This window comes from Condylostylus longicornis, unplaced genomic scaffold (assembly GCF_029603195.1).
Source record: "Condylostylus longicornis isolate FDR11 unplaced genomic scaffold, ASM2960319v2 ptg000013l, whole genome shotgun sequence".
NCBI classification, from domain to species: Eukaryota; Metazoa; Arthropoda; class Insecta; order Diptera; family Dolichopodidae; genus Condylostylus; species Condylostylus longicornis.
In genome coordinates, this window is record NW_026577982.1 from 11,800,112 (window position 1) to 11,872,200 (window position 72,089).

The window sequence follows — 72,089 nt, forward strand, 5'->3', positions numbered from 1 at the left end:
AAGGGTGGTTTAATATATTAAATAAAATGCAGAATATTAATTTTTTTTTTTTATAAAATAACATAACAATCTATTTAATATGTTTATTGTTAAAATATGGAAATTATTTTAAACATTTATTTTTTGAAAGAAAATTTTTGCGTGCGAATGAATATTGTGTAAATATGCTTTTTTATAATGATATTGCCATACGTCTAGTTTTATTGAAGAATAAAATATATACAATTTGAGTATAGTAGATGATCGATTTATAAATAATCTTATTTATTCAATATTTTACATTTAATTTTGATATCACGTATCACAATACATACATTATGCAGTATATTTACATGTACTTATGCTTTGTAATACAAATAAGAGTCATTTATTCAACAAGGATTTATATAAGTTGTCATAAAAATACAGGGATTGTAACTTACTTGAATATTTATGCGATTTATGCGTATGCGTCGTTCTTGTCATTTTATATACAAATCAACTGTATAAAATACTGGAGTGTTTATTGGTGAGGCCATCAAAAAAATTATTAGTTTATTGCAGGTATTATAGTATTTTCCCTATAATCAGGTCTTTACACAAATGCCTCCAGTTCAATATTTTCAACATCGAATGATAAAAAATTAATAACATACATGATATAGTGAAAAATTAATAGAGATAGAAAGTACTCACAAAGTAATAAATGAAAGATGCCAAAATCCAAAACGACATTTTCCTTAAAAATCTCTATAGAATATAATGACGATAAAGTCTCAGCAAATTAATCACTATCCTATAAGAGAAACTTTGTAACACATAGTCCTTTGCGCTATGTCCAAACGAGGAAAGAAAGACAAAAAAAAAACCTATTTCGCCTGATACGCAATTAAAGAGTTTCTTTTTCATTTACACAATCAAATTAAAATTTATCGCAAATTTTAGCAACTGTAAATTGAGAAGTTTAAATGAAAATTAATTTTTCGGACACCAAATAATTTTATACACAAATTGCACAAAAAAAATTTAATCACATTTTATATAACTGTGAAGTGTTGTGCTTGTGGAGCTCAGTAAACTTTTTTTCAAGTCTTTGAACATGTGACGTTCAATCTTTTGAATCAGACGTTGTGAAAAGACTTCAGGATTGCAGTGAAGTCGGTTAACAAGATGGCTTTCACTACTTTATATATTTTTATTGTAAAATTATGAACGCCCTCTATACTACAAAATAAAATTACAATGTTTTTGACAGAAATTTGACGTTTATTTGACGTTATATTTTTGCATTTTTTTTTAATAATTTGATCGAAACTGAACTTATTACTGAACATACACGTAAAATAAATCGACCCTGATGTTTTTCATAAGAAAAATGGCATTTTAAATAAGTCTATTTTGTATGCTAATTCCTTTTTATACCCTGCACTTCGTGAAGGGTATATTAACTTTGGTATGGAGTTTGTAACTACTTGAAGGAGTCATCTGCGGTATGGACATATATATATATTCTTGCTCAGCGTAAAATTCTGCGTCGATTTAGACATGTCCGTCCGTCCGTCCGTCCGTCCGTCCGTCCGTCCGTCCGATCGCACGATAACTCAAAAACGAATAATGCTATCGACACCAAACTTTCACAAGTTTTTTCTTTTGTGCCAAGGACGAACCCTATTGTTATTGGACTAATTCGGACAACGGGTTCGGGTAGCTGCCATACAACTCAAAGAGTTTATTTTAAATATTTCGAAAACTAATAAAGCTATAAATATAAAATTTTGTACACATGTGTCCAATTACATTTTACACATGCTCTAAAAATTATAATGGGATAGCTGCACCGGTTCGGGTGGCTGCCATACAACTCCAACAGCAAATTTTTTATATTCGGCAAAATAATAAAGTCAGATTCATGAAACTTGGCAGTCATGTGTCCAATTATAGGTCAAATATATTTCTGAAGTTTTAGAAGAATTGCTTGACAGGTTCGGGTACCTGCCATACAACTCCAGAAGCTAATTTTAAATATTTGGAAAAATAATAAAGTCAGATTCATGAAACTTGGCAGTTGTGTGTCCGATTGTAGATCAGACATATTTGTGAAGTTTTAGTAGAATTGCTTGACAGGTTCGGGTACTTGCCATGCAAGTCTAAAAGCTTATTTTAAATATTTGGAAAAATAATAAAGTCAGATTCATGAAACTTGGCAGTTGTATGTCGAGTTATAGGTCAGATATATTTCTGAAGTTTTGGTGGGATTGCTTGGCAGGTTCGAGTAGCTCCCATACAAGTCCAAAAGCTTATTCTTAATATTTCGAAAAATAATAAAGTCAGATTCATGAAACTTGGCAGTTGTGTGTCCGATTATAGATCAGATATATTTGTGAAGTTTTAGTGGAATTGCTTAACAGGTTCGGGTACTTGCCATACAACTTCAACAGCAAATTTTTTATATTCGGCAAAATAATAAAGTCAGATTCATGAAACTTGGCAGTCATGTGTCCAATTATAGGCCAAATATATTTCTGAAGTTTTAGAAGAATTGCTTGACAGGTTCGGGTACCTGCCATATAACTCCAGAAGTTAATTTTTAATATTTGAAAAAATAATAAAGCCAGATTCATGAAACTTGGCAGTTGTGTGTCCAATTGTAGATCAGATATATGAAGTTTTGATGGAATTGCTTGACAGGTTCAGGTACCTGCCATACAACTGTAAAAGCTAATTTTAAATATTTGGAAAAATTATAAAGTCAGATTCATGAAACTTGACAGTCGGATGTCCAATAATAGGTCAGACATATCCGTGAAGTTTCTATAGAATGTCTTCACGTGTTCGAGTAATTGCTACACAATAACGAAAGGTGCAGGGTATAATTCAATCGGTTTATACCGACTGAAACGTTTTTACTTGTTTGTACTTCATTCGACACAAAATAAACATTGGTTGTATGCGAATATTTTTAAATTTTTTTTTTTTTATTTTAATATTATTATATTGCGTTCCTTACGAGCATATCATTGGAAAACAATGCAACAAGCTCCATTTTTTTTTTTATGAATTAGCTCAGATTATTGCAATATTATGTAAAATAAATAAATATTTTACAATTTTACACTACAGCATTATTATTTATGCAATTTGAATAAAAGCAAATTTTGAACACCTTTTTCTTGTTATTTGTTTTTTCTCTTTGCGAATGAATTGCTGAGGGTGATTTGCATGCAAAAAAAATAAAAATATTCATATATAATTTTTATGCATTTTCAAATCTAAAAATATATTTTAAATCCATGTTGTATGTTGAAGAAGGCATTGGTTGTACAAAAAAAAAAATAACAAAATATATAAAAAAATAAATAGGTGAGAAAAATAACGTTTCTCTTTTTAATAACATTGCAAAAATATGTAAAATATTCTTTGTAACATTCACTCTGGTATCAATTTAAATCAGTACCACGACACGAAGATTTTATATAATGTAAGTACATATGTGTGAATGATGAATATTTAAGAATTCTTTAAATGGGATAAAAGATATACAATTTAATAAAAAATATAATATATGAAAAAATAGAAAAAAAAATTAAGATTTAAAAAAGATTTTCTTTCCCTTTTACCAGCAATCCAATCTTTTCCAATTCAATGCATTTTGAATCACTATGTAAATTTGCACTTTAACATGAATAAATTATCATATAGTGAAAGAATTCCATTTATCATTATAATTTCTATACATAAATAAATATAGATACATTTAAACATATTCATATAAATACAGGGTACTTATAACATTTGAATTAATTTCGAGGAAATTGAAAGATCCACGTTCCGTAGCGAATACATAGTTCCCCAGTATTTTTCTTCCTCACAATTTCCCAAAAATTGTACTGAGGTCTCCTCAACCTACCCTCGAAATCTGCATGCTCCCTCACTTTCTTAGCCTAATCTCGTGAGGTGATGCTTACAATGTTCGTTAAGACACCGGTTGATGTTGCTGCCGTCCAACCTCATGACCTTATCGTCGAAGTCATGGAATACCCCTCCAGTGCTCTTAAAATCCTTTCCCCATTTCCTTTTTAAATTCTCCACGAACCGTATATGGTTTTTTTTTTGCAGAAACACAAGATTATTTTTTTCAAATTTTATTTTCTTATGTTTCTGAAACATTTTGTAATATTGATAAATATGCAAACAAACAACATATTGTCGAGTCTTGGACGAAAAAAATCAACGAGGAATACTGGCAAACCAACTAATGCTAAATCTACAGACTAGTTTGGTTGAAGAAAATCGCCATTTTCTCTATTAAAACTTTTTAACAATGAAAACTCATAGTTTAATTGTGTTCTTTCCCACATATGCTAATGGAATTGTTTGCATTTGACAGCTGTCAACAGTATCATTTCAACATTGAAATTTAAAAATACTAGACTGACAGGAAATTTAAAATCGAACACCCTATACTTATATATATTTGCATAATGAGGAGAACATTTTTCAATGTTGGAATATTAATAAACTATGGTTAAATTCTTTTAGTAAGAAAAATACTATGATACTTAAAATACCCTTATTGTATATTGTTTCGATAAAATAATAAAATTTAGTGTTATACACATTCGATGTTATCGCACAAAAAAAAAATATTAATAATAATGAAGGCGTTAACACATTTAAAATTCTAATATAATTTTTTTTTTTGTAATATCATTAAATTTTCTTCTATTGTTTCGGGTATTTGCTATCGCGTTCAAGACAAATTGTTTTCGTATATATAGGAATTATTATTTTTGCATACAGAAAATATTATTGTACCTAAAATATAGTTGGTTTTCATGTTGTTCTTAAATAATTAATTAATGAATGTTATTCTTGATTAATTAATATTAATAATAATAAAAATAATGGCCTTTCTTTTTAACAATAATGTGAGATTTTTAGGTTCTTATTATTTTTGATATACAAAATATTGTTCTTATAATATCTCTTTTCTTACCGTTCGTTTAATTTAAATAAACACATATGTGTATCCCAATTGTGTATAACAGTTATAAATAATTTATTTCTAAATGAGAGGGACTTTTAAAAAAGGAATTAAAATAATTTATCATTGAATTTTACATTTCCGTTACAGACTTAAAGTTATATTGAGCACGTTTGTTTTACCTATTTTATATGAGAAATCTGTTATACAGTTGTAAAAATTGATCAATCATTGTTTAAATATCAATTGTAATGTTATTTTCATATAAAACTATTAATATACCTGGTCTCACAGTTACCTATTCCTTTGTATAACTTGGTATAATTCAGGACTATCATACGTTCTGGAAAACTATAAATAGAGTGCCAAGTTTGAATTAACCTATCAATATTTTGGATTATTCCATTCAAAATTCAGTTTTAATCTTTTAAATATTAAATAACTTTTTTTTCGAATTTGAAAATAATAATTGTTTTTTTTTTTTTATTTTCATTTCAGGTAACATAAATTTGATTAATTAATTAAAATGAATTGCGGAAAACAATACGTACAAACATATTGCACACATAAAATTCACAGTATACACATATTGTGTTGTGTATTGTGATTAACATGTGAATCAATAAATAAACAATAAGTCGTGGTTAATTAGCTGATTAAATTTAAGTCAAACAGCATTGCAGTAAATGACGAAATATTCAGGTATAATATGTTGAATTTTTATGTTATTTTTTTAAATAATTTTGAATTTTTGATTAATGGAGTATTAAGAAAATTGTATTTGAATTACATACTTGAAGGCGTCTGTCATATAAAATTTCTTTGCAGTATACGATTGAATATTCAGAACAAAATTTAGTTGTTAAGTTCGTCTGTTATCAATCTATATGATAACACAGCCCTATTAACTCCAATATTACGGCCCGCCAACTAAAGCTTGTTAAAAAATAAAAAAACTCAATATTAAGCAAATTCATGCACCCACAATTTATGAATAAAAAATTTTTAAAAATTTCTTATGAATTATTACAAAAAAATTAAAATTTTAGAAAATCACGAAGTTAATTTCATTTTCAATTTATTAAACAGTTTGATTTCATGCTTTCTTACCATTTTTTCTGTACTTAATTTAAATTTTTATACTTTTTTTAAAGTATATATATGTACATGCATGGAGCTCATAGTTTACATATCTATACAAGCATATATACAAACTTACTCATTAGTCATTAATCACTAATATATACATAATCTCTGCTCATAAAATTAAAATAAAATTTTCATAATTTGTGGAAAAACTTTATGCAACATTTCACATGTGAAAAATTTTTTATTATTAATTATATTCTCTCCATATTTATACCAAATACAATCAAACAAACATCATATGTTTTGGTTTCAATGCAATCTTAATAACAATACATACATAAATAATTATGTATATCAAAAACCGCAAATTTATTATGCGAATATTAAATAGTGAAAATATTTTTAAATGATATTCAAAAAAAAAAAATGCATAATTAAAAAATTTTATTTATTTAATACTAAATGTCATTGTGCTCTGAGAGTACACAATTTTTATATCTCTTCTTAAAACACTCATTCTTTATCAAATATTTCGTGAGAGAGAATTTTTTGAAGATTGTAAATTTTGTAATAAATCTGACTGATTAGTTTGTGTAAAATATAAAACGAATTAATTTTCTATGAGATATTCATGATTAATGTCAATTAATCATTTTATTTCGTGAATATTTTCCTTTCAAATCACAGTGAAAAATAACATTAATTTGATTGAATTGAGTGTAAATACAATTTGAACAAGTTTGAGAAGCTAATGTGTATGATAATGTCTTTTTTTTTTTGATCGGGTTGTTGCGCGAAAATATCTGGTTGCAAATAAAATATACGCAGTTTCAAATTGCTCTCGAGCTCTGCAAATTAGGACTATTAGCAGATTTCTATTAAAACTTTTGAACTTCCACTACCTTGCTTTTGTTTTGCTAGATGTCAACAAATTTTTGATAAATTGATAATATTTTTTCCATAAAAATATTCGCGCATTCCTCTACTTGATCGCTTGATTTCATTAAATGTATGCTGAAATGAAAATTTATGCGCCGATAATATTTAACGTGAACGGCGAAAATATAAGTCTCTCTAATAAATTTTCTATTGATATTCTACAAGCAAACTGACAGTTCATTTATCATAACCCTGGGTTTTTGATCAGTTTTTGCAGATATTTCTTTGGAAGGAGATTGCGGAATATATTATGTGTACTTGCCGTACTTTAACCAGTAACAATAAACGTCAAATTTATTGAACAAATCTCGCAATTAGTCAAAAAAAAATATGAAAAATTTTGAGAATAACGCTTATTATATTTTCTCAATGCATTTATTTAATTTTTATTTTTCTCAGAGTAACAAATACTAATATGTTTATTCCATACTTTTAATAATATAAACATATACATATACATATAATAAAATTTTAAACGAAAAGGTAATATGAGAGCAAAACAAATAACAAAAAATAACTGCGATAATGCAATTATAAACACCTGTAAGATACGATTTACAAACAAATTCTGAACCATAATATGAAAAAAAAAATACTAATACACATATAATATTATTAATACCACTACACTAACACATTATTTATAATAGTAGTAATAAAAGAAAATGAAAAATAACCTTCTCGCGCAAAACTTCAACCAAACTTATCTCTCAACTACATATGGATGGATTTACTAAAACCAGTAGAACAACTACAATTACCTAAATACCTTTTCAGTTTACCTAAATACTCGGTTATGGTACGATCAATTTTTTTTTAAATGTGAAAAGCAAAAATATAGCGGTAGATCGTGCGCTTGAAAAATTTATACGAGAATTTCGGCAAAAATTTAATTTTGAAAAAACGACGACGACGAATTTTATTTTTTATTTTAACAAAATTTATTTAATAAAATTTCGATCGATATTTTTATTCTTTTTTATGTATTTTAAGAAATTTATTATTTAAAAAAAGAAAAAATTAGTTGTTCGTGTTATTTACTTACTTGTTATTTAAAAAAAAGTATATACACACTTTATTTACTTTAGTGAACGAACAACACTCTTGTTTCTACAATAAGTGTAAATACCAAAGATACAAATTAAAAAAAATTATATAAAATATATAAAAAATTGGGAAATTTATTCTAAAAAAAATATTTATTATAAAATTCTAAAATAAAGATAAAATAACGTAAATAAATAATTAAATATTTAATTTGAAAAAAAAAATGAAAATTAAATTGCTAATTTAATTAAGAAAAAGTTTTATTATTTTGTATTCACAAAAAAAAATTATAAAAATATTCATTTAATGTGTGTGGTGAATTTCATAATTTTTGGTGTAATTAAAATTATTTTCACTCATTTTACTTAAAAATGGCATATTGCAATTACGAAGCGAGAAGAAATGCTCTCTTCTCTCTTCCCTGCTTCGTTCTCTTTTAAGTGTAACCAAAAATATTATAAGTAAACGTGTAGATTTGTTCAATTAAATTCAACAAATTTTGTTTTTGTTTTTACATTTTAAGTGATTATAATATTTATTTAATTAAAATTACCATACCTCAGGTAGGTACATAACTACATATACCTACAATACCTATACGCCATTGCATTGAAAAAGAAGAACATAATTGTGAGTCATGAATAGAAGATAACCGAGATATCTAGTATAGAAAATTTTAAAAATTTTTATTTCTAGAAAAATTTTATATTTTAGTTTTCTAAGTCATAAATGAGCATTCTTCGTGTGTACATACAGAAATACTTTGTGTATACGCTGTACTTGTAGTCACCATAAATGAAGTCTAAATTTTGTTTTTCTACTTTTGTTACCTAGCAAATATCTGTTACCTTTTTGTTTGAAACTATTATTTTTATCGTCATTGTTTTACTCTTCTTATGTTTTTGTTGTTTTTTTTTATATTTTTGTAAATATTAAATGTTATGTACCTATTTTATGATTTTTTTCCCATTATTTCAGTTCTATATATATATATATATACTTAGTGTAAGCATATGGTGTACTTATTATACAAGTACCTACTTATATTTAGTTATATTTATAGTACGGTTAGTATTTAAGTGATATTTTGGGTCAGATACCAATCCAACCATTATGAAAATAAAAATATAATTTTTAAATTGTTTTTAAATGTATTTTAAATATGTACAAGAAAAATTTTTTGTTTGAATTTTTTCAAAAAATAATAGTTAGGGTAATAAGATCCGTTATTGGTTTTAGAATTTCTTATAATTTTATTGTCACTAATCACTTTAGATTTTACATATAATTCTTACTAAGTTCGTAATTAAACTGGTATGTTCCTACAAAATGTGATTTCCTTAGAAATACGTATTCATAACGTTAGAAGGACGCATAACGAAGGACAAATTCTTAATTAAATAATTGTCTTATATACTTATAATTTAAGTAATCTAGTTAAAATTTGAAGAAGGAAACAGGAAAATCTCCATTTATTGTTATTGTTAGAAATATTCATAATTTTGAAATTACTCCCATAATCATAGCTTTAATAATAATATTGTTCTAGTCTAATTGCTGATAGTGGCTTGGATTAATAACTTTTAAAAATTGAGCAATGCAATCGCACATTTGAGCGATTTCTAATAATTTAAGACTAATATTCGTAATGTTTTCGCTCAATCATACTTAACACCAACAATATGTTGTAGACAAATATTTTGTCTCTGAAAATTTGTATGGTAAGAGAAACGGTCGTGTGCATGGTCGCGACTGCTTGCATTGACATCATAAAACACATATTTATATATGTATATGCTTAATTAAATAATTAATTGAAAATGAAATTTTTTTTTAAATACATGCAAGTATATTTACTTGGCAAAGATAATGAAAATAAAAATAATAATTAATGAACTTGTATTAGAAACAAAAAATAAGTTTGTGTTGTACAAAGTCTTGATATACGATAATTATATACCATTATTTATTTAATTTAAGATAAGATTTAAATAAATTTACATAATAAATGAATATAAGAAAAAAATTTATAAATTTGCATGAAAATTCAAAAAGCAAAAAAGAAAAAAAAATTTGCATGAAAAATGCATGTTGCATGAAACATCCTGATTTTACTAATTTATAATAATAATAATGTTTTTTTTTTCAAAGTTTTTCAAGTATGATAGCAGAATTGAAACGATATTGAACAACATGAGTATTTTAAGAGTAAGCAAGTCGAGAACAAGTTTGAAATAATCAATTTCTAATTTTCTTGTACTTATTTATGTATGTAAAACTTGTATCTGATTAGGTGGTATATTTACTGACAGGTTTTAATATGTAAATTAAAAATTTAATGTAAAATAAAATTTAAGTTAAGTATATTAAGTATGAAACAAAACATTTTTCTCAAATTGTATGCTATACTAGTATTAATAAGGCATAATATTTAAAGCATCGAACAAAATTTTGATAAACTTTTAGGTTTAAACGGTTTGAGCGATTTTTTTTGTCCGAAAAAATAAAGCGTTATCAAACAAATTGTATGAACAATGTTTGACGTTTTAATTCTTAAATTCCAGTTGAAATCCATTATTCTGTATTATTACATACATTCATTGCTCATTTTTACGGTAAATTACAAACATTTTTTTAAATTTTTTAGGTTTTATAACTATTTTTACCTAAAAAAAAAATATTAACTTAATTAACAATATTTTGTTTTGTTATCGATTCCCATTGTTGTTGGTTATGAATTCCAATAAATATTTGTATATTATTTTTGTATTGAAAATCGAAATCGTACAAGTGTTAATTAAGTGTTAATTGAATTGAATTTAGAATTTTACGGTAAAAACAATATATATATATATATATATATATATATATATATATAGGTAACTTATTTTTTTTCTTTAATAATAGATGAAAATAGATTAATTTAATTTAATACTAATATTTTCATTTTATTTATAAATGTTACTAATTTCTGCTAATATTTTACCATTTAGAAAATACTCGCATATTACATATACGTATTAGTAGAGACATCTGATGTCAAAATTATACATGATTAGTGACAAATTATTATGAATTTAACATTAATTATATTGTCAGATCAAAAAAGAAAGAAAAAGATAAAATTGAAATTACAATCTAATGCAAATAGTTTCGATATCGAATATATTGTTATATTATTCCAAAAAATTAAAACAAATATTTTGTTGACAAAATAATTTTGATAAACCTATCGATTTAATTGTTAATTAACAATTAATAAATTAGTAAATATGATAAAATTAATACTAATTACATATTTTTATTAAATTACTTTAGTTAACACAAATAAATATTTTAGCATTAAAAAACCGAAGAAGGAATTTATAAATACAACAATTACTGAATTTAGTTATTTTTTTACCACATAGTGAGGTAAAAATTCGTTCAAACAATTTAATTGCGACAAATCAACTATATACATAGGTGGATAAAATCATCGATTCGATAGATAAAATATAATAAAATTTAGTATGAATTCTAAAAAAGAATTTTATTGTCAAGCCCAAAAACTTAGTATTTAAGTGATTTAATTAACAAATTTTGCATGTTGCTTGTTATAACTAAATATATGTTGCATGTCATACATATACATATGTTGCATGTTATACAATATGTTGCATGTCGTTTATATATGTTGCAAATTACATACATGTTGCATGTTATACATATATGTTGCATGTCATACAAATATGTTGCATGTCATACAATATGTTGCATGTTAATATTAAAAATTATCTAATTAAATTTCATTGTTATAAGTACAATTCAATTTCTAAAGTTAATTTAATTCGAAAACAACCTGTTCTCTCAATAATGTCGAAACAAAAATAAAAAAAAAATAATATATTTTCAGTTTTATCTATGCTTAATGCAAAACATTATTTTTTTTCAACACTCTTTGAATAAAAAAAAAAGTGAATCTTGATTAAAATTTTCAAGTTGTGATAAAGATACTCGTAAGCACAGCGAACAAAAGTGATGACTAAGATTTAAAATTTACGTTTTTACTTAATTTTCAGTTTATTTTTAGGTTATCGGATACAAAAAATAAGAAAACAAAAAATATATAATCGAATTAAATTTGATTGTATTATAAATGACAAAAGGCCGAATATTTTATGAGAATAATACAATAGAACAACAAAAACAAAAAAAAAATCAATGAAATTCTAGATTTGATAAAGAAAACATTTGATACGATTTTTGAAATTCTTCTTTTATTACTAAACATTTTTTTTAGACACTTTTATTTATCGTTATCAAATCCTTGCATCGAAATTGATTTGATTACAAAATAAAAATTAATTAAAATTCCTTTATTACAGCCGTTTGAATTATAGGGTACTATAAATTTATCACCGCGTTTATAACACTGTAAAGGCAATTAACAATTAAGATTGAAATTCACCCAAAGTTTTACGAATTGTCGATTAAAAATCATAAGCGCAATTAAATTTTACGACAGTCTTGAATTGAAAAATCATTTGTGTCTCAATTAATTCTCCTAATAATTCTCTAAACAATCTTAATTCAAAGCAGGGCGATAAAAATGTTACGACAACTTCAATTCGGTTGTTGTATTCATTTACAGCGGATTTAAAATTTTGCCTACTTATCACTTTTACGATGATCACAGTTTTGGTGTTGCAGCGCTCCGGTAATATCAGAACTAAAAAAAATTTACATTGAAGATGAAAATTTTAACTTATACTGCAAAAATGCAGCCCTAGAATCTATTTTGTATAGTGACTTCTATGCGATAGAAATTGAAAAATATATCGATAAGGTAAAAAATGTTCACTTTTTCAAACAATTCTCACAGTAATGCTCATTTCTACTGGAATCACAAATATCATATTTAGTTTTTCACTTAGGTATTACAAATTGTTTACACTTGAATTTAATGAAGGGGAAAATCCTTGTACGTTTTATAAGTTCTTATTTTACTAATGAAATTGTGAATTCCCAAATTATTGTTAAATAAAAAAAGTAATATGAGGGTGGACAACTATGTATAGCTCAAAGAGTAATTGAATAAATTTCGATTAGTTACGAATTTCTTTAAAACAGAAAAATATTTTTCAACTTAAAACCATCAAATAGACCAGCTGTATTTTTCTTATTGTTATATTTTTTTTTTTCGATTTTTATATGAACAAATTTTAATCCTTTTTTATACAGTTGAATTATTTTACATTTAAAATATTGTTTTCTATATAAGATTATGTAAGATATTGCATTGGAATTTTTTGAAATCATAAACCAACCAACAATATAATACCGATGTAGTGGGTGTTCCAATAATGGTCGTGATTTTTTTTTAAAACCAAAATTTAGAGCAAAAAAAAAAAATAATTGAATTTTATTAGTTTAAACAAATTATGAAATTTTTTAAGGAATTTTCATTGTTTTCAATAAATATTTTAAAATTTTTGGTTTTATTATCAGAAAATTTTATATAGACAAATGGATGACATAGGAATTCTAACAAAGAATTTCATTTTGATATTTGAATTACCAATGCTTTTATTAGAATTATTAAATAAGAACAAATGACACATTCTACAAGTGTAGAAGTGATTCTTTAATATTCCAAATTTGGTATCGAAATTTTGTAAGACCATATGTGAGAAGACAACAATTATAATATTGCCTTGAGAATTTCATTGTTTTTAGTATACAAATAATTCAATTTATGCTGATTTTTGTCTTACTTCCTTGTTATGTGAAACAATTACAATTTAATTTTGCTAAAATTAATTTTAACAAAATTAAATTGAACTAATTGCTAATTTTTAAAGCGTTTTATTGCGTAATAAGTTAAATAACAAACTCTAATTTAATTTTATCGTGAGAATTGCATTCTAAATACAATACGAGTATTAAAAATTTGTATTCTTCCTTAATCTTAATCTAAATCTTAACATCAACATTGATTAAGATTATAGCGTTAAAAATCTAAAATCGTATTTGACTTCGATATTATTTCATTTCACTGCTTAGAGAATTATTCATTTTTAAACTTGATTCGGTTTTATTATTTGCGATTATTCATTATATGTTTGCATATTTTAATATTCAAATTTATTCTATATATATTTATTTAATTTATTCTAAATATTTACTGCTGCTGCTCTTATATAATATTATTAAGTATGTATCTATATCTGATTACTAGTTTTTAACCACATTCTACACTCGATTGATTATATTACCATGGTCACTCAAATAACTAAAATATCTAAAACCTTATAACTAATATAAAAAGAAAATTAAAATAATTAAGTTATCGATAGCAGCACTGCTGGTATCTGTTATCTAAATATACTAGTTAAATGTAAATAATCTTCTGTAGATTGAATTAAAAATTAATTATAAAATTTTTTTGATTTACTTGTGCAATTAAATGGAACGATTCTACTATGTGGTACATGTAATATTTAAAAGAGAAAACAATTGCATAACCAACTTGTTTTAGAAAAATATGAGAATACGCGATGATAATTATCAAGTAGTGGCTATTGTTATTGCAACTATTTTAGTTATTCTCAATAATTATTGTTGCTGATATTTTATATACTTAAATATTATTTTTAGTTTTGTTTGTTCCTATATTTTATTTGTATATATACATGTATATATTATAAACATAATTATATTACAAAGGTATAAAATTGAAAATTGCGTTAAATATAAAATTAAGGTTAAAGTAACTGCAAATAATTGAAATTTCCGGAATTAAAAAAAATACTAAGTAATATTGAGAAATTCAACAAAAAAAAAAAAAAAACAAAGTTGACATTAAATGTTTCATTGTCAGTTTGTTATTTACTTATTGTTTTATTATACTTACGCAAAAATGGATACTGAAATATTGAATAATGGCTATTAATATGTCAAATTAAAATAAGAAGCTTATAAAGTGTTAAACTTGCAAAATACGTGTTGAATTTTCTATTCAATAATTAATGTGAGCTACTATGTATGTACATATATGTATTTTCAATTACAAATATAGAGAATTTGCAGTTGGAACGCATAAAATAATGTACGTTGAATAAAAAAATGAAAAATTTCATTCACAAATTGATGGCGTTTCTTTTATGAATTCCTTACGTAATCTCAACAGTAAAAATTTTAACTAATCAGTTAAAGAATAATTGTGAATATTTTTTAATGTTCACCTTGTCAACTTGTCGATGCCACCGATAGATGCCTTTAATAATGTTTATTAATTAAATTACAACCGAAAATGTTTGACACTAAGTAGAAATTTTAGAGTTCATTTAGTAAAAAAACGATGCAGTTCTATTATGTTTCTTGACAACTATTAAATATTAAAATTACAAAAATTATTATGGAAATTGTTTTGATTTACTTATAAATTAAGAAAATGTTGGCTAATGAACTCTGATTTTATACAATTTTTAATGTACTGTAGTTTAATTTCTTCACAGTGTTCTAATTATGGAGTTGCATAATTATTAATGACAAGTTGAGTAACTAATACAAAAAACTAAAAACTGCCAACGTATATTAAAAATTGTTGAAGCTTTATCTTTTTTTTCCCTCTAATTATGTGTTCTTATTTTAAAATTAAAGGCTGGCTTGAATGCCATGCAAAAAATTATTAAGTAAACATAAAATAAAAAAAATCGACATTTTATGAAAAATGAACCAAAAATGAAAAAAAATCAAGCGGAAACTCTGTGCTAACCTAAAATATTTTGCATATTATAAAAGAATTCTGGCACGTAAACGTTTTTATTTTCGAATTTTTGTTGGTAAAACGATTAACGGTAGTTGTAATTTTATTAAGTATGTATAAACTAACGATGGTTATGCACAGAATTGTTATAGGTACTTACTTTAATTACAATGGTGACTAGGAATAAAATATAGCTTGAGTGTTAATGTAATATGATCGTTTTTAATACAAAAAAAAAAGTTTACTAAACTAAAATATTTTTATGCCTTTTACATATTTTTTTTTACCATAGTTAACTTACGAATTTCTTACATTTTGCTTTGTAAATATAATTTGAAAGTAAAATTTACTTAGAAGCGTTTAAATATGGAAAATAAGATCTTGTAGTGCAACACCATTAAAAAGAAATCCGTTTTAGTTACGAACTGTTGAGATCTCTGTATCGTACACGGTATTGGTTTAATTATATTTCATAATTGGTATTCCATATGTACACACATGTGTTGGTGTGTTTATGCACTATGTCAGATTAGTATTGTGAAAAGTAATAAGAATAAATAGTTAAATTTCATTTGAAAATCATAAAATATAGAAGTCCAACTCTAAATAATATTTTCAAATTATTTTTACTTTCTTATTTTGTTATAAAAAATTCTTTTTATCTTTAATTCTCCAGGTTTCAGCTTTAATATTAAATTTCTTTAAATAAATAATTTAATGAATAGCGTGTCGAAACTAAAATGCGATTGGAAAACATACTTTTTCGCTTTAATTTTTTGTATAAATATTTATTAATATTAGATTCCATGTCGGACCGTATTTTCTGATTACAGTAAAATTAGAAAATGTTATATTTTTTGTAACCGTACTTATGTATAAAAATTAGCAAAATAGCAGCTAGTCAAATGATGAATTTATGTTCTTATTTTTCAATTTCTATTATTTATCGTACTATGTTGCCGATTTATAATTTATGTGTTTGCTTGTATACGTATATATACTATTATTTATGGAGTTATTAATGGTCTTACTGTTGTATATGATTACAGTCTTATTGTATAGCGATAGTACACATGCTTGTAAGAGTCTTGCAATAACTAAAAATTTATTATTAAGCGTTGTTATTTTTTTTATCTTAACCCTTTTTTCTCATTAAAAAGGTAGCTTTTACTCGAAAACTACAGATCAAATATAATTGATTTTAAAAACAAAAATAAAGATCTGTGAATTATCTTTCAAATAAGTGTCTAGTGGTTACTACATTTTGCACGACTTCGAATTTATTAGTATTTATTTACATTAAGGAAAAATCTGGGGTCGGTTAACAAGCTGCCGTTCGAAAACAAATATGTCGGCTATTTTATATATTTTGTCAAAAATTTTAATTCTAAATCGAAAAATTTGAAAACAATTTTAATTTTTTTTTTATTACTTTAATTTTTTTTCCATATTCTAATCAAATATATTTTTAAATATTGTGTGAAAACTGAAATATTTTAGATTATTTTTTTATTCTTAAATTTTCCTATTTTGTAAACCTAACCTAATTTATTTGCTGTTAATTTAGAAAACATTTAAATAGAAATTATTAATCTTAAGATTAAACTATAAGAGTTTGATTAAAATATTTTCCAAAAATATTCTAAAATGGCAAAATTAGTAAAAAAAATATTTTTATAGTTTTTAAACTAAGAATGTCTGTAGGTGGTATAAAATGCTTGTTTTTTAACAACTTTAAAATTTATTGTATTTTTAATTGTATTTGTTTAAGTAAACTGTTAAATTTGTTGTTTTTCATTTTTACTTTAGCACTTATTGTGATTCAAAGAAACGATTAGAAAATAAAAAAAAAAACATTTTTCAAAATGTCTTCAAATAAGGAAGTCCATATATATTTTTGATAATTTACTATTAAGTCTAAAAATTATAAAAGTATATATATCGTACCAGGTATCTAGGTAAGTGTATTTTAAAACTCATCAATTTATAATGTTTGTATAGAACATAATCGTTAAAAGGTAGCCTAATTTCGAAAAAAGAATTAAAATGGCAAAATTTTTCTAGTAAAAGAGGAAAAATTCAAAGAGGTAAAAATAGTATGCATAGGCTGATGTTTAAATAATATAGGGTGATTCTATTGCTGCTTACTCTTTGTGCTTTTACACTAGATAATTTAAGTAAGGTTTGGGTTCAGCTGTCATCATGAAATTCCGAATTTGTTTACTAATTCACCAGTGAGAGACAAACACTCAAAATAATATTTATAGAAAATATAGTTAATATTTACTTTAATTATATTTAGTATGAGTTATTAATTCCAAATTTTGAACGTGTCATTTTACTACCAAGATCGTACATTTTGGAGGCCTTATTAACATTTGCTGGTGTCTGAAATCGTTTGTTTATATAGATCAACTGGCACATATTGCAGCTTTCGGTTGAGTAGGTATCTATAGAATTGAATTAATTTTATACATTCAAGTACATATGTATGTTAATTGGCCCGTTCCTTTTGTTTATTGAAATCTCTTTATATAAGTAACAATTTCATTTAACTTTTCTATAGCTATATTTATTTTCTTATTTTGCATTATATTTTATACAGTATAGTGAAGCACATACATATACATATGCACCTGTATGTGCTTAATAACGCTTTACACCATCTACTATACATGTACATATAAGTATGTCAAATTATTTTAGCGTAAATTTTATGTAAAAGGAAATTAAAGTAAAACTTTACATATTTACATGCCAAATAGGATATCAAATTCTCATTTCCTTTAAACAACATAATATCGTCAACCATTTTTTCTTTTAAACATAAAATGTATTGGATATACTTACATAATAAAGTTAGTATTTGAGCGAGTATTCATAATCTTTGCAAATATATCAAGTCTTTTTTGTAAAATTTGTATATGTACCAGTATATATTTGCATGTTACTCAAAAAAAAAAGATTAAAAAGACATGTAAGGTATAACGAGCATAAAGCAATAACAATAACGAGGGTATTATCGTCAATCAAGAAACTGAGAATTAAATTTTGACATGATATAAAGAAAAGAAGAGTACAAGTATAGTTGAGTCAAACCAATGGTAGATAAAGTTAGTAGCACTTTGCAAATATTGCTTTTAAAAACAATTTATTTTCATTCACATACTAAAATATTTCAAATGATTGCATACATTTAGGATGACAATAAATAAAAATTATTAAAAATTAAAAATGTTAATATAATGATTAATGAAACATGTCGAATTCGACGTTTAATTACGTGAGTTAAAATTAATAATTATATTTTTTGATGGCATGGCTTTCTGCATTCAAAGAAACATATGGAAAAGCTCGCAAGTTTTGGAAATATAAAGTACAGAAATTTTAAATTTTATAAATGTCGAGTGACTATGACTTTTATAAAGGAGCCGATAGGTAAAAATATTCTTCTACGGAAATACGTTTCTATAGTAAAGATCTATTTACATATAAAATTTCAGCTCTCTACAAGGGTGTAAACGGACGGACGGACAGAGTGAAACTAATAAGAACTTATTTTGAAAATTTTTCTGGAACTTTGAATTTTTAAATTTTTTTTTTATAATCTGAAAATATTCTATCAGGTCATAATAGAATTTCATATGAATGAATTTTTGATTAAACCCTTGTAACTAAGAAGCATTTTTTTTTGTATTCTTCTTTTCAAATCAAAAGTCTTTTCGTTTTTTGCAAAGCAATCCAATACATTTAGTCTTCAGCTATGCTATTGAATGAATTTTCATAAACGAGTACTTTATACTTATCAGATTACTTGAATAGATGCAATTTTTTTCTTATTTTTCTTTATTTTTCATTTTGATTTTTTCTATTAATAAAATAATTTATTTTCTTCTCGTGTTTGCTATAAAATATTTAAAAGTTGGAATATTGATCTTGAAGAAAGAGCATTTTTTAGTTTGTTAATTTGTGAATGAATAATTTTTTTATTTTTTATATAAGCATAAGTATTAAATGTAATTTTTAAGATGATGGAATTGTTATTGCTTATGAAGTAGATTTTTTTTTATTAATGAATTTAGTTTTTGATGGGGTATTAAAAATTTAAACATTAAATGAATAAGTTTTAACCAAAAAAAAAAAAAAATTAAAATATTGTTATAGTTGAGAATAAATTTTGTAATTTGAACCAAACAATTTTGTTACAAAAATGTAAAAAATTAAGATTTAAATTCATTTATATTAGAAAACTCAGATATTGTATTTCAAATTACAGCATAGAGGGAAATATTACACCCTCTTAGAATACTGAAATTGTTTTAAATATTTTCAAGCATTTCAACAAAAAAATTTATGCAGTGTAAATAAGCCTCATGCCTGCTCTTATATTATAATTCACATAAGACCTACATTACTTATGAAATTTATGAAAAAACACGAAATCTATCAGAAACGCTTGCTAAAACAAACAATATTTATGTATATGGTTAGCCTATACAAGTCCGAATTAAATCATGTTTTGTAAAATCATAAACATATTGTAATTTTAAATCTGTATTCGGCAACTCCATTAAATTTAGAAACAATTTCTCTGCTTCAAATATAACTTCCTTTATATAATACTCGTATGCAAATCGATAAAGGAAATATAAAATTTAAAAAAGTTACAAGTAGAATCTTTAAAAAAAATTTTAATTTAAAACTCAACCTTATTTTAATGCAAATCTCTGTATACTTAAATATATATGTACAATATTCAGAATTAGTATAATAAAATACTTTTAAAAATAACAATTTATTATGTAACTATAATTAGAAATAATTGTATATCGAGTGTTATTTAAAGGTTATTCTTATGCATATAACGCAGTGATTACAACAAAAAAGAGGTATTAATATAATAATGATGTAATTGCCGGTATAAATTGTTACTATCATAGTGTGTACCTTATACATACATACATACATAAATTAAGTTCAATTTTTAATTAGTATACATATCTTTACACTACAGGTGATTGTATTCAACAAAATGTAACTATATATAAATTCATAAACAGTACAAATACACACTTACAATTTAAATTAGATTTTACTTCTCAATTAAATTTATATAATTTATTTTTTACGATTTCTTCAAATTTAAATAAAAATCAGTAAAAGAGAGTTAAAAGAATCGCGTTTTGAATACAAATTAAATTTTTTAATTACAATTTTCCTATTCAATAGCGTTCAATATACAAGATACATAAATTTCTATATAGTGTGTATGTAATATTATAATTATGCACACAAAATACATACAAATTATAATGTATATATATATGTATATTTTACAAAATCTGGAAAATTATTTTTATTATTATTATAAAATCAAAATGAAATAGGAAAACGAAAAAAATAGCAAAATTGATTCGGAATGAACAATAAATTTTAAAAATTAACAAAATGACAATTTATAACTTTGATTTTGCTTTAAATAAATATTAAATTAATGGTAATTATGTATTCATAATTCGTTTAAATAGAGGTTTTTCTTATTTATTAATATTAAAATTTTGCTTAATAATACAATCAGTTTTTTTGCTTGATTTTTGTTATACGTATCTAGTATGATTTGCAATAAAATTGATAAGGTCATTGAATGTCAAAAAAAAAAAAAGCATATGACTTTTTTATTTCATTAAAAATGGAATCGTTAGTGAGTTGAATTTGAAAGTGTTAATTACTCTTATTCTTAGTTTTTTCAAAATATTTTGTTATTCAATCATGAGTCTAATGTGATATAATTATAATTATATTCTAACCTAAAAGTCTTATAAATTTTCTTAAAAAAATTGTATAACATTCTATTTCTTATTTTCGATCCAAAGTCCCTAAAACTTCGGGATACCTTAAACTTCTCATTTGCAATAACTTAACACGTAATATTTATGGTACGTGCAATCTGATTCTGAATATGGAAGCTTTATATTAAAATTCCCGTCAAAAAGTGTTCAATTACCGGATTGCTAAAATAAATAAGAAATTATTCTTTTGTTATTTACATAAATGTAAGTTCCAACTATATTATATACTTACCTACACAATTCCTACACCATTAAAATCATGCTTTTCTGTATTGAACTAAGCCATTTTTGATTAAATTATTTTAATTTTCCAAAATCCTGAATCTTTTTTTATTCTTCCATGACCCATTGTAATTCTAAATATTTAACTTGTTGATTTTTATTTGAAATAAATAGAATAATATTTGTGGGAAAATTTTTTTATTTTTTCAAAAGTTTTCAAACAAGAATTTTTATTTTATAATTAATAGCTTTTCTCCTGTCTACATTTTTAAAATATTAAAAATGTTATTATATTACCAAGGCTGTTTTAAATTAACAATTCCATTTTAATTACTTATTTGAATGAAAAAAAAAAAATAGTAATTATTTCTTAACTTTAAACTTTGAAATTTATACCCATATAAAATTTATTTAAACATTTGATATTTGACATTTTGAAAAAAATTGTTGCCATACTTATTCACTTTAATGTTTTAATGCAATAATTAAAATGTTTTTAGTTTTTGTTGTTATTTTTTAATATTTTTAATACCAGTAGTGCAATTAAATTTTGATCCAAGATTAAGTATTATTATTAAAATAAAATAAGAAAAAACAAAAATACAAAGAAGAAAAATTAAAATCCCGTCAGGCATTTTATATTTAAAAGTAGCGTAGTGTTTACACATCAAATATTTTATATGGTCAGTTCGATTGGTTTTGAAATTGTTTGATCTTATGACAATTTAATGAATATAATGTAAAATTGTTTGACATAATGTAAAATTGTTTGACATAATGTATAAATAATGTAAAATTGTTTGACATAAAATTTTTTTAGAGGCAGAAAATTACTGCGTTTTAACGCGGCTGTATATGAAGCCGACTTTCAAACTCATATAAACGCTACTAGGTTTGAAAATTTCCAAGTCAAATCCGGTCTGATATAATTATTAGTGTGACATGAAAATTGACTGCAAATACGAGGATTTTAAGATTTAAAGTGACAAATTAATGTATAATGCTTATACAGCTAACGCCAACCTCAACTTGATTTCAATCAATATTATTCCAATCTGTACAGGGTACACGCAGGTTATACGCCATACAAACGAAGTTAATAAGAATGTTATTCAATTCTTAAAAGTTTTAATACAAAACAAAATGGTGTAATTTTTTATTCGTAAGATTTTTCATCGGCATTTTTTTGTATTTTAAACGTCATTTTAATGTCATTTATTTTTACTTAAGTATGTAATTTTTAATGGCATGTAAACATATTTTAGATTTTGTATATGTATTCATTAAATGAAAAATTTTTGATGTCTAAACAACTCCTTTGAAATTTTTATCTCTGATTATATCTAATGTCATTTTTTATCTTTTTCTGTGTTATTATTTTTAATTTTTCCATTTTATGTGTTTATTTTTTTTTTATGGTCAGATCAGATTGATTTATGAATTTAATGCGAAAGCATATTTATGTTCAAACACGATTTGTATAGACATACTTTTTTGTTTTTTGCCCGTATTACATGAAAATTGCATTCACGAAAATTTACATGAATGATAATTGCTTTTCTATATATTTTTTTTTTATGAACCGCTTACTTCTGGAATTCAAAATAAAAAGCAACAACAAGGTTTAGAATTGAAAAAAAATGAAATGAAATATTTTTTTATGTAGATTTTGTAAAGTAACACAAATTGCTTTAGTCGTGCAATATTTTTTCTAGATAACAAAAAAAAAAAAAAGAGAGAAAAAAATTTGATCGAGGAATTTATTTAACTTGTTTACAGTTACATACCGCCACACTTACAATTTAACAATCGAATAACAATATTTTAATGCAAAAATATGCAGTGAGTTTTCATTTTTCTTAGTAGTAATGCAGAAATATAGGAATATTTGTGCTAAAATACAATTTGCATTTGTACATTTTAATATACGAATAGATAGGGTTTAAATTTTCAAAAATTGAATTATTTATTATTACAGTCAGATGAAACACTTCATTGTTAACACTACATATAATGATCACACTTATAGTGTATGTGTTCCGAATAATAACAAAAAAAAACTGCCATATTCCTGTTCTGTTTGCAGATTTTTGTAAATTATTAAGACTAATAATTTTACTGAGCATATACAACAAAATTTGGCTATATTTGTGTTTAAAGCAGTTTTCTTCGACGGGCCCATGTTATAGCTTGACATTACAATGATTAACAACGAAAAATTGAAAACCATCAATAAGTTCATTAGCCTAATATTATATTTTTAAATTTGAATGTAGATAAAGCAGGTGGTGGTTATGTTCCATCGATCTGCTTATGATTAATGACATAAAATTTATGTTTAATTAAATTTTCTCCTTCTGTTCTTCTTGTCTCTTCTCTACAAAAATACCGAAATTATTTTTCCATAAATTTAATTACATATTTTTTATGAGCACTTACATTAAGTGTGTTTAATTGAAAGTAAAATATTTAAGTAATTTAAATTTTAATTTTTTCTTTTTTTTTTTACACAGTAAAAAGATACGACGTGTTGGAATTTATGATTAACTTAATTAGCTATAAAACTTTTTGTTTTTTTGAATGAGTGATAAAAAAACATCTACAGAAGTTGACACATTTTTTGTACTAATTTCAATTGAATTTTTAAAACAAAACTGACTTTCGTTGTATTCAATAGAATTTGTTTTTTAATATGTAAAAATTCAAATTAATTTTTAAATGTTAAATTTTTCCAATAAAAAATTATACAATATTTGATATAAGGGGATTTTCCATAATTTACACATGCATAATAAAAATCCTAATTTGATGCACAGTGTGGCAGCACTTTAAACTGCAAAATTTGACAATTTGCAATATTGATATTTAAATATAAATTTTGATATTATTAAAATTAATGACTTTGGAATGATTTGAGTTTGAGTAGAGTGCAAATGACTTTTGGGTTATTTGAGTAGTTTGTATAGTTTTCGGATGTGCATACATTTAAGTAGTTTGCATAGTTGTTTTCTATGGATAAGATTTTTAGCAAAAAGTTTTGCCAAAAAAGAAAAAAAAATAAACTATTTAAGTTCTATAAAATAAACTATACCTATAAGTAATTGCTTTTTTTCATTTTGGAATGAAGTGTTCAATAAAAAATTGACAGCTTCATTTACAATTTTGACATATATGTACATTTATAACGTGTTCAATTTTATAATTCAAAATATTCAAAATATGCAGCTTTACATTTTTTACCTGATAACATAAATTCAATACCCAACATAATATACCAATATTTTTCGATATAATATTAAACATCTAGTTATGTGTGTATGTACGTTATGTAGTTTTGTTTATATTTAAAAATGACGTTATACAGTTCAAGATTAATCAGCTGTTTATTATTGAATACACGTCATATTATTTAAATAACAAAAAGCAAAGATCAAGTGAGAGCGAAAATTAAAAATTCGCAAAGCAAAAAAAAAAAAATTATTTATGAATGTCGGTGAAAAAAATAAAGATGACTGCGTTTTGTGTTTCTTTCGGAATAAACTTTTTAATTTAAAAATTGTACACTCATTTCTCTATCAATTTGATGTTAAGTCAGAAAAAAAGAGAGAGTAAATCCGAGCTGCGATGATAGTTGAAAAAAGAAAACAAAAAACTTGAAAGTTGAATAATTTTTTTTAATTTATTTCGATTTTTTTTCTCTTTTGTTTTTCACATCTTTTTCAAAAATTTTATTTTTCATAATTGGGCGCTTCCATAATAGGAGTTTTCGGACAATAAATTGTTTTAAGAGTTTTTTAAGAGATCATAGATTTTTTTTTTGGTTTTTGTTTTTCAAATTAAATTGTTGTAAATGAAACCAATGAAATAAAAAATATCAGCAGGGAAAGGAAAGGAAATTAAATAAAAATTAATTTTTTTTTTGTTATTAAAGAAGAAAACAAAAAATCAAAAAAATTGTTAAAATATTTACGAGCGTTGTTTTTTTTTGTTATTTTTGAAAAATGAACTCACATGAGGAGGATGATGTGATGCGATTCTTATTAGGTTTCAATACCTGTTGTTGTTGATAGATTGACTCAATTGACTGCTTTATTATTGATACTTAATGCTTTCAATGCTCATATACAATTTTAAAATGAAATTTGAGATTTCCGAAGAAAAGCAAAAGTAAAAAAAAAAAAAATCGTGGATTCTTATGATTTTTTTTTTTGCTTTCTTTTGTGCTTTTCTTTCACATGAATGAAAAAAAAAAGTTTATATAATTGCGCAATTAGTTTTTTTGTTTTTTCTTTGTTGCTTTTCTTCTTTTATATTTTGTTACGGTTTTGTATGCGAGCGATCATATTTCAATATTTATTGGCTTTTTTTTTGTTTAATACTTTTACGGAAATGAGTTTTGAATTTTAAAAGTTAAAATTAAATTTCTTTAGCAATAAAGATCAAGTAAAATTGTAATTTTGGTTAAGTAAAAGTATGTATGTATGTATAAAGTTGTAGGGGGCTAAAAGCGAGAAAATGCGGGCAATTCGGGGGCAATTTGTAAAAGAATCCAAAATATTGAACGCAATTCAGTTCAAAAAATTGTTACTCGTATATCCTTCATATAAGTTTCCGGCGGACAACCATTAATATGACGAAAATAAGACAATAATTTCAAAATTTTTTCTATTCTGACTTGATTTCGCCGTTCTTTTCTATTTTCTAAGCCGAAAACGATTAATATTTTTTGTGACGTTTTGCAAAATTTTGTGTTTAGAAATGTAATTTTTAATTTTATGCTTACATTATGTCGTTTAAATTTTTGTAATATTGTTTTTCCCTATACTTATTAACAATGTGCTTAATGTTTATGTGAATGTTCCTGTTGAATCAATGTCACGTCACTTTATTGTTTTATAACTAACATAGAAAAAATTTTATATTGACCAAATTCTCTTTCTATAAAAGTGAACTTTTTGATGATTTTGGTCATGCTTTAAGTGTACATCTTACTCATAAGTCATAAATTTAATTTAGGACTAAATTTAGAAAAATGAATTTGATTAATTAAAAGCATTTCATTTTGAAGTTGTTTTCATTAAATTTTCATTACACGTCGTATTATTTGATTAAATGTCAAAAATATAATGTTCTGCCTGGAACTAAAAGTATTTTAAAAAAAAATTACAGTGGTAAATTTTTGTTTTCAAACTTTAAAATTTTAATTTGTTTGGAAATTATTTTGATTATCAAGAAAAATTATAAAAAAAATTAAAAAAACCTAAAAACAATTTCATGGCAACTAAAGAACTACGAATAATACATAAGTAGCTCACATTTCGTGCAACATAGTCAGTGCAATTATAATAAATTTATGTTTTATCTCTAATATATGATTAAGTACCTCTATACAAATTTAAAATTGTAAATACATTTATAATTTGTTTGCGTTCTTTATCGATTGCAACATTTTTCTAAGCTCTTACTTTCAATTAAATCTGAATCAACAATTTAGATTGATTTTTTTTTTTTTTTACGTTTCTATCCTAAAGAACTTGTCGTACTTGACTTTAATTGATTTTGAAATATAGGGGAATGGCAAATACTAAATAATAAAAAGTCAAAGAGCGAATAATAAAAAAAAAATTAAATACGAAAGAGAGCCGAAGGGGTGAGAAAAGGAAATAGAAAAGTTATTGAAACAAAATTCCAATTTGTTGATGAAGAGAACAAGCAACAACAAGAAAAACACAGAAAACAAAATTGTCTTTTCAATTCAAATACACTAAAACTAGCAATAGCAACAAATAAGATTTTTTTATGTTGTAAAGGTAACATAGCACCTGAGAGTATCAATAAATCACCCACAATTCAATATAGCTGGCATGGTATACTTTTACCACTGCACGACTGAACATACTTACATATACATACATAGTTAGGTTTTTTTGTATTTGACAGATACTTACTAGAAATTTTTCTTTGCTTTTTTTTATTGGGATTTCTAATCTTTTATTTATAAGTCCATAAAATAGAAATAATAAATGTCGAATATAAAAATCTCGAATATCTTAAAATTTTCTAAAATCTTTTATGAATTATTGCAAGTATTGAAATCTAGAATAATTTCTAATTAATATAGCTTAACGTTGTGTTCCGATTTGCATGATAATTGAGTTTTGAGAAATATCGACATCTATGTAATAATATATAAAATAACTTAGGTACTTTTAATTTGCACGTGGCCCTCTAGGGGAGGATGGATTAGAAAGAACAAGATTTTTCACCAAAATATTTGAAAAAATTTACGAAATATGTCAAAAACGTCAAAAATTATACAAATTCGAACATACAAGTACGTAAATAAAAAAAATTTGAACAAATTATTTCACTTGCAAGGGAAATAGTGTCCGGACCTTACAAAAAAAAATTTTTTTTTAGACCTTTTACATGTGGTACGTTTACATGTACACATACACTTAAGTATTATAACAAGTAAAGATATGTATGTTATGTATGCACATTTTCATATTCTTTTACTCTGTACATACATACATAAAAAAAAAATCACGAATCAATCATCTGTTACGAACATTCCATAGTATTCAAATTTCAATTGACAGAAAATTATTATAGACAGATTTTTGAGAGTGCCTTTCAATTCGAATCTACAAAAAACAAAAAAAAAATTATTTTCAAAGAACATGCATGCATTTATGTATGTACTCTATTTTAGATACAATCTAACAATTAAAAAGAAAAACGCCAAAAAAAAAATCACATGAAATTTTGTAAATTAGAGAGAAAAGAAACCAAAAGAAAAAAACCAACAAATTGTATTTGACTTTGAGAAAGCTGTTTTGATTTTTTTTTTTTTGTTTTTGACAAGGATCATGCAACATAATAAAGTATGTATGTATGATAGTAAGGTATGTACACTGAAAATGGAGTTTACACATGTTAACAAACGTACGAAAGAAAAAAATCAATTATTCTTTAACTAGTAGACACTCGAGATGTTGTCAATGTTATTAATAGTTTATTGATTCAGAAATAGTAAAATGAAATACGATAGGAAGGGAGAGGGGAAGGATGGGAAGTCAATGAATAAAATTTTGAAAATTCAATGATATTCGATAGCTTGGATATTGTTGATTTTAGTTGCAATGCAATATTTTCGTTGTAATCAAACGTTTTATTTTTATTATCTTTGTATATGTATTTGCTTGTAATGTATTATGTATGTATGTACATGTGCATTTGGGCATTAATGGAAATTTACAATAGTTTTACTATGTTTTCTCTATGCTTATTTTTTGATTATCTTTCTTGTTTTTTTATATTTTGCTATAATTTCAAATAAAAGGTAATTGTACTTGTGAACGTTTCAGTATTGACTGTGATTTTTGAATGTAAAATTGTCATACCTTTATTTAAGAACTACATACTTGTATTTTAAGTGTGCACCACTTATACGTATACGTATGTGTGTATTGCTGGTGTTCCCATCTACTTTGTTTGTACCTACGTTCATGGGTTTGTTATAAAAACTTAATTTTTCCCATTCAATGAAATTTATTCAAAAAAATAATTGTTGTAGATTACTGACTGGCATAAGAATAATGTAAATTAAGTAAAAATGTAAAAAAAATTAAAATTAACGTGGAAAATTTATACGAATTTTCGCTATACATATGTACATGTATTACATACATAAAGTTGACAAAAATATACACTCATTTGGTTTGAATTAATGAATTAAAAAATAACAAAAAAATTGCAATAATTTTTTGTTTTAAATTTTTAATGGTTCCTGTATGGCTTTAGTGTATAAAAATGTAAAATACGCGAGAATATATGGCAAGTAACTGAACTGAAATCAAAGTATGTATACCATCGTGTGTCGGATAGTGATTTGGCACACCTTTTTATATGGGTACCTATATAATAATTATTACAAAGTGAGAAGAGAATAGTGAATTAAAATTTTTATTTTTTTCGATTTTTGAATTATGCTCACAATATTGTATAAGTGTGTATGTTTATTAGGTACGGTAATTTAAGTTTATACATAATAAATATACGAGTACATATACATAAGTAAGCATAATTTAAAATTATAGCCATGACTGATTCCCTAAGCTGTTGAACTGTTGAACTACCGTCATTTTAATTTGTGCGATTATTTATTATGTAGGTACTTTTATTATAGTTTCTTTCTTTAACATTATTTTCTTTTTAATTTTGCTTTGAAATTTTTCTCGTACAAAATAAGAATTAAAAAAAAAAAATTTGTATTTTAATAAAAATTTAAAAAAACACTTGTATAATTTTTGCTCTTTTGTGTTTTTTTCTTGTATGACTCATTTGTTATAACATGGCTCAAAAGTATGTACTTGCCCATTTAAATAAAATAAAATTTTGCAAAGAAAGAGGTTTAAGTATAATTAGTGATAAAATTAAGAAATGAATTAAAAAAAATTATTATAGTTAAAAAAGAGTGCGTCTATAAGTGATTTGGACTACATTAAATAGTGTAAAACAACTGTTATTACGAACATTGTGAATGTAGAAAAATTAATTACCGTAATTATGAACTATAAAATTTATATTAATAATAATTTAAAATCTTAATGAGCGATTTTTATATTAAATTTCGAAAATTTCGGAAATGTATATTTGCCATTTATACATTTTGTATATGTATATGGCAATGTCTCCCTATGACGTTTTGTTAGAAATGGTCAATTGTGAAACTAAATCAATTTAGTCTATTGTTTTGAGCTCTATAGTATTTTAGTTTGTTGAATCGATTGTTAAGCTTCTCAATTTGTAAAATGGCAACTTGAGTTGTGTTTTTTTAATTTAATTTAATACCAAATAATTCCTTCAAATAAATGCTTAGAGTCAGGTGCCTTATCTTAAACTGATTTGTTATAGTGTAATATGCGTGTATTTCCGATCAAGTGATTTTTATAAACTAAATCAAATTCCTCTAATAAATACAGAGGGAGAGGTGAATATCAAGTAATTATTCTCAATAAATGAGAACATCAAACATATCTTATTTCTAACCTTTCTCATATTTATGTTCAGAGCGTTCAAGACAGGTTTATTGCTGCATTAGTATTAAAAGTTCATAATAAAAGAACGTAAATCATTAGGGCTTAAAAAATATTTAAAAATCTTAACAATTTATTATGCTTAATAATTTCTATAATTTTTAATAATTATGCTTTACCCTCCCACAAAAGTTCCATTCGAATTTGAATATTACGTATAGCGGGTTTTTCTTTAAACATTAAAACTTAAAATAGTTTTATTTAATTATTTAAGTTTAAAAGAAATTAAAATTAAATGAGATTTTTATTTTTATGTTTCTAAAAAGAAAACCTACAGATATTTTCATTTGTGAGCGCTGTTTGAAAAAATGAAAACAAAAAAAAAATTTAATTAACCCATTGGTTTGTAATATAGCACTTTTTCCTTCAACAAATGAAAATACTGCTTTTAAAAACAATCTCTTACGTATACTTTCATTACCATACCAAAATATTTTAAAATATTGCATACATTCAGGATGAACAAAAGAAAAATTAAAAGAGGCGTTAAGATAAGGGTCCAATTGAAGGGCTAATTGCGTGAGTAAAGAATTATTATTTTGTTTTTGGTGAGATTTTCTGCATTTATAGAAATTTAGAAAAGCTTGTAGTTTCAGAAATATAAGATGCCGAAAAATTTCAGACTCCTGCGATATCCATTTAGATATTGATTAATTTAAGCGGTTATTTTGTCATTTTCATGCTTAATTATGGTATGCGACGGATGGACGGAATAAACACATTTTTTTTCAATTTATTATTTGGAAAAATACTAAAAATGGTAGGTAAAAATATCTTGAAAACTCCGTTAATTTAGATGTTTTTAAATTATACAATAATGTTTAACCGTAAGCATTCGCGTTTTCATTGCATTTTTCTATACAAAATAGCTTTAAGATATAGAAAAAAAACAATAAAAAGAAACAGAAGCTGTAACCTCTATGTGTTCAAGTATAAAATAAGGTAAAACTTTATTAACGTTCTCCCTTCTCTTTACAAAGTGTTCAAATATTATTTTTAAAAAATTAACGTGAAATATATAAAAATACCAACTTAAACCCATTATAGCTTGCTTAATTCATCAATAGCTCACTTTTTTCTTCTATGAAATTTTTGACCTATATATGCAGAGTTTAACAAAAATGTTGTTGTTTTAACAATATAAAGAAAAAATGCTTCATTTTTTTTAAGAAAAAATAAAGATGCAGTTAAAATGTTACGAAGAGCAGACAGAAAAAAAAAGATGCGAAACTAAAAAGAAAACTTACACAATGTTAGTAATTTAGAAAAAAAATCATTAACAAAAAAAAACAAAGGTTCGTTTTTCTTATTTTCAACTTCAAAATTGTAAAATTACAACAAATTTACAAATAAATTTGAATATTTAACATATTTATAGTAATAAAATAAATCAACACTAAACGCTTTTGTGTTTATTTAAAAAAGAAATGTTGCCGTGTACACTTTTAATTGAAGATCAAATTTTACTACAATTTTTTTGTTTGAAATATTGAGATTCGCTGTTGGGCAACAAAGAATGAAGGTTTAATTGAAACTATGAATGTGTTGGGAAACTTATTGCGGTACTGTAGCTGCGGTATTTAAGAATAGTATCTTATCATTGTCACTATATTCATGAATAATCTGTTATTGTTAATAGTTGATCCCAACCTCCAACCTCACTTCAAAATATATTCTTCGTTTCAAACTTCTAATTTAAATTCTAATATTGTAAAGTAATTTGATCAAAATTAAATCTTATTTTAATTTAATTTGAGTTTCTGAGTTATGGTGTTGCCATGATGTGCTAATATTTAATCGTTTCAGTTACATTGAAAGAACGGGGTGAATAAGTTTTGTAAACGTGGTGAGTAAGTGAATTAAAATTATTTTTTTGATTCCATTGAAAACCTTACATATTACAAAAAAAAACAACTCGTTACAATAACAATTAACTGAATAATTTTCCTTCTATAATAAAAACATTTCCAATTATATTGTAACTCTTAATTTACCAAATTGATAGTGTTACCAATTAAAATTCACTAAAAATTTTTAACCGAATTGTAATTGAACACGGGATTCGCCACAAAGTTTGTAATTTTTCAAATTGAACATTTCTTAATTTGTGAATCATGGGACATCTTTCAAGAAGTTTATCGAAAATTTCTGTTAAAAATTGTTTGGTACATTTTGTAACTGTTTGAAAGTTGTTCGATATTGCCTTAAAATGGTAGAGAAAACCGCGGAAAATTCTGAATTGTGTTTTAAACCAAGGAGATTAATTCTATTCATGAATAAGAAGCACATCAAATACTTGAAATTCAAAATTTAAATTTGCAAACTTTATTAAAATTTTTTTTATGAATAATTTTTCTTTTAATGCTCTTTAATTTATGTTTTTCTCTTTAAGCCTCTAAATATGTATGCAAATATGTTCAAAAATATTAATAATTTTCAACCTATTTTTATACAAAGCCAAAGTTGATTATTATTATGAAAATTATATTGTGATTTTTATACAAGCAAAAAGAAAATTCACATGACCTTTGTACAGCTAAAACTTATTTTATTTTACTTTTTTAATCGACAATTTTTTGAACAGTTTTTCTTTCTGAAAATAAGAAAATAACTATAGCAGTACGCAATTATTTTATTTTTTTTTCTAATGCCAAACTTAAAATAGCGGCGCTTATGTTATGATTTTTCTCTATATAAAGTTTCTATTTTTTCGAGATTGCTCCAATTATTACAACTAATGAAATGCATAGTAAAAGCCATAAATTTTAAATTGTAAGAAAAAAACTGGTAAACAATAAATGTAAAGAAAACAGAACGAAAAAAAATAAAAACAGTCCCACCCGAATAAATGATTTTTCTAACATGGTAATAATTTTACTAATGAGGTCAAATTATCTGAAAATGGAGCGTTAAAGCAATTAAACTTTTAAGAAAATAAAAACAGTTTTCTTATGCATTTTTTTCTTTTTGGTTTTGGTATCGTCATTTTGTTGGTATTAAAAGTTATTGTTGTTAATTGCTCTCTAAAATAAAAGTTAATGTTTTTTTTTGAATTTTATGCAATCTCTTTAGTTTTAGAGTGTTTTCTTTTTTTTTTAATATATTTTGTTTGACAAACGATAAGACTTTATTTAAGTAAATTTAAAGTTCAAGTTTTTTTAATAATTAGTGTTATGTATTTTATCCAAAAAAATAAGTTACGTTGGTAACACCTAAAAGTTTCACTTTTGTGTACAAACTTGAACTAATACATTCCGAATTTGCTTCTGAAAACTTGCTAAATCCTCTTTTAAAAATTTGTGTATTTTGAAACAAACTTTTTGAATATTTGTGGTCTTGTTCAAAATAATCATTTCGAAATGTGTTGAACTTTAATAATATTGAAACCATCAAATTTAATATGGATATTTTTTGGTTTGATTAAAGTTTGTTGAATGTTTGACATGTAAATGTTCGTTTGACTTGATGTATAATTGTTGATTTTGTTTGAAAGAAAGAAGAAAAATTGCAAATTAAAACATATCAGACAAAAAACGGGAAGCATGAGAAATATTTGATGCCCATAAGGGCGAAGACAGACATATAAGGTGTATATACAGTTTGAACATACAAGTTTTAGTTTTACGATTACTGTTTGATTGTAAAATCGTTGCGCGTCCATTTAAGCAAGTAAACCATTGCGTTAATTCAAATCTATCTGCCAACTAAAAATTACAAACTGTTTGATTGCTTATAATTGCATGCGATCATACAGTTGCATGTGTGCATCAATACATGAGAAATTCAGCATTTCCACTATTGGACCGCATAATTCACACAATTGCACTTTTAGAATAATTTTACAATGAAAATTCTAAAATTTATGTTTACCTTGATATTATTAACTTATCTTATAGTTGAATGGCAAAATTATTAATTTTTTTTTTAGTTTTTATTGCATTTTATGAAATCTACACGAGTGAATCATCCATCTTGATTTTATTTTATTTTCTCTGTTTTGTACTTGTATTGTATTTTGTTTACAAAAAAATGTCAGTTGTTGATTTTGGCGCTATGGTGTTGGTACATTTGTATATTTAATCCTCAAGGTTTCTTCTTTTTATCAATAATTTTAACAGGTAAATAATAAAATTGTGTTGGGTGTAATATGACATTTGATTACTTTTTTCATTTTTATATTAAATTATTTCCATATTTTTAGAATGTAATCAAAAAAAAAAATGTAATCATTTGAGTTATCACAATTGTTTTTTTTTAAATTTGATGATTTTTTTCTCTTATTTTTGTAAACAGAATTTTTTTTTAAATATTATTTTGAGTGATTATTTATTCTTTATTTAATTCTTTTTTTCTCTTGTTTGCTTTGCCAATACTAGCCTTTTGTTTTATTCAAATTTCGTTTGTACATCAATTATATGTTTGCACATGACGTTAGCACAATACATGTTGTAAAAGCGTAATTGTTTTGTATGATCAATACCAATGGCACAGCACATCCTATTCAAAGAAGCATATGTATAGTATGTTTGAGTAACACCAATACATCAGTAAAATTGTGTACGTATATTTAAACATTATTCAATTATGACAGGTTGTAAATAAATCATCAACAGGTGCAAAATATAATTTACTAAAATTTCTGTAAAAATAATTGTGTGGGAATATTTGATTAATCCCTTAAGTTGCGTCATTATTAATATTTTTCTACCTCCGTATACTTATTGACATACTGTGAAATTTTTAATCATTAAAGAGTACATAAGGGTACACAAAAAATTTGAAAATCCATGAATCTGTTTCAAATATTTCTAGATTTAAAATGAACCGAACTACCTAAACAAAATATTGAAATCTTCAAATTTTAAGGAAATTTTCTGAAAATAATAATTGACATTTTAAATACCTATGGATATACCTCCTCTTTTTTTTGTTAAGGATAATAACAAAATTCTTTATAATTCTTTTCATTCATTATATCCGGCATAATCTGTAACAATAAATATGAAAAACAAAGGCTAAAATAAATTCCTATACTTTTTCTTTTGTTCTACGCTCAGACAAGAATTCTTAAAGGATCTGAATTGAAAGAAAAAAGGAAAAATATTGCGGTTGGGGTACTAAACATCGAATGAATGATGATGGATGAATCACGCAACGGAATGTGCGAATAAAAAAATAATAATAAATTGCTTTTGTAAGAAAAAAAATCTTTACATTTTTTTTCATATTTTTTTTTTTTAAAGTTGCATTCTTTTAAAAAAACTTCCATAATACAATTAAAAGAACTCTGAAAAAGAAAGGATCATACCGAAATTTTATATTATTTATCCACAATGCAGGGATTGCATTAAATTCAAAAGAAATATTTGAGATTTTATACTAAGAATTCGGATAAATGTTGTAAAAGATAAACACACTCTATTTGAGTTGAGTTAGTGTTAAAAACACTAAAAGAGAATTTTATTTAATTATGTGTAAAGAATACATTCTAGAGTTGTCTTCCTCTTAACCCTAGAATGTTATACCCCAGAATGCTGATATTTTTCTGTTTGCCTTTTAATTACTTTTAATTATGTACATTTGTATTAAGTAAGTTAAATACTCTTCAAAATTAAAGGTTAATTTTCGATTTAATATAACAGAAATATTGGAAATTTGATTAAATTTTTGAGATCGAATGATCATCAATCGTCAATATTTGAAAAATTATTATTCCGAGAAAGCTGTATGTAGCTTAAAATACATACATATGTATGTACGTAAATATAAGCTCAATGTTGCAGTTGTAAATTATTACTGATTTATTTGTTGAATCAGCTGATCAGCATTGCCTTTGTATCTCAATCAAAATGTAGTGTAAAATCAGATAAAACGTAACTGTGATCATATTTGACACTTTTACACTGAAATGTTTTTTTTACTTTTATTTACATATACAATGTATATATATATAATATTATATATGTAACACGTCTGTCATATATCTACAAACGTCCATATTTGTTATTTGATATTTGATTTAAAATATTACTCTTTGTTTATTTACTTGAAAAATAAATATCATTTATTTTGTCTACAATAAAGTGAGTACATGTGTATATATATCATATGTTCGATATTACATATAAATACATTCATATATGAACGGGTGTATGTATATTATGAAAATAAGAAAATTATTAAACAAACATGTCGCTGGAAATGCTATGACAAAATGTAAACAAGTCATGTGAATCTAATAACCTTGGAATGTTGCTAAACTTTCATGTTTCTATTTATATTATTATGAGATTTAAACGTTACAGCTACAATATAGAAAATGTATAGAATATAAAATGTGATATAAGTTCAGTTAGGTGTTCATTATGGATTTGTATATGTTTTAAAAGGTGTAATTTTTAGAATACATAAATGCAATGCAGACAGGTTACAGGCAGAGTAATTAATCTTTATTAAATCACATAAGTATTATTTATTTAATGAAAATTGTATTATTGTCTTTTCATCACGATAAAGAATTCTTTTTAGAATGAATATAAAGGAGACAATTTAAAAAAGAAATCTTAATTTAAAGATATCTTGATAAAAGATAAAAATTGAAGTCAACAATAACAAAGTACACACTTTCTTAAACCTCGTATGTAAAAAATTATAATATTACGTTTTCTATACGTAATAAGCATTACAAAAAAAAATTGTAATAAATTTTAAAACAATTTTTGTTGACAGAGGTTAAAAATTTCAAAATAAATTAAACCCTAATCTTACTTATGTAGTAGATTTACTACCTAAGCTAGTTTATTTTATTAAGCCGAAAAATATGCAAAATTTTCAAAACACAAGACTTAATTACAAAATAATAAGACTTAACACTTATCAAAAATTTAAAAAAATAAATAAATAATTAATTGAAATTTTTGTTCATTTAAAAAATATGAAGAAAATGTCAAAAATAAACTAAAATGGAACTGTTCTATATAGAAGACTGGCTTCAAATGCCAGTAAAAGGTCTTAATCCAAATACTTGTTAGTTAAAATCCAAATCCAAATAAAAGAACCAAAGTGTTAATATTTAAAAAAACCTACATACTTACATAAATAATTTTTTAAAATAATTAAAAAATAATTTGACAAGAGAGGAAAAAAATTCTTGAGAAACCAAAAAAATTGTCATTTTAATAAATTACTTAAATAAGAGCTATTAAAAATGTTCGATATACCACCAAAATGTCCAGCTTTAGCTGATAAATTAACTGGTATATTTGGTTGGCGTGCCACATATCGTGTTTCACAGAAACACAAAGGTCTTCAGCATACATATTTGCAGAAGTCATACTCAATGACACTGCCTTCTAAAGGATCTAATGGATCGTTTTGTAAGGTAAAATTTAAAGTGTAAAATTCATTATTTCCCGGTATAAAATTTGATGCAAAATTGTATTCCGCAATTATTTAAATCTGAATATTTCTGTATAAAATTATTAATTATCTCTTTTTTTTTTTGTATTTTTTAATAGGAGCCTGATTCATGGGTAGCAGTACATCATTTACAAACACAGTCTGGTATATTAGATCCAGATGACTGCATTGGTGATGTAGCAGATGATAGAGAACAAATTCTTGCAAGTTTTGAAGATTCTGGGCCAGACCCAGGAGTTCAGCAAGGTGGAGGAGATGGTGCCAGTGGAAGTTCGTCTGTCGGAACCGGTAGTCCAGATATATTTAGAGATCCAACAAATCAGGATGCAGCGACACGAACAAATGCATCTAGTGCATCTACACCTCATATTGAGGTAACAAGCACTACATCCAATGGATCACATACAGGACTTGGTCTACAAGTTCGTCGCAGTAGTGATCCAAGCCTAATACAAACTCTTCAAACAGCTGATAATGTTACAAATAAGAGATGGTCAGCTGCAGCGCCCGCTTGTGGTTCGGAATCAGCTGAGCGAATATTAGATAAAGTAGGTTATTTATCACCACAATGGGAAGAAGAAGATGATGCTCCTCACAGTTATACTAGTATGCATAATAGTTTAACAACACCGGCATTTGCTCGTTCTGGGCGGTTATCCATGCAGTTTTTAGGTGATGGTTCTGGTTATAAATGGATGGAAGCAGCGGAGAAATTACAACATAATCATTTACCTCACCATAATCACCACAATCATCATAATCATCACACAAGTCCATATTCTTCATATAATGCACATAATCAGCAAATATTTACTTCCAAATCATTACCTAGAGAGAGTAGCAAGCGAAAAGAACCCCTAGGGCAAGCATATGAATCTATTCGCGAAGGTGAAATGCTTTTAATTACAAATGAATATGGTGGAAAATTAGGTTTGACTGCCATTCCTGATAGAGAATTTGGTGGTTTATTGGTGCAATTTGTCGAACCCGGAAGCAGAGCAGAACAGGGACGTTTACGGAAAGGTGATAGAATTTTAGAAATTAATGGCAATAAACTAGTCGGTTTAGCTGAAGATAAAGTTCAAGAATATTTACGGAAAAGTTTAACGGCAAGTGAACTTAGAGTGCGAGTTATTAGAGCAAATAAACTATGTGGCCATAGCAGAAAAGACTCAAAAGTTTCAGAAATGGTAGAGGTGGGTGAAAAATCAGTTGGTACAAAAGTAGCGACTGTTTCACCCACGAAAAAAATTCCAGGAGCGCAAGTTGGTACTTCATTACAAGTTGCAAATACTCGAAAATTAGGGAAAAAAATTGAAATAGTGTTAAAGAAAGGCCCGCAAGGGCTTGGTTTTAGTTTAACAGCACGCGATAACCCTGCTGGCGGACATTGTCCTATATATATTAAGACGATACTTCCAAGGGGAGCTGCAATTGAAGATGGAAGACTAAAGCCAGGTGATAGACTATTAGAAGTTGATGGTCTTCAAATGGATGGAAAATCTCAAGCTGATGCAGTAGCTTTATTTAGAGCAATTCAACCAGGTTCAACAGTCAAAATAATAGTTTCTAGACAGCAAGAATTAGCAGATGCAGAAGAAAAAGAAATTGTAAGTAGTAAATTAGTTCAATTAAGGTTTAATAAAAATTTACTTTCGTTTTAAAAAGATGTTGACAAATGAAGAAATTGATAACAAGAATAGCTCTCCCCCAAAACCACCAGCTCCAGTATTTCCAAATAATCACTCAAATTCAGAAAGACAAATGGCGTCTCAAGCTAATGCTAATAATTCTAAAAACGACACGATAATTGGTTTCAATATAAGCAACGATCAACATTTTATTGACGGTGGAAACGAATCTGCAGCGTCTACCGTAAGTTTTTTTTATTTTTATCGTTTGTACATTTCTGATATAACTAAACAAATAATTTTCGTTTTAACTATTACAGGATAGCATACAACCAGGAAGTGCATGGCGTCATCGGGAAGTCTTAACTCTTCACATACCAGTACACGATACAGAAAAAGCAGGGTTGGGTGTTAGTGTTAAAGGCAAAACTACTTCCGCAAATAGCTCAAGTGGCAGTAATAAATCAATGAAGCATGATGGTGACCTAGGAATTTTCGTGAAAAATGTGATTCATGGCGGGGCAGCTTCTCGTGATGGGAGATTGCGTATGAATGATCAACTTTTAAGTGTTAATGGCGTCTCATTGCTGGGTCAGAATAATGCTGAAGCTATGGAGACATTACGAAGAGCTATGCTTCATATACCCGCTAAACACCCAGGAGTAATAACCTTGACTGTTGCAAGAAAAATTGCTAGATCTCAAAGTTCTGGGGACATTATTGAAAGAGAGAGTTTGCAAGAATCCAGGGAGACCCTTGATAGTTCTAACAATAGCGAAAATTCAGGTGCCACTGTTATTTATTTGAGTCCAGACAAAAAGGAAAAACAAGATAGTGATAAGTAAGTAGTTGGAAAAAAATAATTTCGAATAAGATAATTTTTCTATGCAAATACAATTGCCTTAGATTAAACAACCCTTTGTTGGAGCGCTTATCAAGTGGAATCTATTCTTCAACTTCAAAACAACGTCCTTCTACATTGTATACCCATGGTCTACGTAATGACAGTTACTTTATGGCTACAAATGACTCATGGACTCCAATGAAAGCAAGGAACGATTCAGTATTTATGGAGGATGAACCAGAGCCTCCACTAACTCCGTAAGTTTTTGTAGTGTTTCTAGTTGTATTTTGTTTTGTTTTTTGTACATAAATAAGTGAAAGTGTCTCTTCTAAATAATTTTTTTATAAACAGTCTTTTATCCCAATTGAACGATTCTGTATCTAACCAAAATTCTAGTAATCCATGTGATGCCACATATTCATCTCAACTTAGTTTAGACACCAATACTTCAGCAGAAGCATTTAGTAGAGATGCAATAGGGCGTAGATCTATTTCTGAGAAACATCATGCCGCTTTGGATGCTAGAGAAACTGGTACTTATCAAAGAAATAAAAAATTAAGAGAAGAAAGAGAGCGAGAGAGACGACTACAGCTAACGAAATCAGCTTATATTAGTGGTTCAATTGAATCATTAGCAAAAATGGCAAACGAATTGAAGAATCGCAATGGACAATCCGATTTAACTGCAGAGGCTTTGGACAAAATTGGTGAACTAGGACCATCTTTAGGTTTGAAAAAATCTTCCAGTTTAGAATCATTACAAACGATGGTACAAGAAATTCAAATGTCTGAAGATATTAGAACTGGACCTAGTGCATTAAAAGCTCCAAGGGGCAGAGGTAGGGAAGATAGTTTAAGAGCGGCTGTAGTGAGTGCGCCAGACAAAAACAGTAAGTTTTATTAACGGCTCTTGAACTAATAATATTAAAATAATTGACAAAATATCATTTTTTTTGTTCCTATTGTAGAACCTAGAAAGCATTGGCTTCTTGAAGATGGTGGTGATTCTGAGGGTGGATTTTCACATCGTAACGGACCTTTCCAAAGTTCTCTGAATGATGGAAAAAGTAAAAGCAGAGCGAAAAAACCGAGCATATTACGTGGTATTGGTCATATGTTTCGATTTGGAAAACACCGTAAGGATGGTGTAATGCCAGTTGAAGCAAACAATGAGTTTACTTCTGGTTTACCACCGCAACTTCCTTCAGCTCATAAATTACATCAACAACAGCAACAACAGCATCAGTTACACCATAATCAGCAACACCACCAACATTTAAAAAACACAGAACATCAACAACATTCGAATAATCAACATCAAAGAATGAATGGACATCATGTACATAATTCTGATAATAGACCAAAGGACGGACCACCGATTTACCAACCACCACCACCGCCTAACGGTATTCATCAACCTGAAATTTTTACTCATCGTTATCAACATTATGTTAATTTTGAAGAATTACAACATCAGATAAGGTAGGAATTGCATGTGGTTTCCCGTGTGTGTTCATCATGATTTATAATATGTGTTTTTTTTTTCATTTTTTTTTTCTTTCATCTCTTTATTGCTTCACCAATACATATTCGAAACGTTAATTATACAGTTATGTTTGAAATGTCAAACTGTATACGAAACAAAAAGCATTATTTCCTTTTTCATTTACGTGTGTCTCATTTTTGATTTGTGTTTTGAAAAAAAATTTTTTTTTTTTGCTAAAAATTATTTTTTGTTCCCTATTTCTATCTCTTTCTTTTTATATGAACGCGTCAAATTTTTTGTTTTGATGTGTATGATTATAGCGAAGAACCAAACGATGATGATGTTTTATCAGAATCAATATTAGAAAGTATGAGGCGTCAAGTTATGATACAGCGAAATAAAGTTGAATTAGAAAGGTAAATACACAAATTACACGGTTTTTTAAAACTGTTTTTCATATACTTGTTATTTTGTATGTTTTCTATTGTGAAACTAATTAATTTTTATGCGAAATTTTTGAATTTTTTTTTTTATTAGATTTGAGAAATGTTTTAATGTAGATAGAAGAAAAATTAGAAGAAAACCTAAATTTTATCGAAAATGCGCCAAAATTTTGGAAACGAACTGAAGTATTGACATTTTAGTATAATTGTAGATGAGTAATTATTTATAAATACTTGAGTAAATTAATTTCTGGAGATTTATGCAACTGAAAAAAATATTAAATATTTTTCTCACTAAATTTAATAACAGATTAGTTACGAATTTTTTTTCTTAAGAATTGAGAATTTCCATTATTTCCATTACCCCCTCAAATTGTTATTTAATTTAAAAAAAATTTACCCTACAAATTTTTATAAACTTTTGTAAGTTATTGTGTAATAAAATATTTTACCAAAAATTTTACAAATTCACCTTGTTAATTAATTTAAATAAAATTAAAAAAAGTTTGAATGCCAAAATCTTGTTATTAATTTTTTAATTTGTAATATGAACCACGATTTTGTTTTATGATGTTTATGATTTTCATATGATTTACATGAGGAAGTATGCCAAACCCTTTTTACCCAAAAGGGTTCTATTAATTAAGTATACAGAAAACTGCACAAATAAATTATAAAAAATTTGCAAAATAAAGTTGCCTTTTTTTTTTTTTTTGGGATTTTAATATTAAAAATGAGCCTTTACCAACTGAGCTTTTTGTGAATATAAATTACTCTTGAACATTTGTGACTTTAAATAATCTTTTGATTAATAAATATTATGTCAGATAAATTATAACGATTATTTGCACAACACTTTTTAGTTTAGAATTAAAATTATTTAACAATTAATTCTAATTAATGTTTTATAAAGGATATATAAAAAAAATAAGTTTAAAAATATTGGCTTTGGTTTTAATTTTATTAAAAACTCACAAAACAAAATCACACTACACAGAACACAGGGTGTTTGAACCTCTTTATATTTTCGGTGAGAGCCAAATAATTATTGAAACAAAATTTGTAGTAATTTTAAAAATATTGGTGAAACAACAAAATATTGAATTAACCGAATTGGTGATAAACCAAAAATTCAACTTATATTCAAAAAAATTAAAGTAGGCATTATAAATTTTGTTTTTTTTTTTATGAAATAATTTAAAATCATAGTATGTTTTTAACACAATTTATTATTTTCATTAATTAATTATTTATTTAAATTGGCACACTTACACTTTTAGCACAATTATTTAAAATTTTAATTCACCCTACATATTATTTTAAAAAATATGATAAAAAGTAATTGTTTATCAGGACATAAGTAAAATATTATACATAAGTATGTACATATAATTTTGTATAAATAATTTATAGAAAACATTTTATTCAGGTATAAACTATGGTATATAAGAGTTAATGTAAATATTTTTAATTTTTATAAATGTTAATTGTTATACAATATGTTTTTGCGATATAAATGAATGTATGATATGCGGGCATGATTTTTTTGTTATAAAAATATAAAACTGTTATAACATTATACGGCGCTTAATATTTGAATGATTAAAACAAAAAATAATTATTCAGTGTAATAAGGCAAGGATCTGAATAAAGGAAGCTAAAATTTTAATGGGATCAGGCATATTATATTCAGGTATATTTTTATTTAATATATAGTTGTTGTATTTTATGTTATTTAAATGCACTAACAAAATACAATAAAATGCACTTCTGATAATATTGTTTTATCGTTTTAATAAATTTATGTAAGTTGTGTTCAATTTAAAATGTTATTTATCGTCAAATTTACTTTAAAAAATTTTTCTATTAAATGAAATTCAAAAATTTCTGGGAATTAATTAAATGGTAACCTTAACTTTGACTTCTAAATACTAAAACTCTGATTTCATTTATTTTTTTTCAATGTTTTTTATGTCTTGTAATTGCAAAATTTTTTGTTTTGTGCAATATTAATATTTGTTTGTGTCACATTTAATGTTTTTCCGACTAATAGGATAGTGAAATACATATTTAGAAATTATTGCAGGATTTTTACTATATTTTGTTTACGACTCCTTTTTGAGTAAACCTGAAGAGCTTAAATTGAAATTTTCAAATTTTGTATTTGAAGAAATTTTAATGCTTCAAATTAAAAAATTAATTTAAGTATTGTTAGAAATCATGTTGAAATTGTTAAAATTTACTCTGGACTTTAATTTAAATTAAGAAATTTAATAAAAAGCCCAATTATTTTATACAAAGGTTCAATACTTCAGTTTGCATTCGATTTTACTCAATCAAAAAAAAAAATAAAATAAAATTATGTGAAAAATATTTATTTATTTTTGTTTTATCAATTTTTTTTTTCATTGAATTTAAATCTTTTTTTTTTTATCATTTTAGCAATGCAGTAGAATTTTTGACTTATTTTCAATAGTATATTCAAAATTGAATTTTGACAAGAATAAAATTTTTTAAATTAAAACTTGCGTTGTATATTGCCATCTATTCTATGCTTATAATTTTGTGATTTTATTTTTAAAAAAAAATATATTTTTGGTATTTAATTTATTTATTTTTTTTTTTGTATAAATAATCTTTGTAAAAATTTATACATTGTGAAACTAACAACAAACTGTCCAAATATGTCTGGCATTTTACATTTTTACAATATTATTCGATAAATTTACAATACTAGTCTAGCTACTTATAAATAATTAAATTTTACAGACGTTTGTTGTGTGTTTATTTTTTATGTTTAATTTAATTTTGAATTTTACATTTTGTGATTTTGTATTTTGTTATGTAGATTTTTTTTGTAGTACTTATGTATATATATATTCACTTTTTAGACAAACTTATTTAATTACATATTATGTGTTAAAATTATTGTAAATAAATTATACAGAATAATAAAGATGTTTTCTTTCCCACAAAATTTCTAAAATTTATCTGAACAAAAATTCATTGTTGTATTTCGTTAAGTTAATGAATAATGCAATTAAATTTTTCTGTAAAATTCTGGGAGAAAATCAATATTTTCGGAATATTAGATGAAAAATTTGAAAAAAAAAAGGTCAAAATTCATAAGGAGAAAGCAACTTAATATTTTAATTGTATAATTCTTTTGAAAAATGAATGTTAAAGGTAAAAAAAAATAAAATAAAATTTTTTTAGGAATCATAATGCTTATATATAGATTTTAAGATTATTTTGGAATATTTTCTCTCTATAGAACTCCCTTTCGAAAAAATGTGTATGTGTGTTGAAAACGATATTAAGATGAAAGAAAAACTAACAATACATTTTAAAAATACTAATAAACGAATAACAAACACAAAATTTACTCATTCTATCAAGTTTTCGACTGAATTGAGGATATTTTAAATAATACAACATGCTATTACAAAATATCGGATGAATTGCTTAGGCCAAGCATCAATTATGCAAATTATGAAAAAATATTGCGCCAAAACAATCATAATTTGGACACTTAAAAGGCGCCTATCGGATTGAGTAGCAAAATAAAATAATAGCTGTTGTAAAAATTTAAAATTTTCCAATTGTTTAAATTAAAAATTTTATGTTTAATTTTTTTAAAATTTTAATTTTTTGTAATTTAAATAAATTATTTTCATTCTGAATTTAATTACCACTGTCTTTATGAATTTTTATAAAACACAGTGCAGTAATATTTTACTTTTTTAATTCAAATTTGATTTATTGTTTTTAATCAATATAGTTTTTAATTAATAATTCTCATAATTTTTTACATAAGATTTCTTTACAACGTTATCCACTGGGGACGAACTCTTAAAAAATCGCGATATTTCATATACATTATACATGTGTGCACATAATATGTGTGCATTTTCAAGCTTGTTATTTTTTTTTAATTTGATTCTATCGTGAAAATGCTTTTTAAAAATTTATAGATATTTTTAATTTTGTTTTCCAAATTTGATATTGTTTCTTTTTCATTTTCTTTTATCCCTTGCGTACTTTTTGATTTCAATATCTAGAAAAGCTTGTTTTAAAATTAAATATTTGATTTAATTTTTTTTTTGAAATTTTAATTTTATTTATTACATTTTTTATTAGTTTTTATTTTTTCTTGAATTTATTCAATTTGCCCTTGAATATATTTTATAAACAGACATGTTTTTTTTATTTTATGTGTTTTTTTCTTGTTTCTCATTTCTAGTCGACGCCATCAACACTATCATTCACAACGAAGTGCACGTAGTCAAGATATTAATTTTTCACCAACAAAACATCAACATCTTCAACAACAGCAACAAACACAACTTCATAATTATCCTCAAATACAAGCACAAATTGGTGGCCGTCCAATATCTAGTTATTATGAATATGAAACTGTTCAGCATAATGTTACACCATTATCAGGTAGTGGTCGTTCTGGAAAATTTACTAGTCCCCCACAACGTTCATCTCCATCAAAAAATTGGAAATCATCAACATTAAATGGTTTTCAACAAGGTAATTTAAATGGAAGCGGTCGTAGTAGAGGACCATTTATAACACATGTTCAAATACGAGATCAAAGCCAAATTATTACTACAAATGGTAATTCAATATCAACTGGTCAAAATAATTCAAATCAAAATTTACGAGATAGAGAACCATTATATAATATGAAACCGACACCACAACCTCATGCATCTAAAGTATGACTATAATAGAATAACTTTAATGTATTTATTTAAAGTTATAATAATATAAAATCGAAAATAAAAATGAAAATTTAGCTGGCCTAATAAAATAACGATATACGTTAAATTTAAAACAATAAAATATGAAAAATTCATCAAGAAGTAAATTATATTTTAATATCGTAAATATTAAGCTTTAAGTATGATTATTAGTTAAATTACGAACATATTATTTTTAATTAAGTTCATTATTCGGTATTTTTTCAAATTAATCGCTTTTTTTTTTGTATATACTACTATTCAATTGTTTAGCTGCCATATTTTGAATTTCAATAAATTCAATCAAATACAACCATTCCAATTATTTTTAAATATAATGTTCGATATTCTGGTACTAAATTTATTGAAATTTTTTTTTTTCATTTTCCTCATCTTCTTATTCAAGTATTGCGAACATATTTTTTAAAATCATTACTGTGATTTTCAAAAGGTGGTTTAATTTGCCGGAAATTAAAAATTATATTAAATAAAATGAAAACTTATTAATTATATTCCATATTAAAGAATAAATTTTTAATAAAACTCATATTATATGTAATTTATTTAAAATTATAAATAAAGTTTCGAAAAAAGAATAACGATAGTATATAAAATAATTTTTATTTGTAAATGCAAAATAAAAATAAAAATAAATTAATTAATTTAATATTTTTTTAATTTTTTGTAATTAAAAAATTGTAAATTAATATTTCATATACATAATTAGAAAGTTACATAGATATTATGTTCTATGATGATAAAGATTAACAAAAAAAGAATAAAAAAATTGCTCGAATAAGTAATAATAAGAAGTTTGTGCGCTAATTTACGAAGAGTTTAAAAAATAACTAATCATCTAAGATCAACAATCTCTAAAATTCTATAACAACCACTTTAATTTCAAATATGCTAACAATTCAGTAATTCCATAGTTAAAAATTAACTTTGTCATCACAATATTACTAGTTGTATAAGAATAATATTTAATTAAAATTTTTAACATTATTATAATTTAAAGTATTAATGTATATATAATAAAAATTTAACTTTAAAATAAAATTCTAAAAAATTTCTAAAAATTCTAAAAAAATTTAAAATATTTTCAGTATTTTACATTATTCACATCCGATCCATTTCGAATATTTTTCTCTTATGAACTTTAAAAAATTCAAAAATTCTGCTTTCTAACTATCAAATTAGCGTATCGAGCTGCGTTTATATAATTTATGTTGTACAATGTTAAAATATAATTCAAGTATATACTTCAAATATTTTATTTTGTTTTTTGTAAATCGAACATTTTTAATAAAAATATTTTTTTTTTGTATTCAATAAATTATTATCTAGTGTAATTAAAATGTTAAACAAAATATAGTTATACTTTTAAAACTAAGATGTTTAACTTAAATTATTTTCATCATATTAATTATTAAATTCATTTTCATTAATAACAAAGCAAAATAAAAAAGTAAATTAAAATAAAGAAAGAAAATTTTTGTTTTATCATCACCAACTATCATAAATATTATTTAAATTATATTTAAGTTTTGAATTTGTAAAATATTTAAAATATTTTGTACTTAATTATGTTATCATAAAAATTAATATCATATAATTAATTAAAAAATATTTTGTTAAATTAAAAAATATAAAATATTTGTCTTTAATTAAATAAAAGAAAGTTATATATAAGAAGTTGTATATAAAATTTTATTATTAATTTTAGAAATAAAAATTTATAATTAATTATACAAAAAAGTGAAAATTATGTTGGTTATAAAAAAAGTTAAAGAAAAAAGGAAATACATATAAAATTAAACGAAATAATAATTATAATTAATAAAAAATTATATAATATTAATATGCTAAATTCATATATTTTAGATATTAGTTATTGCAAACTAAGAGAATATTAAGTGTTAAAAAAAAACTCTAATATAAAATTAAAGAAAATTAAGAATAAAATTAAGATATTTAAATGCAAGTATTAAAAAGCAAAATAGTTTTTTTTTTCAATTATTAATTATAAATCAAAAGGTTTATTCAATAATTTATGTTGTAATTTTTGCCGTTTTTGTAGATTAAGAATACCCTCACATTGCATGGAATTATTAGTATGTGTAGTGCGAAAATTTTAGAGTCACTATATTCAGTGCAGCATTAATTGCAGATGGGATTGAGACTATTCCAGTCCAATATTAGAAAAATTATTGTTAAAACATATTAATATTTAATATACTAAAGAACTTTTTGTATACATTATGTTTTATATATATATGTTATTGACATGGAAAAACTCGCTATTGAAATAAATGGTCGTACCTGTAGGAACAATATAAAACAGAAGATACTTAATATAATTTTTTGCATAAATTTTAAAATTATGAAAGATCGTTAAAATCGCCAATTAGTAATGTACTTTTTGTGTTCTTAATAATAATTTCATAAGTATAATTTAAAATTATGATGAGATTAATGACTTTGCTATTATAAATTTTAAAATTTTTATAGTACTTATCTACCTAATTTTTTTAAATAATGATGTGAACCTTTATATTTTTCAAAATTTATGCCTTTTTTTTTGTTTTTTTAAAAAAGTTTATTATCACTTTATAAAAACATGATGTTCAACATAATAAATTTTAATGATTAAATGATTTTTCATGAGTTTACAGAATTTTCAAAATAACTTATTTAAAAAAAAAAAAGTTTTATTTTTTCAACAAAGTTTTGGTTCTTAATTAAAATATTAGAACATATCCTTAGATTCATAAGGAAAATTCATTGTTATCCTTAAATTTTTGTGTTTACTTTATTTTTTTATTATAGAATACTACAATAAATTTTATATATTTATGAGTAAAACGATAAAAATTATGATTATGTAGATGCTTGAAACTTTTTCATTTTAAATTTAAATTGTTGAATAATAACACTAATTGTAAATTAGTAGGAGATCACTTTTTAATTATTTTAAGCTATTTAAGATGTAATTGACTATAAATTTTTTATAAAATTTAATTTTATATGGCATCTTGAATAGAATTTTTAAATATATATATATATATATACTTATATTACATACAAAAGTGTAGGATATTATGAAGAATTTGTGCTATGTAAAGACACCAATTTTCGAAAGCGCTTCAAATTTGATGTAAAATATTTTTAAAAAGGATTATATTCTTACCAAATTTTATTATAGTATTAGATTTAGTATTAAAGCAGCCCGAAAAGTTATTATTAGGGAGTAGTTATATTCCTTTCAAATCCGTGTTTAAGAATAAAAATTTATACATATTGGTACATACAAATAGAACTATTACCGGATCCACAATTAAATACTTTTAATTAACCAATTAATAACAATGAAGTACATTTTATTAATTTAAAACGTAATGGAATAAAAAAGTGGGTAGCTTAAAATCTAATGAAAATTAAAATTTACTTAAAAAATTTACATAATAAAAATTTTGCCTCATATATCCGATAATTTAAAAATCAAATATTTCTTACTCAAAAAAATTTATTAACATAGATAAACTAAAATAAGTATGAAAAAGTTTTTACTCTTTTTCCTATTTCTATTCTGAAAATTTATTAATTACCTTTTAAAAATTACAGAATATAAACAGAATAAATACAAAATATTCTCTATTTTAATTTTATTTTGATATCCTTGAAAATAAACAGATTCAAAGAAATCTCTAGTATTACCAAAAGATTTTAATTTTATAAAACAAAAAAAAAACATCCAAAACTAGAAAGAAAAAACAAGGAAAACAAATTCTATGCTTAGTTGTTCTACAAATTTAATATCATTAATTATTTTAAAGATTAAATTTTTTTGATAAAAAAATTTTACACCCTGAAAATTCTTCGCGAAAAAAAAATCTAAAAATATTTAATTACCATCCTTACAGGATATTAAGTAAAAGGAGAAGAAGGGTAGTTTGAATGAACAAAAAAAAATTTTTTTACAAAATGATGAAAAATTTATTTTTTTTTTGTATTTATTTAAGGATTCTGTTTACGTATAAAATATAAGCGTGGAAATATTTGTTTCTTAAAAAAAATTACTGCTTGTTATATTTTTACTTCCTTTTTGCTTATTAATTTGCGCCTTTACGTTCTCTTTTCTTGATGTTCTCTTAATTTTAAGAAAAGAAACCTAAAAAAGGATTTAAGGAAAAAACAAAAAGTATAAAAATGAAACTTTTTGTATACCTTATGACTTTGAGAAATTTAAAACCAAAAGAAAAAAAAATATTGTAAAAAATCATGATTTCCAGAAAAAAAAAGAAATTAATTGTATAGAAAACGATTTTTACCTATATACAATGAATTATAATAATGATGAAAACGTGGTATTCAAAATTGTTTTTATTTTGTTTTTTCCTGGTTATGGGTCTTCTTAAATTGGGTTGATATAGGTCAAGGATATTATTATGAAAATTAGGAATTATTGTTTTCATTTTGTTTTTCTTTTAAATAATTCTATAATTTTATGAAAATTAGCAAATTTTCAAATTAGTTAATATTTATTTACAATTAGAAATTTTTGAAATTAACTTAAAACTTTTTTTTGTTTTGGTTAGAATCCAAAAGGAGGGTTCATCTTATATTTTCTAATAAATTAATTTTTTTCCTTTTAAAGTTAAAATATAAAATGATTTCTAAGAATATTTATTTAATATTTTTATATAACTTTAAGGATATAATATTTAAAATAAGATAAGTAGTTATAGAGAAAATTGTTTATTTAAGTGTTAAATCTGGGTTAATTCACAGAAGGGTAAAATTAAATACTTTAATATTCTGCATAATTTCATAAATAATTTAATAAAATAGTTGTAGTTTTAGGAATTACAAATGTTTTTTTACATGCATATGTATGTATAAATAAATTTAAGTAAATATAAATTCTTTTTAGAAGAAAATTGTAATTAATATAAATTTTTTGTTTTTGTTTAGCTCTAGGGATAATCAACAGAAACACATCACAAGTCAAAACGTTATTTGAATGTAGAATTGATGTTATTCATGAAATGTTATGAAAGAGAAATACTTGGAAGTTTTATTAAAGTTTTGGGGTTTTATCTTATTTTGTCTTATTTTACTTTATTTTTATTCCGCATTCTTAACACTACAGGACAATTATTTAGGAATATTGTAATATTTTATGTAGAAGATAAAACTATGATCAAAAATATATTTGTGTTAAAATAGATTAGTGAATTTGCTCGTATGTTGCCGATATTTCAAGGTACATAACTTAAGTTCTTAGTTTTCAGATTTACACTTACATGAATTTCTCAAAATATCTTCAACTGCATCGCGTATTGTTACTCGAAGAGTATTCCTACTTTAAGAAGCCTTCTATTGTTCCTTTGCTCTCCAATAAGAAATGTTATACTACTTATTAATATCCTTAAATATTAAGTTTATTATTTATAATTACAAAGAATAATTGATATTATTGTAAATATGTCTATTAATCGTCTATTAATTCAGAAAATCTACTTAGCGATTTTGTAACAGAAACTTAAAATGAACAAAATTTAGTCCCTTAAGATGAGGCTTTAATTTTTCGGTTCATTATCGTGGAATTACTAAGACAATGTCGAATTTTTTAAATTGCGTTGTTTTTAAAATTTAAAATTGTTTTATGTGTTATAACATTTTTGCGCATTCTAGAGTCGAATCTCAGAATAACTTTTCTAAATTATTCTTTATATTATGAATTAACAGATTCAATGACAAATATTTTATACAATACGTTCATTAATAAAAAAAACTGAAACAAGAACAACTGTTCCAAATTTAAAAATATTATTAATAATTAGAATAAAAGCGATTTATCTTATTCGTGTAGGGTGGATATGAAATATGAAAAATTACTTTTATTTAAGGAAAGGATAAAACAAAAAAAAAACAAAACAAAAACCTTATAATAATCTTTTGTATTTAATCTTTTTAATCAGAGTGTGTGAACATCATATTATTAAATTAATTCCATCTCACGAAAATTTATTTACATTATTTTTATTAATATTCTGAAAATTATTTGACGAATGTTTTATTAGTGATGAAATGATTCCAAAACAAAACTCATAATAAGTTTTTAAACCAGTTAGTTTTCATTTCCTTTCTACCAAATATAATACTATAATACAGAGTTGAATATACTTAAGTCTAATACTTCATTGACCTAGTTTTTGCTCATCTTTTTCATACAAACTAAATAAAATTTAACACTCTTGTTTGTACTTATGTATCTATATCTCTATGTACTTATTTTGAAATCCCAGACAAAATAAAACTCTTGAAATGAAAATATTCCCACACTCCATTCTTATGCTTCTCAATGAAGTGCGACAAAAGTTTATTTAAGTTAATAAACATAACAAAAAAAAAAAAAAAGAAGCAAAACAAATAAACGTAAATTTTCAGGCGAAAAGAAAAATAAAAAAAAATAAAATAATTTAAGTAAAATCATTGCGTCACTACAGGAACTAAAATTGTAGCACCAAGCACCATGTTACCACCCCATTTATTTACCAGAAGTGTCAGAATATTCAAATATTGTACTACTGAATAAAATAAGAAAAAATAAAAAAAAAAAACAGAAAATTTAATTTTGTTTTTGTCATGAATAAATAATAGAGAGAATAAAAAAAAGGATTATAGTAAAAAAGGATATACAACCGGTATACCTAAGCACATGTGTACATTACTTTCATATACATAGGTAGGAAAGTACGAACGAATGATGATGATGATGAAACACATACTAAAAATGACATAATTGAGTTAAGACTTCCTAGAATGTTTTTTTTGTTTTTGTTTTATATTTTACTCAGCTTCTTTTGAATTTTCTATAGAATAGGTGCTCTGTGATGTAAACTGTGTTTACTTTTCACTCTCTTTATATCAGGGATGCTATATACCAAAGATATTGACCGCGTAACAATTGGATTTTATTTTCTTACATCGAAATGTTGGATCTCATAAAAACAGTGTTTTTCAAGAAATTTTTAGGGAAGGTGGCTAATATGGATCGTATTGTTCAAACAAAGAGGACGAAAGACTCAGTAAAAGCTGGTTGGATTCGAACAAAACTATGTAAGAATTGTTTATATTGCGTTCGCTTGTAACTAATTTTTGAACATAAATCTATATTTTTTTGTAGAGCTTGAACAACTGCTTTAGGTATAATTTTCTGGCCATATGTTTTCTAAAGGCAAATGCATTTTTTGCAGCAGCAAATTAGATTATCTTCTTGGGAAATATTTTCTTCTATGTAATGAAAAATAAATTATGTATGCATTTAATATTACAATATTAAAAATCGGACCATGCACAGTGTTACAAGTTTTTGTTAATGAATAACAGAAATATATGTTATAGGGTCAAACATTAATTTTTTCAACGATTTCCTAAATTTGACTGCAAACACTTGGAATAATACCGAGGCGGTATTTCACAAGAACAAATCTAGTCAAAAGGTCGCCCGCGTGATTTGAAAAATTTACAATCCCTGATATAAAAATTAAATAAATGTGAAACGGAATATGTGTGTGCGTATGTATGAAGTAAATTAAGTTTCACGTGAGTTTTTATTTCGAAATAAACAAGCTTTACGATAAGCAAACAAAATGTTAGCTAATTCAATTTAAAAATTATCCTTTTAACGTTTTAGATAAACAAAACTTAATGCTTAAAGGATGAGAATGGATGCGTGAAATTTTTTTTTATTTTTTTTTTCGCATTTAATTTTATTTTCAATTTCTTTTTTCACAATATTTTTTTTTTTTTTCAATTTTTGCAGATCATTCAGAAAGGAATGGAAATTTTGGGTGATTTAATAAATAAACTTGAAAAATGTATAAAATTCTCGAAATCTTTTATTTAAGAATCATACACATGCTGATTATATTATTATGTAAGAAGGTGTTGAAGTGTTAAATCAAAGAATTAGAAAAATAAAATTGAAACTTCTTTGTAGGTATTCTATAACACCAAATAAGTTAATAAATGGTGCAGATGTGTGTATGTGCTTATTCAGTGGGTTTTATTTGACTTATAGTCTTTCCGTTCTAAAATTTTTTTTTTATATTCATGAGATTTGTCACTTTGATTAAATATAACCAATAACAAAGTTATTGACATATAAAAATCTCAACATTTCTAATGTGTATTCAGTCATCAGTGTTAACGTACGTAAATAAATTACATAAAATGAACACGAAATCTTATTGGGCTTATATTTAAAGAAGAATGTACGCATCAGAATGCTTGCATACATTTTTTTCAAAATTTCTGTTTATAGACTTTTGCATCATGGGTTGACATACGTTTCATTCCCCTTGTCAACAAAGTTTTTCGACATAATATACGGTACGAGTATTTATTTTAGGTAATTAAAAGTATGTCAACCATCGACATACTTTTAATTACCTTTTGACATAAAAATTCGAATTTCGTGTATGACATAGTACACAAAATGCATTCGTTTGAAGCGGAGCATTTGCTAGAAGAGTAACAAAAAATTTTGTGAGAATACTGCATGCATACTCGTGTAAACACGGAACTTACTAATGCTAGTTTTATTGCGTTAACAGAACCAATATTATTTTATACAAAGTTGGCGTTGAAATTTTTTTTTTTTGAAATTCCAATATTATTTAAAATGAATTTTCATAAAAATTCTTTTTAGTTTTCAATAAATTTTTTTTGTGAAAATAGTGAATTGCGAACAATTAATCAAGAATTATAATATAGTGTGGTTCAAAGAGTTAATAGCTAGTTGGATTTTAAAAATATGACAAATTCTTATAACCTTAATGGATTGGAATTAATGATGGTGGATCTTCAATAAAGAGTTGGAGTTGTCTATCTGCTTGGATTATCTACAATTATTTATTGAAAATTTGATAAAGATTGAAAGAATTTGAAAAGGTATGTACAAAACAATAATTTTTCTTTCTTTTTGCATTCAACCAGGCGAGGATTAATTCCTCTTAATATTGAATTATAACTTTTGAATTGTGATTGACTTTCGAAACATGTGAAATAATCATTTTATAGTTCACTAGTATTCAAGCAATAATATTGTCAGAAACTCATGTTGCTTCATATCGTGATATCACCCTGGTCCTTATATAAAATATTTGAATTAACAAATAATTTTCATTGCGCTTAAAATTTTGGTTTAAATTATTAATTGTATTTTTGGTGAATCAGGATTAACGCTAAATTAATATTTTTATAAAATTATTGCCAATTTGTCGCTTTTCTTTTAAATTTACAAAAGTGTATGATTTATTTGAAATACCGAGCCCAAGGGAAAACAATGAAAAACAAAATGAAAAATTACAAAATTTATTAAAAATTTTTCTTTTAAATACAAAATTTTCATAAATTATTTTTCTTCCATTTCTTCCATTTCTATGAGAGTATCTTTATATCTTTTCTGCAAGAAAAATGTAGAATTATCTTTTACAATTTAAGAGAAATTTTTTATTCACAATAAAAATTTGAAAATAGAAATTATTGACAGTATTTAAGCAATAATTTATGGAAAAAGCAACAGCTGCTTTGCTTTGAAATAAAAATGAAAGAAAAGAAAAGCAAACGATTTCTTCAAATTAATCAATATTTTAATAATAAAGGACAATATTTTAATAATAAAGGACACCTTCATTCAATTTTGAACCTCAGTGTTTCAAAAAAATTCTGGTAAGATTTGCAAGAATAGCAATAGCAATTTATGAAAGTTTCTTCCAGTGAACATCGTAAATTATTGGCATTCGGGAAATATTGCTAATATGCGATGTTTATAACATATTTTATGAACAAAAAACTAAAATCATATTGGAATTAAATCCACAAACTCAAAGAATCATCTGCAATAGAATAGAAATAAATTTATAGAAGAAAATTTAAATAAAACCGAACAATATTTGCTCTTAGTGGATGAAATATCTGAAGATAAGGATCACTAACATATAAGAATATTCAACACTTATTTAGATCTAGAATATTAGAACCAAAAACTAGAATATTATATGGAAATGAAACAAAGTTCTGAATCAATAAATCCCATCAAGTGTTCGGGTGACAAAGAAGGAAGAACATCAAGGAAGAACATGGTGACAAGACTCTATCTCAGAATAGATAAAAATGAATATGCTCTGTGGGAGCAATATACTATACACCAAGAAGATGTGAATACAGAAGCAAAAAGTAAAAGAAATTAAATTTTAAATATTTTTTTTTAATTTCTAACTGCAAAACCATTACACCAATATAAAATTCAAAATTCCATAAAACAATTGACTTTAATAATATTTTGATTGTAAAGTGTCATTCAGATTTATTTGTAATGTTTAAGACTTACTATAGAATTCACAATTCTTTCGAACAATACAAGGACCCGAACATAAAAAATCAAACATAAAAAAAAATTATTTTTCATATTAACAATTTGTATTCAAGCAATGCTCTATATGTTACGGCTCCAATATCATTAATGAAGGCATATATAAAAGGTCAATGTACATTAAATGAATTTGTTTTTTTTGCTTTAGTTCCTTATACAATACATACAAGTACATTTATATATCAATGTGTACATATGTATATAGAATACTAGAAAATTTATGAATCATTTCGAACCCTTAAATTAAATTATTATTGTTCTAGAGAAGCCTTTTTTTTCTATCCTAATTTTCTATTCTTTAAAATAAAGAGTTGCATGTTCATTGAAACTAAGAAGCAAAAAATAAATAAATAAAATGGAATTATTAATGATCGTCCGAGGTAATGTAAAAAAATAAAGAAACCACACACATACACAACAAAATAAAAAAAAAAAAATAAAATAAAAATTATACAAAAGGATGTTAAAAAATTAAATGAGAACATAATTAAATTATTTCGAAAAATTTCATTTCATTTTCATTTTATCATTTTATATAAATGGTTATGATAAACAATTAAGAGAATAAAATTTAATTTGTAAGGTCTTTATCAAATCACCAGGGTGTATTTTAAGGATATTAACAATAATAAATATATAGAAAAGAATTTTTAAATGAATTAAATATAAAAACAAAGAATTCTTAGGAATTCTGTGTGTAAGTGTGCAATAATTATAAAAATTTTGAAAACGTCGGGGGTGGGGGGAGGGGGGGTGGGGGGTTGAAAGTATTATAAAGTTTAATTTCTTTACATTTTCTATTTTAGTCACAATGACATTTTATTTATAACTAGTTTTTGTTTTTCTTGAATTTTGAGTCAATGCCTTCATTTAACATGTATAGGTCGTATACCGTGTTGTACGGGTAATAAATTCAATTTAATTTTAAAATAAAACTTTTGTGCCAAAAGTCAATTATTTTCGGACCATATTCATGAAAATAGATACATATGAAAATTTAATGTTTTAATATAATAAAGTTGAAGATCTTGACCTTTTTACATTGAAAAATTATTAAGAATGCAGAGTTCAATTTGCTAATTATCGTAATTAAGTTAAAAAAAAGCTGGAATATAGCCGTATATTCCCGTAATTTGAGAGATTGTAATTCATTGGAAAAGCAGCCTTTTCATTTATTTGTGTAATTCAAGTTTTTATACTGAAATCAAATATTTAAAATCGCGTGAGAGCGAAATAAATGATGATTCTATGTTATTATAGTAATCAATTTCTATATGATAGCTTTGAATCAAAGGGAATGAACGACTTCGGATTACAGCATAACACAGCGAGTCGAGGAGCGAGTCGAGTATTATTTTATAATATGGTTTCCAATGCATCAGAAAAATTTTTAATTTTAGCTTCTTTTGAACTTTCTATGTCTTTTCACTATTTACCGTTAGATGGTTTTTGACATATAACGGTTTTTTTTTTTTTTTGAAGGGAGATTTAGTTTGAAAAATAAGGGTTTTCCACAGAAATTTCTGTGCTAATAATAACATTTTTTTTTTTGTTCATTAAAACATTCAGAATAAGTTATATTCTTACGGTTATTCTAAGTCTAAGCCGCATAGGGTTATTCTATTCACCTAAACTTTTGGTATCATTTAATATATTGTTTACCGAACATTTACATTGCCGGAATATCGGAGGCTATCCATTACGTCACAAAATATGAATCGATTTGTTCACTCCAATTCTTTTGAATATGAAATTGAGAAAATTTAATAAAGTTACGTAGATATTTTATTTCGTTACAAGAATTTCTTGGATAAATCTCGACAATTTATAGGTTCATTCTTCTTTTATAATTATAAAAAATTTTTATGTAGAAAGTTTTCTTGGGAAATCACAAAAAGAATTCATGAATTTCAATTAAAAATGGAAATTTTATGTTTTGTGGCATACAAAAGAATAAGGAAAACTTTCAAAAAAATATAAATTTTATTTAAATAAATCTCATTTTCACTCCTATACTGTTTAGTTTATGAATACAAAATAATTCGCGTGAAAATATCAAAAAAAATATAAGATTATAAATAAATCTTACAATTGTAATCTTTTACTATTTAACAGGAAGAGTCAGTGAAGTTTTGTAATTTTGAAGTTTCTTTACTCATAAATTGAGTTTACAAAACATGACATACAAAATATACATTCGTTCTCACTTATCTCTCTTGTTTTATTTTAGTGTTCTAAAACATATGAAATTAATTTCCATATAAGAAAACAAAATCTTTACAACATTTTCATTTATTATTAATGGAATATATATATATAGGTCTATAATAATGAATAGAAGGATCTGCTACTATATGTAAGGGTATTAGATGAAGGTATTGATTAATACCATCTTTCCTTTTTATTATTTGCCTTATTTATATCTCATATAATCATATATGCCTTAAGCTACGCGTATACTCTTTGAGGAAAGGGAAATGATGAAATATAAAATGTTGGACGCATCCTGTAAACAGAATCACGTTCTAATTCCATTCATTTTACTTTGAAAGACACAATTTTTTTTTTATTTCTTGTTTCATATTCATTTTGTCTTCCTCCCCCTTCCCTTACACTACTACATATAGGAGGACTCAAACCATTCATTTATTTAGCACTCCATAATATTTCATACTTATATATATTGCATGTTGTAGCCTCCATCCATTAAAAAAAAAACCACGTGCCCAAATCATTTTTCTCCTTCTCTCTCTCTATTTCTCTCCCTCTCTCCCTTTTTTTATCTTTATTGATTGTATTATGTTATAACATAGATTTTTTAGTAGATTTGTTAAGAGATGTGTTAAAAACCGATCAGTAAAACTTTTGATGATGGTAAAAACTATACAAAAAAGCATATTACATGATTTGGTTATAAATTTAGCCCGCACTTTATTTTAGACTCTATACACGTATGAAAATATGTTGACTGTAAACTTATATACGAAGATGAGATAAATAAGTAAAGCAAATACAATTTCTCTAATTCAGTCCGGAAACAAAACTTTTAAAAGCAGTTTACTTAGTTGCTCCTTTTTTTTATATAGGTACATATAGGTATGTACATACCTAACTATATATACTATAAAATTAGGTCAAATACTTGAATATTTTATCAAAATTTAATTTAAAGAACAAAAAAACACACGAAAAACAAGAAAATGAAATGAGAACAGGATTTCATTTTAGGATTTATAAAAGGATGAGTTTTGTATTAGAGAGAAACAACAACAATTAAACAAAAAACAAAAAACATAAGCAAAATAAAAAGAAATCCCAATATTATATTTCAAATGATTTAGTAGTTTTTGCTATGATTTGCACGCAAAAAACGTTCGAGAATCATCAATGGGGGACCCATAAATTCTGAAATTGATTAAATTTTTTCTTGTTTTTTTGGTGATATTCTATGATTTACAACTCATCTCTGAATTTAATTCATATTCTAAAGAAGTTTTCTCATCTATCAACTTTTTCCATTCCTCTAATATTTATTTACCTCAACGTGATATACATATACACACCCCAATATACACGTACCTACTACCTATATAAATATATTATAATATGTTTTTGTAAAAAAATTTAATAAAATTTTAATAAAAGAAATGGTCAATCTGGAGATAAAAAAAATCATATAAAAAATTAGAGTTTCGAAAATAAAATAATTTCCCGTTTTAAAATTCAACAAAAGGACGAGAAAGGGCGATAAATAAGACACCTAATTAAAAAATTGTACACACCTATCTTAAAAAATTGTTTAATGAAATATTTTCATTTTCCTTTCCAAGCTTAATCATTAATAACTCGATTAATCAAGGCCCTAATAAATAAAAAAGAGTAAATACTTAAAAGTAAACAGTGAATGAAAAAGTACTTTATTACATTTTTAGTGATAGCAATGCTAATAAACAAATAGGGAATATTTTAATTATTGCATTTGGCTCTGCAAATATTTCAGCGCGGTGATGAAATCGTGAAAAATAAAATCGTTGCAGGTTGACTATTTTTCATAAATTTGTTAAAAAATAATTCAATTGTACTGCAAAAATCAATATGGTTCCAAATGTGGTGGCAGAAAAAGAAAAGGCCTGTTTTTTTAAAACGTTCTTGCCACTTTCCTTTTACTTCTTTCAATAATTAGAATTGTCGGGAATTTAAATCTATTTTTTTTGCTTTCTCGCATATTTTGTAAAGAACGATGAATTTAGTAAATGGTTTTGCAAACTGTAGTACGATGAACTCCAAAATTTTCTGCAATAACCCGAGTCACTTACTTAATAACGTAAAAATATCTTAATTTTTTTTTCGAGTAATTGATCTCCCTCTGGTTTCGGTATTTCTTCGTCATTGCATAGATATTAGTAGATGAAAATTTCTATAGTCTTTTCGATTTATCAGTAACTTGCACTAAATATTGATTCTTTACTTATTTTTTATTCTCTTATCATTAAATATTTACTTACTATTTCCTTATGGTAAAAGCATTTACTATTTTTTATTCTAAATGTCATTTTAATTATTAATCAATGAGACGCATTTTGATTTTTGACAACCCAAGCGTAAATCATCAATGTCAATTCCGCTCAGTTTAATTTCCCATTTTATTATTGATATGAATTTACGCTCGGACAAACCCTGTTAAAGTGAGATTCTTTGTTTCTATCATGCCATTATTCCTGGCAATAACCAATCTTAAAATAATAATATAAGTTCTACACGGCAACACTAATTTCTTAAATCTTTATTATGAATTTTTAATTTTTCTTCTTAAGAAATTGCATTTCAAAATTTTTCAAGTACAATACTACAAAAAAAGAATCTAAAAATGAATCATAAATTTTTTTTATTTTTTCTTCTTTTTTATGATTTATAATATTGCCAGATATTGCTAAAATATTTTTGTTTTTGTCACTTTAATAAATTTCCTAACCTACGATTTTTTTTTTATTTTTTTATAATTATGACATTTCAATGTTATTATAAGTAACATAATATTGTGATTTAATGTTTTTATTTTCTGAAGTTAAAATTATAAACAAATTTACATAAAATCTAAATATACTCAATATATAAGTAAGTATATTTAATGCACATCCATAAATTTAATTTACTCAATTATTATATGAACATAAAAAGAAAAAAAAACAAGAAAATTGTGTCATATAATAAAAAAAATGTGTGTAAGAGAGTATTATAAAAGTATTATAAGAGAATTTGAAAAGATAAATGCACTAAATACTGAATTATAAGCCCATTTATATAAAAAAATAAAATAAAGAGAACATAAACCATAACCTTACTCAAATAAGTCCTTCAAATTCACTTTAAAAAGATATACTGATTTTCCCTTATGAATTCTATATATATAGTATATTCGTATGTGTGTATATGCATATAATGCGATTATTATTATATTTGAACTTAGTATATATAAATATATTTGCTGTTAAATTTATGGTCAGGCATAAAAAGACATTAAATAAAAATATCTTTATACTCAAATGATAATAATCTGATATTATTATCCGTTATATATTATGTTATTATGTATATCCGATAAAGGACATAAAACAGGATATTTCAATATGGGTGTCATAATGGTTTTTAACATATAAATTTGTTCCTTCTCTCACATAACATATTTTTATATTCGTAGAGTAAAGTGTATAAAAGAATGTTATACTTTTTATTTTTATTTTTTTTTTTATATTTTTGGTGTGTTGCTTCTTTCCATCTTGATTTATTTTTATTTTATGTATAATATTCTTTAATATTTTATTAGATTACAATAATGTCATTTGTTTTCTAGAAAAACAAAAATGAATACAAATTATGTCTGATAAAAAAATATTATTTTTGCTTTTTAAAATAAAAATAACTTTTTTTTTTTTGATATTTGATACTCGAAATATGAATGGAACAAAAAACATAAATAATAAAATATTGTTCAGCCTATATATATGCAAATTTTTTTTAAAGTGTTATATACGAGTGTTGTATTACATTTCATTATTGATATTATTTGGCAATTTTTAGTGCGGATTGTTTTTTGTTAAGTACTAAATTTAGATAGAATAGAAGTAGTATGCGCAATGCGGTAATCGAAGTAACCGCATTATCGGTGTAGCATACAGCGCGGCATTATACATTTTGTTGATACATATAAAAATGTGAATAACTTCTGTATAAAATGTCAAAGACAATGAAATTAAAAATACGAGTAGAATGCTTAGAATTAGAATTTCGAATCGGTTGCCGTACGGCAATTTCGCTTCTTTATACATTTAAAGACATCGCCCGCGCGGCAATTTCAGTATTTTACATATTATATAACAAAATACATAAAGCCAATTTTTTTTTCGGCAACCGCATGCTGCATACCGCATCTATTCAGCGTTTGGTCGTGTATAGAAAAATAAAACAAAAATTTTTAAATTTCTGGTTACGAATAACAAAAAAAAAACATTAAATATTTTTTTATGTTCTCCAATAAAAAAAAAAAAAATTTGATTTTTTGTGATTTCGTGAATAATACAATCAGATTGTCAAAATATAACGGGTATTGTATTGCGCCAAAATTATGTTAGTAAAAGAAAAGTAGGTCATATTTTTTTAATATGAAAAATTTTGAATTGACTTATTTTTGTATTGTAATTGTAGTTATTATAGAGATAAAATTCCAATATTAAATAAAATATTTCTGCATATACGTAAGTGATTTGTACTTCACATAATATTTCACTTATTGTTATACATTAAAACTTTAATAAAATTCACATTACGGTTTTCTAGAGTTTTTGAAGATCTCATCATTTTCCAATTTCTCATTCTCTCGAATAATCTCTATAATATACAAATTTATAGATTCTCGAGAAATTCGAATTTCTTAAAAATTTTCATCATTTAAAAATTCTTTAAATTTGAAAAAATGTGACAAACGAAAAATATCAAAATTTTAAAAAATTTGAATTTGTGAATTCCTTCGGAATTTTATGAAAGAATTTTTGATATTTGAAAGGCACTTTTTACAATTTAAAGCACTTTTAATTAAATCAGGCGCTTTAAGCTGTTAAGCTTTAAAATTAGATGACAACAATTTCGGATTAAGAGTTGAATAGGGGGTTTTTGCTTTTTAAAGGCTAAAATAACCATAGAATAATATAGAATTCCAATAACCATAGAATATTTTTTTTGCATTTAATTTTATTTTGAAATCAATGAGTAGATAGAAATATTTCTGAATTTTTTTTAAAATAAAATTTTTTCAAAAAAAAATTCAATTTCCCTTTAATTTTCAAGTCATTTTTCTCAAGAATTCTAGAGAATTTTTTATATGCAGGCTTAAAAATCCAAGAGAATAAGAAAATTTTTTAATTCGAAATTTTCCGATTCTAGAAAATTAAAAAAGTTCTAGAAATTACAAAACTCTAGTTTTACTTTTTTTTATAGGAAAATTTATAGGTTCTTTTAAATCTATGTGAAAGCAAAATGTGAGCTTAAAAAATTTCAAATTCATTAAGAATTTTTTTGAAATTTTTCATTTTTAACATTAATTCTGTTAATCGTCTCTGTTCTTTTATATTCTTTCCAGATTCAAGTAAAATTTTTAATAATATTCTAAGTACTTAATGGCCAATAATAATTTATTTGCAAAAAAATAAAGAAAACAAATAAAAATTTTTAAATCTTAACTTTTTTTTTGTTGTTTTTCCATTGAATTCTTCAATTTGTGTATAAGAGATTTTTTCTTAAGAACACTTAAGAAGAATTTTTAATAAACTTGAAAAATCATCTCAAATATTTTTTGTTATTTTAAAATTATGAAATTAATCTTTTTAGCCTATTCTCCATTTCTACACCATTCCAATTCAGTTCCATTCCACTCCGACTCTCTACTTAAAATTTTTTTGATAAAATTTACAAAATTGTTTTATTCATTCCAATAAAAAGAAAAACAATGTCCAAAAATACAAAAATTTAAATTCTATTCGAACAAATTGTAAATTTAAAATTTGACCCAATTTCAAAATTATTTCAAGTACAAAAAAAAACCAATAAATAAATTTTGGCAAAAATTTGGTAAATTTGTACTTTTTCCATTATGAGGAGGTTAAAATTTGGAAATTGTATAGAGTAACACTCTTGTGACATCACCAAATTGATTTTCAAAAACAAATTTTCTCGCATATAAAAATAAATTCCAATTATGAGAAGAGAAGAAACGATATTATAGTAGACAGACTCCTTGAATTAAAATAAATAGGAAAATAAAAAATATTGAAAACTGGATTTGTTAAAATTCTTTCATGTAAAAATACTCGATTTTTCGATATTTCTATGATGTTCCAAAAACAAAAAAAAGTGAATAAAAATATTCGTAATGCCAAATAAAATAAAATATAAAAAGTTGTTCGGAAATTCTTGAACTATACAAGTGTCTATAAATAGATTCCAAAAGTATAAGAAAAAAAAAATTATTTAGGATAAAAAAAAAATTTTTTTTTCTTTCTTATTTTTCAATTCTTTAAGGTTGTGCGAGAAAATTTTTGAATATCATATGAGAAAAGATGGGGGAAAAACAGAGAAAAACTTTTTTCTTTTGTGTTTTTTAATTTTTCTTTTATTTTTTTCCTGAAATCGATAAAGAATTTCTCGACTTCAATACGCCAATAAAATTTGATTTGAATGTGTTGTTTTTTTTTGCCTTTGGAATTTCTGTTTTATTTTAATGCAGTTTTATGACCCTTAAAAAATTGTAACGTAATCTAAATAAAATCACATTATTTTCCGGGTTAAGGTTATAAATTTTTTTCACATTTTCAATTCTTTTTATTTCGATTTTTGGTTTCTTGTGCGACATTTAATTTGTGGGTTTTGTGGGAGACATGAATATTCTTTTGGTAGATGTTAAATTAAAATTCGTTCCCGCATCTACAAAATCACAAATCTGTAGAATTTGCTAAATGTGTAAGTGTGATCGTGGCGAAGAGTGGAGTGACCTTTGTATTTAATTTGAATTTCTCTTTCTCTTATAAACTCAAATGAAGTGATTTGGAATTGTACTCAAAGCGAGATAATTCTAATATTGTACTCGCATATTTCATATGACATGGAATTTTTTGATGACCTTATTCTAGAGAAATGAATTGTAAAGTTGTTCACATAATATGAAATAATTTTTAATAATTTAATTAAAATTGTATATTGCCTATAGTTGGCAATTATAGTGCTTACAGTTCTATAGCATGATTTGAACTCGCTTATAATTTGTTTCGTTTCATAAATTTTCGAAATTTTCAAAATCCTCGAATTTGAATGTTTAAGCAGAATTGGTAGGCAGACCCATAATTAGCATTGATCAGGTTAAAATGAAATTCTTTTGTAATTTCTTATTTATCATTCTAAATGTACTGTTAAAAATTAGTTAGTAAAGTAGGATCATCTTTCTTTCCCATTTCCTTAATCAACTGAATTGTTCATTTTAATTTTCTTGAACATTTCTTTAAATTTCTCAATTCATTTCAATTCTTATAACAAGTCTATAAACTTATATGCGTAATAATTTTTTATTGCTTCCACCACGTTCCTTTATTTGCAATAGAAAAGAATTTTTTTTTTTTGATAAAAAAGTATAGAAAAAGCAAAAACAAAAAAACATATATATATATATGAAAAATTGAAAAAACATTTATTTTTCCGTACTTAAGGCAATTCAACAGTACGATAAATTTTCTAAAAAAGTACCGATAAATTTCTAATGTAATTCTATTCTAAGTACCATTCTTTTCTAAACATACACATATAGATTTACACAAACAAATACACACATATACAATAATATACATTAAAATATTTTTATATGTGCGTAAAATTGTGTAATTTATCTTTATATATAAACTTAAATCACATTAAATAAAAAAAAATGAGAAAAATAAAGAAGCGAACAAAAAAAAAAAAAAAAATTTTCTTCGCTTTACCAATTTTCCAATTACCAATTTTACTCATATTTCAAAGTTTTTCTCAAGTATTCTGTACATTTTTTTTTTCTCTTCTTCTTTTTCTTCTTATTTTTTGTATTTACACAATAATTTTATATATACGAGAGCGGGAGCTATTCAACACTTTTTAAATACGTTTTTATCGACAAATATTCTAAAGAGTTTACATTTTTTGTTTTTCTTCTTATTATTTTCACATAACCTTAAAACAAATACTGAAATTGAAAGAAAATAATAAAAAAAAAGAAAGAATAACAATAAAAAGTGAGAAAACAAGAAAATTTCAAATGATAGAAAGAGAGAGAGAGAGAAAGAAAAAAATTTAGTATCCGGTTTACCTCTGTGTTATTCATTTCATTCAAGGATCAATGTACACATATTATATAATATGCAAGTATAGATTTTGTGTTCACATTCTTTTCAAGAACACCAAAGAATTTCCTGATATACTCTTGTATACAGGGTGAATGCGTGTATGTAGTGATGCATTGACATATACCGCTTTGTAAAAATCTTCTTTACTTAGAAAAGGCAAGTGTTCCAATGGTATTTATTTCGGGAAATTTGTAACGCTTAATATTATCTTTGCTCAAGTTGACTCTTTAAAGAAGATGAAAAGGTGTTAGAAAACGCAACTGTGAGAAAATTATAAAAAAAACTCATTACTTTTCTAAAATTTTATTTTTGATTCAATAATTTTTCATGAATTTGTTCTGATTTATTTCGCAAACCGTAATATCTACGCCAAAGAATACTGTAAATAAAATTAAAGAGTGCAAGTCTAATTTTTGGAAAATACCGTTATTTAAAAAAGAAAACGAAAACTATTTTCTAAGGTTCATTTTTCAAACGATTATGGTATTTGAGCTGAAAGTGCTATGAAATTCGTTTCATATGCATGCTAAATAGTCATAATTGTGCCAACTTTCTAGATAATGTCAAAAAAAATACCGTTATAGTTGATGCAGTCATAATCACCAGCAGTCAACTTTCAAATGCTCCTAGCTCCTAAATCAGTTGCAATAAAAACAGAATAACCGATTGCTCACTAACGAAGATTTTAATTCTGGTATATGTCACTGCATTTTCATAAAAAGCACCCTGTATAAATATTAACACTGCATTTTTCTTTATATTTTTTTTATGTTTTATTTTTTTCTTGTTTTAAATCAGGAATATACACGATACTATATAAGAAAGTGTAAAAATGAACGGAAAAGAATCCTTTAATAAAACGGAAGTGTATATGAAAAGTTTTTTCTTTTATAGCAAAACAGAAATATCGGAAGCTTTAAACAAAAAAAAATATAAAAAACACAAAAAAAAAAACAAATCAAATAGAGAACAAATACAAGTTGCACTCATGCACTTTAACTGTAATTTTTTTTTTCTTCTTATCATGTAAAATGTTGGAAAAAGTTTTCACTTGAAATTTTTCTCACAATTAAAAGCATAAAAACTTAAGAATTTCCGATTTATTTATTTATTTTATTGCTCTTGTTCTTTCATTTCTTGTTTTTTATTGCACATGGAAGAATTTTTGCAATTTTTTACACTATACTTGAGAATTTTTTATAATAATTTTTTTTTTTTTTTTGAATAATTTCTTTATTATTTTGGTTCACTTACATAAAAGTGATCAAAAAGCAGGAACATTTTTTTGTGTTACTTGCATAAAATATGCTGTGGTTTGCTTATTTTTAAATGTTATTTTACACTCGCATCACACGTGATGAGAAAAAGTTTTTTCAAAATGGGAGAGGGTCACATATGTTTTAAGAAAGCATTAAGTATTTAATTAGATATTCTCACATTTTGCGTCGTTACTCTCATTTGTGGTATAGCTATACTAATGTACTGCAAAGCAAAGTGTTTTCTGTGTTACGATAATGGTGTGCGAAATTTTTTTCTTAAGTATTTTTGTGGTGTGAGAAGTTTTTCATATGTTATATTGCTGTAAACATAGGAAAAAAATTGCCTTTCTTAATAAATTATGATATGAGATGAGAGCCTTTTAAAACTTTCTTAAAACTTTGAAAATCTTTAGAAATGTTTTTAGAAGTTTTAGTAAAATATAATAAGTATAAAAAATGTGTCCATCATGATTTTGGTAGCATATAAAGAAATTAAATTTTATCCCAGAATTCTATCTCTCTCCCATGTTGAAAATATAACAATTTATAGATTTTATAAATTTGAGTTTTACAAAAACTTTGGCCTACTTTTTCTAATAAATGACAATTTTTTGTTTTTTGTTGTTTGAATAGCATAAAAGTGTAATTAAAGTGATAGACTTGCATTAGATTAAAATATGCTTCAATATAGCTTCAATTCTCCCTATATAGTAGAGTTTTTTGTATATGCAATAAATTAAATTTCATCTATAGAATGTTATACAGAATAAAGTTTTCGAAAAGTTTAATTAACTTTTTTTAACTACTATAATTTTTCTTTTTTTAAATATGTTTCTCTCTTTCTATGCTCCTGTATTAATGTTTTGGCATTCAACAATATTACCAGCTCCTTTTGAAATAGATTAAAATTAAAAATTTTTTAAAATTCATCTCATGATAAATTGTATAAAAGTTTTGTATTAATTTGTTATATATCAAGCCATAAAAACTTGTTTTTATACATTAAAATCGATTAAAAATAAAATTTCAAATAGATTTATTTAAAATAGAGAATTTGTCCTGCTTTGCATACCTATTCGAAAGAGTAATGAATAAAAGTAAAAAATTAAATTGCATCAGATTTAGAATTTATGTTCAATATGCTACTTTTGATGCAATAGTAAAAGGATAATTTATACTTTTTTAAGAGCATTGTAATAAAAATAAAATGCAAAATTATAATAGTTATGTAGCTAGTTATATAAATGTCCATATAAAGATTTACTCCAATGATAAGGTTGTTTAGTCGCAGTCAGATTACATAAAATCTGTACAATGTAAAATTATTATTCAGACTTTTTGCCGCATACGGTATGTAATAAAATTTTTTAATCGTAATATTTTATAGCTTACAAAGTTTGTTCTCTTCATTTTACCCCTTTATATTTTGAGTTTACTTATTTTGTGATTCTTATCACATTTTCCATTTAGAGTAAATGAAGTTATTCTTTTCTCTTTACTGCCTTGTAGTTCTTGTAGCTGTTGTAGTTTATAATAAATATATTGAAGTTAAATTTGTAAAATCGCGCGTTTATTAAATATAAAAACTTTGTTTTTTTTATTTCATTTTGTATAACAATAAATTTGCATTGGATGAAAAAGTAATAAATAGTCTGGACAAAGAGTAATTATTATGTAATTAAATATAATCGTATAAAATTTTTTTAGGATTTATTCATGTACAGGATAAAAAGGGTACGCACTGTTAAAATGTTATATAAAAAAGTTTTAACAGTTTTTTTTAGTATTATTTTAAGTTTATATTTAAAATTTAAATGTATAAATTGTAAATTAAAAAATTTTATTTAGGGAATGATATTAACTAGCATAGCAACTTGGCATATCTTAAAATTTTACACTGAAATGCGGGTAAATTTTAAATTCTGTCTGTCTTCAGACTTAATGACGCTATTATGTAAAATTGATGTAAAGAATTACAGAAAAAAAAAATTAATAATAAATCGGGCAAATAAAATCACTCCTGAATTGTGCATACAATGGATACTTACTAAACCATGCCTTCCTAATAACATACGAACTTCTGATAAAACTCGAATTAATTAAACCCTCCTTTTTGTGTCCATTTGATCCAAATTAATGTCATGATAATGCTATAATAACTAAAATTGAGAAAGTATTACCAAACAATCACATATTGCTGCACTAGAACCAGTCTGCAATACAACAAAACATTTCTTATAATTAAATCTATTATACAACATTAAATTTCTCTTGTTTCTTAGCTCTCAATTTCTGATTTTCAAAAATTTGAATAATTTTCAACAAAAATGTGTAGCTAGTATAAAATTCTCGTGATAATCAAAATCGAAAATTGCATACTTTTAGGATCAAATCATATTTTACATTAGGATCAATTAAATTAACAAAATTTCATTTT

General features: G+C 24.5%; 1 protein-coding gene across 7 annotated transcripts; it reads left to right on the forward strand.

The window, feature by feature from the left end:
- The first annotated feature begins 7,791 nt into the window (after positions 1 to 7,791).
- LOC129605271 (partitioning defective 3 homolog) lies at positions 7,792 to 48,705 on the forward strand. 7 transcript variants are annotated; one of them, XM_055514918.1, is made up of 10 exons: positions 7,792 to 8,224; positions 37,901 to 38,341; positions 38,478 to 39,989; positions 40,048 to 40,254; positions 40,331 to 40,851; positions 40,917 to 41,111; positions 41,206 to 41,744; positions 41,823 to 42,336; positions 42,661 to 42,756; positions 45,226 to 45,370. In XM_055514918.1, exons 2-10 carry the CDS (start codon positions 38,168 to 38,170, stop codon positions 45,257 to 45,259), a joined length of 3,792 nt encoding a protein of 1,263 aa, XP_055370893.1. In that variant the 5' UTR covers positions 7,792 to 8,224; positions 37,901 to 38,167; the 3' UTR covers positions 45,260 to 45,370. The 7 variants fall into 7 exon arrangements, with proteins under 7 accessions (XP_055370893.1, XP_055370892.1, XP_055370889.1 ...); XM_055514917.1 differs by lacking the exon at positions 45,226 to 45,370 and adding an exon at positions 42,878 to 43,085; XM_055514914.1 differs by lacking the exon at positions 45,226 to 45,370 and adding an exon at positions 47,027 to 48,705 and having other exon boundaries at positions 7,793 to 8,224; positions 41,251 to 41,744.
- Positions 48,706 to 72,089: the final 23,384 nt, after the last annotated feature.

Excerpts from the sequence above, each read along its gene's own strand:
- LOC129605271 (XM_055514912.1), top strand. The coding sequence starts at position 38,168 with ATGTTCGATATACCACCAAAATGTCCAGCTTTAGCTGATAAATTAACT. Across the intron at positions 41,112-41,205 it reads CCAGAGCCTCCACTAACTCC|TCTTTTATCCCAATTGAACG; the intron begins GTAAGTTTTTGT and ends TTTTATAAACAG. Across the intron at positions 42,337-42,660 it reads GAATTACAACATCAGATAAG|CGAAGAACCAAACGATGATG; the intron begins GTAGGAATTGCA and ends GTATGATTATAG.